General features: G+C 39.1%; 1 protein-coding gene across 1 annotated transcript; it reads right to left on the reverse strand.

Annotated features, from left to right (window-relative positions):
• Positions 1 to 9288: 9288 nt before the first annotated feature.
• Positions 9289 to 55761, reverse strand: LOC311303354 (protein NLRC3-like; the record flags this gene model as incomplete). Its single annotated transcript, XM_084429778.1, has 8 exons — positions 55479 to 55761; positions 54767 to 54871; positions 45007 to 45091; positions 44529 to 44724; positions 42631 to 44437; positions 39837 to 40007; positions 31608 to 31781; positions 9289 to 9466 (listed from the first exon to the last, which is right to left on the reverse strand). Exons 1-8 carry the CDS (start codon positions 55523 to 55525, stop codon positions 9289 to 9291), a joined length of 2763 nt encoding a protein of 920 aa, XP_084285904.1. The 5' UTR covers positions 55526 to 55761.
• Between the last annotated feature and the right edge of the window lie 16328 nt (positions 55762 to 72089).

Raw genomic sequence — 72089 nt, forward strand, 5'->3', positions numbered from 1 at the left:
CCATCACGACTGCAAATGAAACACTGATTTCAACAGTTCAATAAACAAGTAATTAATATTAAGTCACTTACATTTTAGATGCTCAATAATTCCAGTCCAAACAAAGATCACAGCAGAAGCAGAACGCGTCTCACAGTCAACCGTGTTTTCATTACTGAATGATTCAGTGTTTTGAACGAATCGGTTGAGTCAAAGATTCAATGACCCATTCATGAACGACTACTTTATTCTTGATGAATCAGCCGTTTGAACGAATCGTTTGAATAAATGACTCAATGACTCGCTTAATAACACCACTTATCACCTACTGCCATCTACTGGCGGTTTAGTTTCATGTTTAAAAGTGTCATTCTTTTCAACTTTTCTTATTAAATATATATAAAAAAAAAATCTCATAACATTATTTAATGTATATTATTTAGTGTAAGTGATTTCATTTGATTGGTAACAGTCCTGTAGTGTCTTATTCTAATTTAATGTATTGATCATATTTAAGAGTTTAAAATGAAAGAGGAATCATTAAGCATATATTTAATAAGATTAGGGGAAAATGCCCTTTATAAAGGTAAAAATATCACAAAAATATCACAAATATGTCTAAGCTGATTGAGCTCTGATGTGAATATTGATTCATAATCAATTATATGGGCCATTCTACAGAATTGGTGCAAACTGCTGTCCCTCATCCAAAAAACACATTTGAAAAGCATTTAATTATTAAAATCTTAGATGTTTACTAAGATCCTTCAATTATCTATTGAAACCCACAATAATATTTAAGATATCAGTAAGCTTTACATATATAAAATCATTATTTATGGGCTACTTTCAATTAGGAGGTGGCTGTCCCAAACCCTAACCCCTAAATTTCAACTTGTGAAAATTATATTGAAAAAAATTTTGCAAATTTTTCCATTCTTGTTTTAAAAATATATATTTTTGTTTTCTTTTAAAAAATGAAGTTAAAAAAAATATTTATTTTATTTTTTATTTTTAAATCATGAAACTTTATCTAAAAAATCTTGTCCCGCATTTTCATGTCACTACCAAAACAGTGAATGTTGTAGTCCATTGGCTGAGACTGATTTTAACCACAGCCCTACATTTTTGATCAGGAAATATTCCTGTGTCCCTCTCTCTCATGTGCTATATGGTGAGTAGATTGATCCCATCATTTTGAAGTAAATGTGTTCTAAAGTCTAAAAATCTGTGTTGTAACTTTAAGGAATGTCACTACCAAACTCATTTTTTCTGCTATTGAGAAAACTTTTTTGGATGTTATTCCATAAAATTTAGTTGTTATATGTGTTCAACTGTTCTGACCAGTGATTGCTAACCATGTGCTGATTAGCATCTTCGAGCTAGGCTCAAAAGTATCTAAAATTGTCACTACCAAAACAGTCACAACCGTAACATGTCTTGAAGTTTCGGTTGTGACATTATTGTTTTGGTAGTGACAAAAGGGAACACATAATCCTTTATTTGGAGGAATAAACTACATTTTAGTACAGTTATGCAAATAATTACTACTGTAGTATGTTTTAGTAGTGTTTTAGTATGCAAGATTCTGTTAAAATTCTGTAATGTGATGAGGTTACAATTACTTAAGGTTGCAGTCCATGATACTAGCTTAGGTGTAAGGTTGTTGTCAGTAATGTTAATTTCTATGATTAACTTGACAGGGAGAATGACAGAAAACACCAACATGACAGACAAAAAAAAAAAAAAAAAAAAAAACTACAACAGAGAGACAGAGAGAATACAAACAAAGGTTGAGGGAAGACCCAGTGAAGTACGAGGAATACTTAAAGGATTAGTTCACTTTAAAAAAAAACTTTTGCTGATAATTTACTCACCCCCATGTCATCCAAGATATCCATGTCTTTCTTTCTTCAGTCGAAAAGAATTTAAAGTTTTTGATGAAAACATTCCATGATTTTTGTCAATATTATGGACTTCAATGGGCCCCAAACGGTTCAAGGTCCAAATGACAGTTTCAGTGCAGCTTCAAAGGGCTTTAAACGATACCAGACGATGAATAAGGGTCTTATCTAGCGAAACGATCGGTCATTTCAAAAATAAATAAAAAAGTTTAAGTTTTATAAGCACAAATGCTCGCCTTGCTCTGTTCTTCTTGCTTCTGTTTTCATCAAAAACCTTAATTTCTTTTTGACTGAAGAAAGAAAGACATGGACATCTTGGATGACATTGGGGTGAGTAAATTATCAGCAGAAGTTTTTTTAAAAGTGAACTAATCCTTTAAGGAAAGAAAGAGAAAGAAATAAGAAACAAAGGGAAGGGAAGAAGGAAAGTTGAAGAGTATCAGTGAATTATCTGACAGGGAGCAAAGACAGGTCAGAAAAGCATGGAGGAAAAGACAGAAAAGACACAGGATGATGGTGAAAAGACAAAAAGAGGTGGAGACATTTTGCAGGGCTTCCACACCACCTAGCACTTCCAGTGAGGGTGATCAGACACCAGTACACACACACACACACACACACACACACACACACTTCAGTGGTTCTGGAGATTTATCTGAATGAGGAAAATTATTCTGAAATTAATGTTTTATGTAAACACACACACACACAGTTCAGTTCTGGAGATTTATCTGAATGACTCAAACAAAATGTTGAAAATGTGAAAATAAAACAAAGTGGTTCTGAAACAGTCTACATTGTAAGTTGTTGTTGTTTTTTAGGAAGAAAAATCTATGAGCATACCTCTTCTCACTTGCACCTCAAGACCCAAAGTATAGAATAGCTCTAGGTGTGCTTATAAGATCTTTACTGTCAGATGTGTGTCTGCTATATGTACTGACTGCATATGTGCATCATAGTTATTTATTTATATTAACATAAAATGTGGACAGTCTGATTCAGCCATGGCAAACTAAGTATTGTGGTCACTACCAAAACATTACTGTCACTACCAAAAATGTGAAGTCACTACCGTAACATGGGATGTTTTGTCAAAAATAAAGTATATTGAATTATCAACTAAGATGTTATGATAGTGTTTGGTTCAATGCATATTCAAACTAATGAATCCTTAGCTTTGAAATCAGTATGATAGATTTTATGCCTTCTACAAAGAAAGATTGGGTTCAAAATACAACAAATCTCATAAATTACATTTAAAATATTATTAAAATTATAACCTTTATTGATTTAACCTGTAAAAATATTTTTTTAAAATAGAAAAAATATATATTTATAAGGTAGATGTAAACAAAATCTTAATAGGTCATTATAAGCCTTCTTAATAAATTATTAATATTGTGTTTCGGTAGTGACAAATTTGGGGAGAAGGAAAATATTCCAGGATTTTCTAAAAATACAATATGAGAATTAACTGCACAATTACTAGAAAAGCGTACCTTGGATATTATACAATTTACATACATGCAAAATTTGTGTAAAAAAACAAAAAAATTTCAAGATGTTTCCAACTCTGACTTTGCACCAATTCTGTAGAATGGCCCATATACAACATGATTGTCACAATGTCAAGCCCTGACACGTTTTATTTATTTATGAATTTATTGTTATTACAGGCAATATCTTTTTGTTACTTTTTTTTTTAAAAGCAGGGACTTAATAAAATATAAGCAACTCGCCACCCCAATAAGTTTAAATACAAAAACATAATGTAAAACTAATAATATAAAGCTAGGTCTACTCAAAGAGCTATTTTATGTTGCACATAACCATTTGTTTTATTTTAAGGGTTTATGACATTTTTCACAATGTCTAGACAAGGACCTTTGTAAATAAAATAGGGTTATTCATCACCATTAGTAGAGCGATAGGTGACGTGTGCGACAGAGAGGAATCTTCTTAAAACGCTCTCCTTCCACATCCTGAACTTGTTCGTTAGGTCCTTTTCAATGCCAACTTAATTACATTGGCCTTGTGTCGATGAAGCATGCTAAGGCGATGCTCTGGAAGGACGTTCTTTAGGTGGAAAAACCGTCCCCACTCCACAAATAAGTGAATTTATCACTCTAGATTAATATATAGGATCAATATAGAAACAATAGAAAACTTTTAAATCAAACATTTAAATGGACTGATTTCACATTTTCATCACCAGAAAATCTTGTACATGAATCAAATTTATTTAAAGTAATTTTAAAGTGTAATTTACACTCAAATATAAAAGGGTTAGTTCCAGTCCTTGGTTCTGATTGGTCAATATCTGTGTGTTATTCACGATAAAACACGGCTATGACCGCTTCACCCAACGGTTCTGTGTATCACTACACAACACCCCTAGCAACCACTCTTAGCAACGCAACACATGTTTGATCTCACTGATATTGCTCACTGAAGCTTATAGGCTGCGTCCGAAATCGAATACTTCCCTACTATATAGTATGCGAAAAACAGTACGCGAGCAGAGTAGTATGTCCGAAATCATAGAATTCGAAAAACAGTAGGCGAGAAGTACCCGGATGACCTACTACATCCGGCCAGATTCTGAAGTGCGCATACGATGGACACTTTACTATCCCATGATGCCACGGGAGAGGAGTTGTCGTCGTTATATTTGAAAATGGCAGAAAACGGAGACGCGGCTGTTTTCAAATGTAAGTACTTTACAACACACTTTTTGTTTATTTGTGGTTAAATTGTATTCGTTTAACATCGATTGACTTGTTAAAAGTTTAAATAATGTAAATCGAGGGTACAAGTTTGTGAATTGGCTGCAAAATGACAATTTTATCATTATTATTATTACCGAACAGAACGAGCTAATGCCTGTCAGCTAAGTTAACGTTAGTTAACACTGTTTTATTTAAACAACGACGTTGTTTCTCAGTTGAATGAGAGGGTTACAAAACTTTTATTTTTTAATTTTACAACGATTGTATTTCTCCTTTACCAGTGTTGATGTAGTATGTGTTGGCTACGTAGCAAGCTACTGTTATCAAGTGTACCTCAACTTGTCCATGTAACATTAATATTAATTTAATAATATAGATTGACCATGGTTCATCACTAATGTTAAGTTCTGTGTTGATTTTGCAGGGGGCTGATGACTACACCTGGAGAGTGGCTAATGAAAAGGAGGAAAGAAAAGAAAGAGCGACGAGAGAGAGGAAAGATTCCTTCAGCTTTTAGAAATAATTGCTAAAAAAAATATATAATAAAGAAAACAAATGTTACACTCTCTCTTTCCATTTATTTGTTAGTAAGTTCATTTTGTAATGCTGTTTTAGCAAGTTTTATTACAAAACACTTCATTCCCAGGGATTTACAGTAGTTAGATTGTCAGATGTAAAGTGTTTAATATGTGGCATGGAGTAATTAATGTTTTTAAAGGGTGTTGTGTGTGCACTTATTGTGTGGCAGATTCCAGATGTTTTTTTTTTGTTTTTTTTTGAAAAGCAAATTGCAGGTATATCTGAAAAATATGAGTGCCACACTGAAGAGAAATACCCACACACTCCAGACACCTTTAAAATGTATTTGCTTTATTTTTGTATATTATTTAACTTTTAAATGGATACAGAATACAAAAGTTTAAAACAAAATCACAAAACTTTGGCACAAAGTAGTATAATAGAGCTTAAAGCACCACCAAAAGCAAAAGTTTTAAAACTTTTTTTATTAAAGTGTCATTTTGAGGGAAGAAAATGAACGTCAGCAGCTTCAGTAAGGTGACCTTCACAGGTTTCTAAAATATCTAAAGGGACTTTCTTACTAACAATCTCATTTGTTGGGCATCACTTTAAAATAATTTGAAATCTGTTTCTTTAAAAGCATGTGTACAAGATGAGGACTTTACACCTTGGGTAATTTTTGAATTTCCACTTGTATTTTTCCTACTCAAATTTAAAGTAAATAATTTGTAAAAAATTAAGCTCAAATATGTGATATAGCTAGAACACCAGCACCTCAATGTCCTTTTTTCCCACCCATGGTCGCAATCAGTGACTGGATGGACTACCGTGAAAGTCGGAGGTTGGGGTGGAGGTCAGCTCCATCTTTAAAATATAGATGAAGAATTGGCGCAGTAGGTTGTAGGGCTAACAATCTGTAAACGTGTTCATAGTTTATTTTAGAATACAATTTGAATCGACAAGACACTTGTTTTCGGTGTTGGATTATTTATAAATATAATATGTATGTATGTATTATATGTATATGATCCATTTCTTATGTATGTGTGTGTGTGTGATATATATATATATATATATATATATATATATATATATACACACACACACACACATATATATATTATATATATATATATATATATATATATATATATATATATATATATATATATATATATATATATATATATATATGAATACTTAAGATGTAAAAGCCTCTAAGTGCCATCTGGAATTTTCTTCTAGTTTGATTATTTTTATCAAGCTTGTATGTTTATGTTCAGTTATTTCACTTTAATGGCAATGAAAAGGACCTATTAATTGTCATTAAAGTGAAATTACTGAACCTAAATCATACAAGCTTGATAAAAATGCTCATTTTAGAAGAATTTTTTTCTTTTACGTCTGAAGTCTTCATATATACACCTATGAATGAATGTGTGTGTGTGTATTGTATCTGACCTCAGTGTGTTACCCTACAGTTCAATGTGTGTGTGTGTGTGTGTGTGTGTGTGTGTGTGTGTGTGTGTGTGTATATACATATACATATATATATATATATATATATATATATATATATATACATATACACATACACACACACATTGTGATATTGCCATCCATGAATGAATCGACAGAGATAAACACACGCATACTATTGATTCATTCATGTTTATTCATTGATGGTAATATCACAAGCAAATAAATTACTTTTTCCTTACCAAAAATCAACCTCTGTCATTGTTCACAGGTTTGTGTGTGTGCGAGCAACTGACCGACGACTCTGAATTGTGAGCACGAACAACGTAAAAACGCAGACGAAAGCGGAGAGTAACTAAAAACATTGCAGTCAGTGGAACGGGCTCTTTAAATTTTCGCGCTGATGTGACCGCGCATGTTACGTGACAATACCAACATGGCGCATGTAGTACGTCCGGACTCCATTCATACTACCCGTATTCATACTATATAGAACGTACTTTTTTAACGGTCGCGAAGTACGTTCTAATTTAAATGTAGTACCTACTCACAAAGTACGCGATTTCGGACGCAGCCATAGAGTAGAGTATGGTGAGGGGTCGAGTAAGTAAATGTACCTGCATTTACAGTAGATTTAGCATTTTCCTTCAGGTCAGTCCTTTATTCATAATAAAACATCGTTTGAATGTCCGCTGCAATATCTTGTTCTTTTAACAGTCAAAGGGTTTTCTTGTTCCTCTAGTCATTTATCAGTCGAGTCTTGCTTTTCCGTGATCACAAGTTTCAGTCCTTTCAATATAAAGTCTTCTCTACTGACTGACTCACTCATAAAGACAGTGTTTGCTGCCATCTAATGGAGAAATAATACAACTTCTGTTGCTCTTCACGGTCAGGGACTATTTGTTCCAGCGGAAGGAAGGCTTTTAGTTATTTTACTACATAGATACATATTTTTCGGCTTTAATATTTGTATTGTGTGGAAACCGTTTTATAGTCAAGTCAAGTCATCTTCATTTATACAGCACTTTTAACAGTGTAGATTGTTCCAAAGCAGCTTTACAGTGATAATAGGAGATTACAGTAACAGAGATTGTTCTGGCTTTACAGCAGCTCTAGAATAAAGTTATTGTCCAGATAAAGTTAGTTTGACTGATTCACTTCCATCGCAACGATCATTAGTTATTAACTTAGGGGCCGCAAACACACACCGTTCTCACAGAAAACTCTTCAGTTCTTTCTGCGCAAACTTCAAAAACGCGAACCCGTGAGAACGCTGATGGCGCACACATGTGTGTTACGAGTTCAGTCTATAGGTGTGTGTGTTTGAGTATATGTGCGCAGGCGTGTAGTCCTTCCCTACAAACCAACCCTCAACACACTACTGTCTGGCCTTAACATTTAGCCACGCAACCCAGAATTATCCCGACAACGCTTTATCTGTAGAGAGGGAAAGGGAGGGGAAAAGCAATATAAAAGCAGTAAGGTCCTCGAGGCTGTGCTGAATGGTGAATAAGTGACGGCTGACTCGCTTCACATCGAGCCTAACATCGCCCTTCAGCCGTGACTTATTCACCATACAGCACAGCCTCCAGGACCTTATTGCTTACATATACATTTTGCTTAATAAATTAAGATTTAGTGTAAAGCACCATTAGTCCAGTATAACTGTAACTCTGTCAGAATAATCTACTGTCATTTGTTACGCTGTTTTTAGTCTGTTCTCACTTCTGTATTGTTTCAAAGCAAAGATTTGTCAGATTTCAGTATATGAAACAATTTTATAGCCACAAAGTTTCAAATGCTTCACAGTTTAATGCTCTTTCTACTGATACACATAACAAGCCGTTCACTAATAGTGTTTCTGAATCTTTCTTCAGATGGAGGAACACCAGAAAGTGCAGTGCTATAAATCAGGGGTCCCCAACCCCCGGGCCGCGGGACATTTGGTACCAGGCTGCACAGAAAGAATTGAATAACTTACCGTATTTTTCAGACTATAAGGCGCATCAGTCAAAAAATGCGCCATGAAGAAGAAAACACATATATAGCCTAAGTCGCACTGGACTATAAGTCGCATTTATGTAGAAATGTATTTCACACACAAAAACCCCAATGTTACAGACGGGACAGTTCTCGGTTACGGACGTGAGCGCTCTGAAAGCGGCACTAAAAGACTGCTTTAAAACATTCACTGAGACCTCAAGCAGAAAGCACAAAGCCTGTCTTTAAAGTGAATTTAGTTTTGTATGCTTTTAGATGCTTTATTGGCAGCGCCACCCTCACGTTACATGAACGCGTCACCACCGAAAACATGGAGATTTCTTTCTTTTGGGGGCATTTTGTTTGTGTTCAGGCGTTCTCAGTTGTCTTTAGGCGCGATGTTACGAGAACGCTGCTAATAAAGTTGCGAGTAGGCCTACACATTGGATTCACGTTTATTATTATATTTTAAAAATACCCCCGTTTTTATGCCGGTCGTATCATTTTATTTTGTTGTATTTATCCGCCACACCTTAAAGGCCGGCCCGTGAAAATACTGTCTGATATTAAACCAGTCCGTGGCACAAAACAGGTTGGGGACCGCTGCTATAAATGATGAGACTCGAGTCCAGTTGCCTTAAAATATAATAAACAGTAAACTTTAATCTCACTGTAACTGCTGTACAGTATAATGATACTCACTGTAGTTTCTCCAGCTTGAATTGTGTGTTCATCAGTAGATCACTGAGGTTTTTCACTCCAGAGTCTCCTAGTTTTTTCCCGCTCAGGTTCAGCTCTCTCAGGTGTGATGGGTTTGATCTCAGAGCTGAAGTCAGAGCAGAACAACCTTCATCTGTCATACGACACCAGCTTAACCTACAGCAGCAGAGAGAGAGAGAGAGAGAGAGAGAGAGAGAGAGAGAGAGAGAGAGAGAGACCTTTAACACACCTTCATTTATAATTACTCTGTATAGACATACCTCAAACAATATTTAACCGTAACACATCCTTTATATTTACAAAAAAAGAAAAACCCAAACCTTTGTACAATTTCATTATTTAGATAAAAAACATTTAAAGGTCCTGTTCTTCGTGATCCCATGTTTCAAACTTTAGTTAGTGTGTAATGTTGTTGTTAGGAGATAAATAATATCTGTAAAATTATAAAGCTCAAAGTTCAATGCCAAGCGAGATATTTTATTTAACAGAAGTCGACCTACAGTGAACGTCCGGTTTGGACTACATCCCTCTACTTCCTGCTTTAATGACGTCACTAGAGCAGTTTCTTGACTAACCTCCGCCCACAGGAATACACAAAACGCTCCCACAGAGAAGAGGAAGAGTTGCGTTTGTAGAGTGTGTTTGTCGTCATGTCGTCGAGACGCTGTTATTTTCATCCCGAGTCAAATCACCTTTGTTTGGCCTTCCCTGAGCGCATGCATCTCCACGTTATGGTAAGAGGCGTGACCTTCCAGGGCAACGTGTGCTAAGCTGCTGTCCAATCACAACACAGGAACCGCTGGCACAATCAGAACTCGTTACGTATTTCTGAAGGAGGGACTTCATAGAACAAGGAAGTCATCAGCCCGTTCTTATGCTGCGTTCACACCCAGGGCCGTCGCTAGTGGGTGAAAGGTGGTGACAATTATAGGGGCCCCCACTGCCCAGGGGGCCCCACAAAATCCAGCAGTTACACTATATAGGCCCTTGTTGCATGAATAATTCTAATATTTATATTAGTTGTATTCCTGATATTTAAATTAAAACCACAATAACATGCAATTTGGTTAAATATTTTTTCCAAATATTCTCTTACCTCCCTATGAATGGTTTAGTCCGATCTAAAGTATTTATTAATTATTCAGTCAGTGACAAACATCAGATGGACCCAATAAAATTGTAAGTCCCACCCCAGCTCGTGAACAGAACCAATCAGAGTTGAGGCGGCAGTGCCTGAAGTTAACGATGAACTTGGTGAAAGAGCAGCAGACTGACTGACAAAATGTCGCGGAAAAGAAAACATAAATTAGGGTAGCAGAAACGCCATGAACAGAATGAGAGGGAGGCCGGGAGAGTCAAGATCAAGACGTAGCCTACTTAAAGACAGGTTGTGTTGTTATTTTGCTGTGAATAAGAAAACTACCGTCCACAGCCTGTCGGGTAGGCTATTGTCACTCTTCATTATCGATTCGCACCGCAGTCGACCGAATGATTACGTGTTCAAAATCCCTGTCTTTTACACTATTGTAAATAGAGTTAAAAAATTGACACGAGTCACGAAGCATTGCATTATGCACCTAACCTGCCAGCTGATGATGTATTTATTACATCAATAAACAGGCCTGATAGCGCTCCGGCACCACGCCGGATTTCCGGCGTACAGACGTGTCTGCGAGAAAAAAAAAAAAAAAAAAAAAAAAAAAAATCAGTTTAGCGTTCGCGTTATCTGACAATTATCCCAAGATCTGAGAGGCGCTTTCACTAAACCACACCAGTAAGCCTACTTCAGCCAATCGGTAATAGGGTAGGGGCTGGTCTTGGGTTTTGGCCAATCAGATTGATACAGCAGTCACTCCACGTGCGAATTTGTTTGTTTTTCCCATACACTACGATTGTGTTTCCCACACTGGCAGCGCGAAACGTAGCCAAAGTCATGGAGTGCAACTTTATGAAGCCAGGGGAAGATGCCAAACTTGTCGATAAAGGCATAAAGAATAAATGGTCTTGGATAGAGGTGGTGGGTAGAGACGAAGTTTCTGCACTTTGTGCGCAAGGAAAATATTATGGAACTAGCGGGAAAAAAGTGCTGCCACGGCGCGAGTTAGACCCTAGTCATCAAGCAGCTGTAGCTTGTAGCCTGATTTGAGGTCGCTCGCCAACAGGCCGTTCACATATCGCGTCTTTTGCGCGCTCAAGTTCATTCAAATGTAGGCGCGCGGTAAGCGGTAAGCGCGCTCATAATTGAAGCGACGCGCTCGTTTTTTTCCAGGCGTTTTTCGGTGGTGGAAATCCATTAACCACTGAAACTTTTTTGTCATTGTGGAGAGGGCAGTGCATGGTTGCATAGCAGGGTAAATCTGACCTAATTTTTCTATTAATAATAAAAGATAAGCTAAAGTGCATTGTAAATGTCAGTAATTTATCTTTTTTTGAGTCATTCTTTTTATAAAAATAATTTAAAGTCTGAAATATGTGAGGTTTATCTTTTTATAAACTTTTTTGTCAAAACTTTATTTGAACTTGTACATGTTTGTATATAACATGTTGCAAGACACTTTTAAAATCCGGCTATCATTAATGGTAGGCTTATTATTTTAATGTTTATGTAAACAAAAAGTGCATATTGATGCTTATTTTATTTGTTGCTGGTTTTCGACATAAAACTTGGTGAATTGATTTCATTGTGTAGTATTAGTACTTTTTGAATAGGATTCTGTGATAACCGTGATAATTTTTGTCACTATAATCATAAATGAAATGTTCATGCCATTTCATCTCTAGTTATGATCAACTAAAATCAACTAATTATGTGTTTTTTACAGTATAATATGCAAAGTACAATGTTCTATTAAAAAAATGATATCTGATTCTGTTCTTTTCTCTGACACGCGTTGTTGGGTGTGGAAGGTTACTAATGTGATTGCTTTATCTGTAAATTAAATTAATGCTTTTTCAATTACTGAATTCATTGAAATAAAATGAATTCTTTGATTTGAATATTTTTTGGCAATATGTCGTGTACTGTAGGTCTTAAATTTCAATCTTTATGGTCTTAAAATGTCTTAAAAAGGTCTTAAATTTGACTTACTGAAACCTGCTACTGTAATATATAGGCTTGTATTGGGTTTGTTCATCTCATGTCTGAATGATGTCCATTTATATCCACAAAAGTCACCAGAATACAGTGAGGAAAATAAGTATTTGAACACCCTGCTATTTTGCAAGTGCTCCCACTTAGAAATCATGGAGGGGTCTGAAATTGTCATCGTAGGTGCATGTCCACTGTGAGAGACATAATCTAAAAAAAAAATCCAGAAATCACAATGTATGATTTTTTAACTATTTATTTGTATGATACAGCTGCAAATAAGTATTTGAACACCTGAGAAAATCAATGTTAATATTTGGTACAGTAGCCTTTGTTTGCAATTACAGAGGTCAAACGTTTCCTGTAGTTTTTCACCAGGTTTGCACACACTGCAGGAGGGATTTTGGCCCACTCCTCCACACAGATCTTCTCTAGATCAGTCAGGTTTCTGGGCTGTCGCTGAGAAACACGGAGTTTGAGCTCCCTCCAAAGATTCTCTATTGGGTTTAGGTCTGGAGACTGGCTAGGCCACGCCAGAACCTTGATATGCTTCTTACAGAGCCACTCCTTGGTTATCCTGGCTGTGTGCTTCGGGTCATTGTCATGTTGGAAGACCCAGCCTCGACCCATCTTCAATGCTCTAACTGAGGGAAGGAGGTTGTTCCCCAAAATCTCGCAATACATGGCCCCGGTCATCCTCTCCTTAATACAGTGCAGTCGCCCTGTCCCATGTGCAGAAAAACACCCCCAAAGCATGATGCTACCACCCCCATGCTTCACAGTAGGGATGGTGTTCTTGGGATGGTACTCATCATTCTTCTTCCTCCAAACACGTTTAGTGGAATTATGACCAAAAAGTTCTATTTTGGTCTCATCTGACCACATGACTTTCTCCCATGACTCCTCTGGATCATCCAAATGGTCATTGGCAAACTTAAGACGGGCCTTGACATGTGCTGGTTTAAGCAGGGGAACCTTCCGTGCCATGCATGATTTCAAACCATGACGTCTTAGTGTATTACCAACAGTAACCTTGGAAACGGTGGTCCCAGCTCTTTTCAGGTCATTGACCAGCTCCTCCCGTGTAGTTCTGGGCTGATTTCTCACCTTTCTTAAGATCATTGAGACCCCACGAGTCTAGATCTTGCATGGAGCCCCAGTCCGAGGGAGATTGACAGTCATGTTTAGCTTCTTCCATTTTCTAATGATTGCTCCAACAGTGGCCCTTTTTTCACCAAGCTGCTTGGCAATTTCCCCGTAGCCCTTTCCAGCCATGTGGAGGTGTACAATTTTGTCTCTAGTGTCTTTGGACAGCTCTTTGGTCTTGGCCATGTTAGTAGTTGGATTCTTACTGATTGTATGGGGTGGACAGGTGTCTTTATGCAGCTAACGACCTCAAACAGGTGCATCTAATTTCGGATAATAAATGGAGTGGAGGTGGACATTTTAAAGGCAGACTAACAGGTCTTTGAGGGTCGAGAATTCTAGCTGATAGACAGGTGTTCAAATACTTATTTGCAGCTGTATCATACAAATAAATAGTTAAAAAATCATATATTGTGATTTCTGGATTTTTTTTTTAGATTATGTCTCTCACAGTGGACATGCACCTACGATGACAATTTCAGATCCCTCCATGATTTCCAAGTGGGAGAACTTGCAAAATAGCAGGGTGTTCAAATACTTATTTTCCTCACTGTATATCATTTAAGGGACTATTTATCAAAATGTTCTCCAAGGGGAGCACACCCCTGGATCCCGCTTGACAATTATGTTGATCAGGGCATATATCTTGGCTTAGGGGCCGCTTACCTCCCAGGGAAAAAAGTTCAGGCTCAGGATTTTTTTCTACTATCACCCCTGAATAAAACACGAATACACACTACACTTGAATGAATACATTTTAGCTTTATTTAATAATATTTCTTTATTAAAAAATAAGACAATAAATGACTTTATTTTTTAAATTTGTCTGCATTCTTGTCAATTTATAAATGTTTACTTTTTGATTTATCAATTATAACAGACTTTCCCTGATGGGGAAAAAACATTATTTTGCTGTTACTTTTTTAAAATTGGTTTTATTATTATTTAACAATATCTTTTTATTAGTTGTGATTTTTATATAAATTTAACTTTTAAAATAAAGGTTTTACAACAACATCACCTTCTTCTGTTATATGTGGGCCTCCATGCTCATCTATTGTACAGTATATGATATTGGTGGAGGGTGGTGGGGGCCCACATAAATATTTTTTCAGGGGGCCCCGAATCCTCTAGCTACGGCCCTGTTCACACCGGACGCGAATAGCGCGTCAAATTCGCGCCTGCCGCGTCTAGTTATACGTTTGACCACTTTGTGTTCATTCACGCGTCAAGAGCGAAATCGACGCGCGTAAAAACAAAAGTTTGAAGCGAAATTTACGCACGTCAGAGCCGAAAGTTTCAAATTCTGTGGGCGGCCATCTTTTTTAGATGTTTATCGAGCATTATCATTATTCGAGAGAGTCACCGCTCGTATATGCTCTGGAGAGCAGAAACAGCTGCGTAGGGGACATCGTCGCTGTACTCGGGTCCACCAGACCCTCCGGAGGGTTTCAGGAGTTTCACAATTTGCTCCAGGAGCTAGGTTTGGTGGACCTAACGGTGAGGACGCTGACGAGGACAGCGTAGGCCGTATAAAGCCTCGGCCTCGAGTGGTCGCTGCCTGACGAGCCCGCGCTGTACAGCCCGGCGCGAGGTTCACCCTCACCCGCACCCACCTAATCTGTCATTTACTTTTGTTTTGATAATAAATGGAGCCAGCCTCCAAAAGTGAAACCTGTCCTGTGATTTTTTTTTAAAGTTTTTATACACTAAATTGTGTTTGTTGTCTTTACATTAGATTAATAATGTTTCATATAATCTAGAATAGATATGGAATAAATAGCATTCAATACAAAATGAGTATCTCTCATATATTGAAATCGAGTTTTTATGTGAAAGATTTGCTTTGTTGTGCATTTTCATATTACAAAGTAATTTATTGAGGCCAAACATAACATTATAAACTGTCACTTCACCATGTGACAGCAGCAAGCAGGCTCCTGATTGGTTAACGCGGCGCGAATTGACGCAGAAGTTCAGATTTTTCAACTCGCGCGGCAGACGCGTGAATGCACAAAAAGCACTAATAAAATCATTTGCGCTTAACGCGCCATTCGCGCGAACTTGACGTGTGAATGAGGCGAATTCGCGTCTACCGCGCCGCGCTAAACGCCTCATTCGCGCCGCAAGACCTCCAGACGCGCGTAAACGCGTCTTACCATTGACTTAACATTGAAATCACTCGCGCCAGACGCATATTCGCGTTTGGTGTGAACGCAGCATTACTGTGCGTTCACACCGGCGCGTCAAATTCGCGCCTGCCGCGTCTAGTTATACGCTTGACCACTTTGTGTTAATTCGCGCGTCAAGAGCGAAATTGATGCGCGTAAAAACGATTCGCGCGAGGCGTATTCGCGTCTACCGCGCCGAGCTCTACGTCTCATTCGCGCCGCAGGAATTTTTTACGCGCATAACGCGTCTTTGCATTGACTTAACATTGAAATCACTCGCGCCTGACGCGCTATTCGCGTTCGGTGTGAACGCACCATTAGGACAGTGAAAACAGCGCTATAGCCTACAGATAAGTAAATTGTGTGAAAAATACTGTTTTTTTTACACGCGAAACATGAAAACATGTTATATTGCACACCGTAAACACAATCAAAGCTTCAAAAACACATGAAAAACGGGACCTTTAATTCATTTGAAAAGATAATAATGAATAAATTAAAAATCTCATACACATAGCCTTATCTATTTTCTCAAATGTACATACACATATGTCCACTCAAAAACATTCATAAATTCAGCAAATTATTAAATCAAATGTTACAATCCTCATTTAAACTTTTTTTTAACCCCTTTCGTGTCAAAGATCTCAGACGGCCCCAGATTACTGTTGTTCAACATTCATTACTTGTTAAAACATCACACTCTTGATCTGGACAAACTGAGCAACTAAACACATCTCTTCATCTGAAACAAGAAGCTAATAAATGCATGATTTCGAGTATATGTGGTTTGTGTGTGATGTTCGTGTGATGTGGGTTATTTTCATATGAATAAAGCATGTTTACAGCAGACCCGGCGCCAGACACAACTTCACGGACGGGCATTACAGTTTCTTCAGGGGGGCTCAAATGAGATCAAACTAATTGCATAATAACATTAAACGATAATGATCGATTATGAATATGATACAATGATAACGATCAATAGTAGCCTACATAATGTACTGACGCTAACAAGGTTGTGCTGTTTAGGCTCTCGCAGCCTCTCGAGTTTTATATTTATATCATGATTCAGTTCGGCAACACCACACGACCAAGTGCTGAATACCATCACGACTGCAAATGTAACACTGATTTCAACAGTTCAATAAACAAGTAATTAATATTAAGTCACTTACATTTTAGATGCTCAATAATTCCAGTCCAAACAAAGATCACAGCAGAAGCAGAACGCGTCTCACAGTCAACCGTAGCCGTTTCTCAATACCAAGTACGCAAAGTTCAGACTTGAGTCCTTGGTAGTTCGGACTTGACAAGTTCGACTCAGGAGAACGAACTCCCGAGGACGGGAGGACGCAAGTCCGATAATTCTGCAAATGGAACAGCGGCGTACTTGATAATGTCACTCGGCTCGCTCTGGCTATCCAGTTATCTCTTTATGTAGGCTATATCTAGTCTACGAATAAAACAAAATATATTATAAACCACCACTCTGCCTCTTTTCATTTTCATTAAAAAAAATCTTAAACATAATGGCCACACAAATGTGGTTCAGGCAACGCAATTGATTATCTTCACTGCATATTTATAACAACACGAAATATAAAGCACAACCCTGACTCTTTTTGTTTTCATTTTAAAAATATGATGAATAAAAAAAAACATAATATTGATCATTAAAACTAACATTTAGCAAAAAGAGACAGGGTTGTGTCATTTTATTTTATTATATATGTACAGTACATACAATGAGGAGAATGTAGGCAACATGTAGGCTATAATAAAATATTTTATATGTTTTAAATATATAAAATAAAATGACATATTTTGTTAAATGTCAGTTTTAATGATTAATAATAGCCATTCTAAAAGTATAAGTAGCCTAAAAGGTATAAGAAGCTATACAATAACAAAGCCAACGATTCAGTCAAACATAAGTCAGCTCTCTAGGCTACAACGTTAAGTTAAATAATAGACTAACGTTAAAGCTATGAAACTTCACTTTGCCCTCAGCTAAAATGTTTTGCCAGGTAACAAATTATAGATTAATGATACAAATAAAATAAATAAATCGCCCGTTAGATATACACAAGACGATTTATATCTCATGTTAAACCACTAGACTACAGACATCCGAGCCAGCGGCAAGTCAGCAGCACTAGCCGAGGAAAGGCTGTTCTCGGCGGGGTACGAGCGCCGAGCGGCCGATTGCCTGGTTCTCACAACTCCGAAAACGTCAGATCAAATTTTCAAATAGGCGCTATCTTTATAAATAAACCAAAGATTTGATCTTTAAACAACTACATTCTCGCCTGAAATACTCTTAAAACTACATTTCGTGACACAATTACAGCAGTATTTTTAAATTACGCGGGGTTTCTCCTCTGCTATTGACGCTTGCTGGTTGGTGTGAGATGCATTCTGGGATACCTGGCTGTCTCAAGTTCGCACAAGTCACCTCTCGATGCATCCTCGGTAAAAGGGGCGGATCAAGAACATATCCGGGGATTTGAACTGGACTTGGCTAGATGTGAACTTTGAATTGGAACAGTACTAGGGCAGCAACTGATGACGTTTCACAAGTCCACAAGAACACAAGTACAGACAAGAACGCATATTGAGAAACGGCTCGTGTTTTCATTACTGAATGATTCAGTGTTTTGAACGAATCGGTTGAGTCAAAGATTCAATGACCCATTCATGAACGACTACTTTATTCTTGATGAATCAGCCGTTTGAACGAATCGTTTGAATAAATGACTCAATGACTCGCTTAATAACACCGCTTATCACCTACTGCCATCTACTGGCGGTTTAGTTTCATGTTTAAAAGTGTCATTCTTTTGAGAAATCTCATAACATTATTTAATGTATATTATTTAGTGTAAATTTCATTTGATTGGTAACAGTCCTGTAGTGTCTTATTCTAATTTAATGTATTGATCATATTTAAGAGTTTAAAATGAAAGAGGAATCATAAAGCATATATTTAATAAGATTAGGAGAAAATGCCCTTTATAAAGGTAAAAATATCACAAAAATATCACAAATATGTCTAAGCTGATTGAGCTCTGATGTGAATATTGATTCATAATCAATTATATACAACACGATTGTCACAATGTCAAGCCCTGACACGTTTTATTTATTTATGAATTTATTGTTATTACAGGCAATATCTTTTTGTTACTTTTTTTTAAAAAGCAGGGACTTAATAAAATATAAGCAACTCGCCACCCCAATAAGTTTAAATACAAAAACATAATGTAAAACTAATAATATAAAACTATAATATAATAAAAACATAATATAAAGCTAGGTCTACTCAAAGAGCTATTTTATGTTGTACATAACCATTTGTTTTATTTTAAGGGTTTATGACATTTTTCACAATGTCTAGACAAGGACCTGCGTAAATAAAATAGGGTTATTCATCACCATTAGTAGAGCGGTAGGTGACGTGTGCGACAGAGAGGAATCTTCTTAAAACACTCTCCTTCCACATCCTGAACTTGTTCGTTAGGTCCTTTTCAATGCCAACTTAATTACATTGGCCTTGTGTCGATGAAGCATGCTAAGGCGATGCTCTGGAAGGACGTTCTTTAGGTGGAAAAACCGTCCTCACTCCACAAATAAGTGAATTTATCACTCTAGATTAATATATAGGATCAATATAGAAACAATAGAAAACTTTTAAATCAAACATTTAAATGGACTGATTTCACATTTTCATCACCAGAAAATCTTGTACATGAATCAAATTTATTTAAAGTAATTTTAAAGTGTAATTTACACTCAAATATAAAATGGTTAGTTCCAGTCCTTGGTTCTGATTGGTCAATATCTGTGTGTTATTCACGATAAAACACGGCTATGACCGCTTCCCCCAACGGTTCTGTGTATCACTACACAACACCCCTAGCAACCACTCTTAGCAACGCAACACATGTTTGATCTCACTGATATTGCTCACTGAAGCTTATAGAGTAGAGTATGGTGAGAGGTCGAGTAAGTAAATGTACCTGCATTTACAGTAGATTTAGCATTTTCCTTCAGGTCAGTCCTATATTCATAATAAAACTTCGTTTGAATGTCCGCTGCGATATCTTGTTCTTTTAACAGTCAAAGGGTTTTCTCGTTCCTCTAGTCATTTATCAGTTGAGTCTTGCTTTTCCGTGATCACAAGTTTCAGTCCTTTCAATATAAAGTCTTCTCTACTGACTGACTCACTCATAAAGACAGTGTTTGCCGCCATCTAATGGAGAAATAATGCAACTTGTGTTGCTCTTCACGGTCAAGGACTATTTGTTCCAGCGGAAGGAAGGCTTTTAGTTATTTTACTACATAGATACATATTTTTCGGCTTTAATATTTGTATTGTGTGGAAACCGTTTTATAGTCAAGTCAAGTCATCTTCATTTATACAGCACTTTTAACAGTGTAGATTGTTCCAAAGCAGCTTTACAGTGATAATAGGAGATTACAGTAACAGAGATTGTTCTGGCTTTACAGCAGCTCTAGAATAAAGTTATTGTCCAGATAAAGTTAGTTTGACTGATTCACTTCCATCGCAACGATCATTAGTTATTAACTTAGGGGCCGCAAACACACACCGTTCTCACAGAAAACTCTTCAGTTCTTTCTGCGCAAACTTCAAAAACGCAAACCCGTGAGAACGCTGATGGCGCACACATGTGTGTTACGAGTTCAGTCTATAGGTGTGTGTGTTTGAGTATATGTGCGCAGGCGTGTAGTCCTTCCCTACAAACCAACCCTCAACACACTACTGTCTGGCCTTAACATTTAGCCACGCGACCCAGAATTATCCCGACAACGCTTTATCTGTAGAGAGGGAAAGGAAAAGCAATATAAAAGCAGTAAGGTCCTCGAGGCTGTGCTGTATGGTGAATAATGGAGCCTTCACGTGCTATGGAAAGATGATATTTTCCACTTGTGAACTGGTATTTACCAGTGTGTTGTGTTCAAGTGCTTTTGTTGTCGTAATGTAGGGAAAAGATGGACTCACAGATCTAGACCTGTTATTTGGCTAAAACAATTTTAGATTGCTTAAGTCATCTGCTACAGCAAGAAGATGATTTATCAAAACTCAAACAGTAGCCTAAATAATATGCTGTATATTTTCTATATCATGAATAGTAGAGATTTTTTTAACCACAAGGGAGTTAATAGAGCTAATATTTCTGTTTTAGCTGCAAACGCTAGGTCTACCCTTATGTGAAGCATAGCTACAGATGCTACTCAACCAGAATGCCTATTACCGCCGCGGCAAAACTACTGCGGCAAAAATAAACCAGTCGCATTTCAAAGTCATTTGTGAAATGACCGCCAGGAGGCGCAAAGGGATATTGTGCAAAACAGCAGCAATTGCTGCATTTTTTCAATTGCCGTAAGTGGGGTTAATGTCAATTAACAGTAAGGATGAAATACTACATGTTCTATTCTGTTTACTATGGTAAACAGAATAGAACATTTTTTATAAGGCCAGAAAAATAGAATAACAAATTAAAAATAGAGACGATAACAATATAACCTGTATTTCATATTGTAGGCCTAGACGTCGGTGGGCGACAAGCCTATTCCCCGGGGGAGCAGTGCGATAAAACACACACACACACACACACACACACACACACACACACAAAAAACACACAAAAAAAATGTTTATACCAAAAATAACAAGCAAAAGTAAATTATGTGCAATGAAGCTGATTATTTGTACTATTCTATTGAGGAATGAGGCGAATGAAGAGCGCTTCTCGCTCGTGTGAGCGAACACACATTGGAACGTTTGGGCATTTCGCAACGAGTAAATTCATGGCCGACTAGTAGAACTTACGTTTTGATCATTTAGATGACACGGGTTCAAATCCCGAACCAACTTGGACTACTGGAATTTTTATATTAGCCTATTAATGCATTTTATAGCCTATTATTGATGCAGAGAGATTTGTCTAGTTCTAAAACTCACCATAGTTACACCATAATATTTTGCTTATATTAATAAAATAAAATGACCATGCCTTTCCATTTTACACTAAGGAACAAATATTATGCAATGACTTTACATCTGTAGCCTATAATAATTCCAATCGTAATTTCAAAAGCAGTTCTGTTATATATATATATATTGCTACTTCACCAATAGACCATATAAAATATATAAAATAAAGATATGCAACAGGCGCGTTTAAACGACAAACAATAAAATCAGAACCAGTATTCTGTTACGTTCATGGTTCCAGTGGCAGTAATGCATGCACGGCTTTGTTTTGGAGATTGTTGTGAATGAAATATTGAAGTTTATAATTAAGTGTTTTGGCACACCACGACGAGTGGCGCTATGCATTGTTCTAAAGTTGGCTTTCATCCTGGCTTGTTGAATTAGTGTTCGACAAACGCGGCGCGCGTTCATTTGGATTTATGTTTCTTTTAACAGCTAAAATAACTTAATAGGCTACACTGTAATTTTTCGGTCATACAGCAGTGATCTGTTGTGGAAATTCTTTTCTCAACTTTTCTCAATAATTGTAAGACAGTAGGATATCTCAAAGGTTAACAAAGATCAGCTTTATTTCTTGCAAGAAATGCTGTTCACACATCAGTCAGAGTCTGATATGAGAAGCGCCCCGACTTCTCCTTTTTGCCCAGCTTATATACACAAAACACATCCTGGTCTGTCTCAAAAGATCGCCTTAGTTACCTTAAAAGGAAACATCTTGTTCAAGATCTTTTGTCTGGCATAAATTATATCTAGACAGAACAATACCATGCCTACTACAAGTTCCTGTTTTTAGCTGCCGCTCATATTCACACCTTTTGTCTATCTTTATTTCGATCAACGCTGCACACATATTTTTCACACTTGGAGCACACAAAAGGACACTTGAAGTACAAAAGGTCACTTGAGTGTGTATAGTCTCTCTGTTACTTAGTCTTCACACTCAGGACATTTTGTCCCTGCAAGCTTGTCTTAACTTATGCTTTTCTAACACTTGATTACATATCTTTAATAACGTGCTTTAGCTTATATGATTATATTTCTTTAAATGCTCATGAATAAAAATAAAGTAAAAGATGTTAATTCAAGTTGTACACGTCTATAAGTAAAAAACACATCTAAATGTAAAATTTCCAATACAGATCTCAAACTCAATTCCTGGAGGGCCACAGCTCTGCACAGTTTTGCTCCAACCCTAATCAAACACACCTGATCCAGCTAATCAAGTCTTCAGGATTACTAGAAACTTCCTTGCAGGTGTGAGTTGGAGCTAAACTGTGCAGAGCTGTGGCCCTCCAGGAATTGAGTTTGAGATCACTGGAGTAGAGTATAGTATGGAAGCTTGTTTCCGCCACTAAATAATAAATAAATAATAATAAGAATTGTGACTTTTTATCTCACAATTGCGAGTTTACATCTCGCAATTCTGACTTTATTTCTCAGAATTGCAAGATATAAAGTCAGAATTGCGTGAAATAAAGTCGCAATTGCGTGTTATAAAGTCAGAATTGCGAGATATAAAGTCAGAATTGCGTGTTATAAAGTCAGAATTGCGAGACAAAGTCAGAATTGCGTGAAATAAAGTCGCAATTGCGTGTTATAAAGTCAGAATTGCGAGATATAAAGTCAGAATTGCGTGTTATAAAGTCTGAATTGCGAGATATAAAGTCAGAATTGCGTGTTATAAAGTCAGAATTGCGAGATATAAAGTCAGAATTGCGTGAAATAAAGTCGCAATTGCGAGATATAAAGTCAGAATTGCGTGAAATAAAGTTGCAATTGTGTGTTATAAAGTCAGAATTGCGTGTTATAAAGTCAGAATTGTGAGAAAAAAAGTCAGAATTGTGAGGAAAAGTCACAATTATTATTATTTATTATTCAATGGCGGAAACAAGCTTCCATAGTATAGCCTACATCATTTAAACCTGTAAATGTTTATTCATATTAGGCTAACGACAAAAGTTTGTCTGTCGTCTCTGTCTCCGGGAACTGCACGTCACAAAAATGAACCGAAAGCCACTTGCCTCAGCTCAGTCACGATATGAAATCAGCTATGTCTAAAGCCTGATTATGAAATCCATATGAAACCGAGAGGTACAGAGGATCTACTCAAGCATGTTTAGCTATCATGTGAGCACTTCCCAATGAGGAAAGGACAAGGAAAGGGTGAAAATCTCGCTCTAATTAACCCCCTGAGGTCGGCTGTCGCGCCGGCGCAATAGGCTCGTTTTTTTCCTTATCAGTGCAACAGAGACGAAAAATACTCTGTTGATTTTGATCTTACATACTTGTGTTTTACATCACTCGATCCTGTTAAGTGTGTATTATTTTTGTGTATACTCACAATAAAAACAAAGTGTTGTGCTTTTTGCCAAATAAAGAAAAATAAACATGATGCGAGTTCTGCTTTCTCTCTGTCAGTGTAGTCCATTCTGAAACGCGTCCGAAAATTAACTGTAACTCAGCGAATTCTCAGTCAAATAGGCATACAGTCACACAGGCATGAAGCTTGAATTCTCTTCTTTTAAATGAAGTAATTTTTATATAAAAAATATATTCTCAGTTTATGTAATGTGTATGAAAAGAGAGAGATGTCAGTCGTTCTCATGTCAGCTCATTATGTTTTAATGTGACTCCGCCCACTGACAGCGCGCGCTATTCAAACGCAAATAATCTGAGGTGATCCAGGCAAACCCGTGAACGCCCACATCAGCTGGATAACACACACAGCGAGTTCACTTTCAGACTCATGTACTTTACGACGCTGTGAGGAATAATACTATCTTGATAATAATCCTGGAAAATTTACCTCAGAAGTTCTGGAAGTTTCATTTTTGAGGAGCAAAGGGATCCGGCTGAGGAATAGGTCAGTTCTATATCTGCTTTGTTCTAATCGCAATAGTGTCTGTACACGCTGAATGAATGAACGCACAGATGCGTGCTGTTATGTAGCTACAGCTGGCAAAAAGACTGTTCAAAAATGAATCGCGTTTCTGTGTGTGAATGGATGAACAGCTTTTACCAAACTCTATTGCTATACTGAGATGAGTAAAAATCGGATAGATTATAAAGTTTTTAATGTTAAATACTGCCACATCAAATAAGCTTATAATGTTGCCAATTTCTGCTCATATGAATTGAATTACGTATGATAAAATGTATACTTTAGTTTTTACAAAGAAAGATTACACTGGAAATATTGTTACAATTTTAATTGTTGTTGTAATTGTATAACCTTTTTAATAAAATAGCAAAAAAAAAAAAAAAAAAAAATTATATATATATATATATATATATATATATATATATATACATATATATATATATATATAATAAAAAATATATATATAATAAAACATATATATTACCTGAGGAGGCCCCATTGTCTCCTCAGGTGTGAACCACTCAATATTCATGATGGTGTACAAAATTTAAATCAATGTATTGTGTTATGTGAATGATTAGGCAGGATGATTTTCACATCATTTTGAAGAAAAAACTCTAGGCGACAAAATGCATTATTCAGAAGTCTTATTGACACATATTTAGTATGTGTTTTGTGGCCTTATTTCAGACATTTTTGTTTTTTTGTTTTTTCAACAACCATGCCATAAACATTATTCTCTTTTAAAAATACAAACATGTACATACATGTTGCTCACATATTATGGTAGCCCTGTTTGTGCTAAATAGAGTGAAATTACACCTTTGCCATTAATTTGTTTATAAGCAACTGAAAAAAGCACAAATGTCAGAGCATGTCAGAACATCTGAAGGACCCCAAAAACACCTCAGACCCCAGAGGGTTAAATGTAGGCTAAATCACCCTGAATTAAATTGTAAATACAGATCAAATAAATGTATTTGTCAATGTTGCGATATTGTTTCATTTAAGTTCATAATTATTCTATAAATGTTATTTAGTTTAACAGCAGCACGAAGCACTGTGGTTCGAGATTTATTTGAATAAAAAAATAAAAAACTTTATTCACAAATCGCACCCTGGTTGTAAGGATTCAAAGATCCCTGTGGAATTTAAATATTGAGTTTAACATTTTGTTCATGACAACAAATGAACATGCGTTTGAAGATTGTATTTAGTTTTGCTTGGAAAAAGCTGGCCCAAACTGAAGTAGCGTTTTAATTCTTCAATTATTAAAATATTAAAGCTGCAGTAGGGAGCTTTTAGAAAACGTTGACTTAGCCTGAAAATTTGAACAAGCACAGCTTACAGGCCACTCCCCCTCGCTCTCTGCAGCGCTACAGCCCTCCCTCCACAGCTCCTCCCCCACCACAGAGCCTGCCGTGAGCGCGCAGGCTAGTAAACATGCAGGGCCTCTGATGACGGCGGATAAACAGTTATCGCACATTCACTGGTAGGGACGAAACATCAACAATATGCTTTACATTGACTATGGCCTGCCCGTACTTTGACTACAAACTTGGTCCTCAAATCATTACGTATTTTACAATACATGTAAATAATGTAACTTCATAACGTTGCACTCTTTCTATAAGTTATAAATAGCTAGCAAGATAATATAACGATCACGTTACAGTATGTAAGTAATTATTCTAGCGATGTGTAATGCTAAATAAGGTTTGCTAGTACATTATTTCAGCAACATGACAAGCCAGTGAATTAGCCGGTTTCAATTGTTGCTTTGCACAGTACGTGACATTTTATCTGTATGTTATGCGGCTAGAGGTTTGACACTGAGTCAATGGGCTCCGACGCGCTTGTTTATCGTCATCAGTCTTTTTCCGTTTACCTGTCTTTGTTGTATGAGCAGGTGCCACTCGAGAAATTAGCAGTTTTGGTTGTTTGTCCGCGGCCATTAGCACAGCTGCGGCACACCGGCAATCTTGATTTTGAACTACGGTCCGCGCTGTGCGAGAGAGGGGTGTGATCAGCGCGTACACAAGCATGATTGACACTGCTAAGACACTCCTCCTGGCTCTGATTGGTTGTTTCTGACCGGGAGCGGTGTATTTCTGCAAATGGCAATAGGACCACTGGGAGGAGCCAGAGGAGCTTTCACAGATTATCTGTCTCATATTCTACTGTCAGGACATAATGACAGTTTTAACAAATATGTAAAAAATACATTTTTACAGAAGTTACCTACTGCAGCTTTAAATATTTAGTAATAAACATCTATGACAGAAACATTACTATATGTAGCCTAAATTATTTAATTCCTTCATTATCAACACTTGAATAGCCTATTGCTAATGTCTAGAATAGCAATTTTAGTGTGAATTGCAAACTTTTTGTTTTGCAAACTCAGATAGCCTGTGGGGGGTTGGAGAAGGCAGTGGCTTTATCGTGGGGGTGCAGGACAAGAGGTGTTAATGTTCCGTCTTTCATATGGAGAGTGTCGGATAGCCAGCCTGATGAGCAGGAAAAGGCTAAATTATTTTAAGGATAAATCTCAAAATCTCCAAAAGTCCATATGTAGGCCCTATCTTATTAAATTATAAATATTGTAGTTTTATTTATTGTATTTAAAGGTTTTCCACACACAATTTCAATTTAGCAGATACAGAGCTCTTTAATTCGCGATCAACCTCGTTTTATTGGTGAATTCAGCAAGGCATGCTGTATCTTTGAAGCAACAAAAGCTATTTGTTACAGTTTTTTCTTTCGTGATTTGTGTGGATGACACGCAGTGACATATACAGTATTATCAGCTGTATGGTGTGTTTTTACCCTGAAATGTTTAATTTCGAGAAAGACCCGGCGCGCGCAGTGAGGGAGACGAAAGAAACTTACTAAAAAGAGATCCAGCGCGAGAGAGAGGCAAAGAAAAACGCCTGTTCTTAATTTATGTTGCTTTGAACTATTTTCGTTTTGTACCGTTTTATTTTTTTTACTTAGCTGCAATTTCGTTGGCAGTACACGTAAAATGTTGCAAGAATAAGATTCTGTGTTTCTTATTTTGCATCGCAAAGGGAATAAACTCTAAACTCGATGCAACCCTGTTTTAAATAAATAAACTGTCCCGACACTTTATTTAAACCTTGAAATGTGCTCTTTTGGGAGTGTTCTTTTACTTTTGTGTGTGTGTGTGTGAAAGCAATAGCCTACTGTAGGCTATTGAAAGTCTTTTTCTGATTTGTTCGATCTGTTTTGAAAAATGTCTTCCGTTGCTATGGCCGGGTATCACTGTCAGTCATCTCAATTTCGTGATTGATTCATAAAACAATAATTTAGCATATTAAAGATGAGCTTCATCATTTTTTGGTGTGATCGGCTGACAGTCTTCCTTCATCAGATGTCGTCTGTGCAGCGGCTCAAATGGAATGTAGCAAATTTATGTTGTAATGTACAATTGATAATTAAACAAAACGCTTGACTTTAATAAACAGTTACATATTTAAGCATCAAGAACGGTAAAACATAAACGCTGTCTGCTACACTGAGATTCGATCTCAGATCGCTTGAAGCGCTGAGAGGCTCATGTTGTTGCGTTGACCACAGAGCTATCGTCTGAATGCTGTTAAGATAACGTCTTATGCTCTTACAAAGCCTCATTGATGTAGCCTAATATTTTTCTATTGTAATGTTTTATGTTGAAAATGTTTTCATTATTAAATTTATTCAATTCAATTTCAATAATGTCAGTATTGTGATTATGAATTCGTTAGAGAGAATAAACTGACACTTTGCAAAGTCTGTGATTGTTGCACCTAATTTATGTTGCTTTGAACTATTTTCTTTTTGAACCGTTTTAATTGGTTAACTTGGCTGCAATTTCATTGGCAATACAAATTTTAAATGTTGCAAGAATAAGATCCCGTGTTTTGCATCGCAAAGGGAATAAACTCTAAACTTGATGCAACCCTGTTTTAAATAAACTGTCCCGACACTTTATTTATACCTTGAAATATTCGATGGGGTTTCAAACTTAATTCATTTAGTGTTCTCTTACATTTTCATTTTTTAATTGAAAGTCTTCTCTTTTTTTCAATCTGTTTTGAAAAATGTCTTCCGTTGCTATGGCCGGGTATCACTGTCAGTCATCTCAATTTTGTGGATGAGTCACGCTGTCGGCTACACTGAGATTCGATCTTGGATCGCTTGAAGCTCCGAGAGGCTCATGTTGTTGCGTTGACCACAGAGCTATCGTCTGAATGCTGTTAAGATAACGTCTTATGGTCGTGCAAAGCCTCATTGATGTGGCCTAATATTTTTCTATTGCAATGTTTTATGTTGAAAATGTTTCATTATTAAATTTATTCAATTTAGTTTCAGTATTGTGATTATGAATTCGTTAAATGTTTCATTTGAATTGATTTGCTACCAGCTTTCAATCGCTCTCAATGAGCCGCGGCGCGGCGGCAGATTACGCAATAGAGAATAAACTGACACTTTGCAAAGTCTGTGATTGTAGCGCCTCTTAGCGGCAAGAGGCTGCAAATACACACCAGCTTCCCGCGGTGGTAAAAGTATTATTCTGGTTGAGTACCATCTGTACTAGCCTAATCTTTCCTACCAGCTCAAAAATCCGCTAACAGTAGAAAAAACGTTTAGTTGTGTACAATGCTTAGCATTCACGGTGCGTTGCTCTCCGCCATTTTGAAAAGGTCAAAGGTTATCTCATCTCGGCAACTCAACACAAATCCTATTCTACAAATCACTAATTAAGAAACTCGTACGCTCACATTTTTGCTACAGTTGCTGCAGTGAATATGGTGCAAAACGCATTTACACACCTGCATCAAAAAATGTGAAGTCACGGAGAAGTTTTGCTCATCCGCAAATCAGTGTGTGAATTCATCCGATGAGAGTTGCACACTTGTAGAATATTTTCTCACAAATGTCTTGTATATTTTTCTTGCACAAACACAAGCACATAACTACAACTGCTTGAATCTGCTGCTACGAGTCTCAAACACTGGTTTTCGCTTACAAGTGACAAGTTTCGCGAGCTCTCCATTTTGCACCATTTATCAATGTCAAATGTGGAGCAAAAGTGAGTTGTGCATCTGTAGAGGCAGTGGGCGGAGCCTACATGAATATTCATGAGTTTCCCGGGCATGCGTGCGGATCGGATCATTTTAGTTCACACTACTCGTTTCTCGGCAGGTTACAACTTAAACTACAATTGTGTATCGTTTTGTAGTAGGGGTGCAACGGATCAAAAAACTCACGGATCGGATCATTTTTCGGATCAGCAAAAAAAAAAAAAGACAAATAAACATAAGTTTTGTCTTTTTGTTTATTAACACTTTTAAATTATTAAATTAAAATATAAAATCAACTTAAAGGTGCATTGCGCAACATTTCATGTTAAAAATACCCGTTTTTCTAACCCATACATGCTTAAACAATTGCCTGATGGGCTGAATGAGCCCTTCTATGATCACTGCGATTGCCTCTATAATCCTGTACAGTAAAATAAATAAGAGGGATTCGGGACGGAATCGACTGGGCGTGACGTCATGCGTGTTCACGCTCACCTGGCTATGTCTGGCAGGGTGTGTATTCGCCGCCATTATCCGCATCAGCGAAGACAACTCAAGCGACTTTTGCAAAAGTAGAAGATGGATTCAAAGAGACCGGCTTCTAGTTTATCCCAAACCCCAACGTAACCGCGTGCACAACTCTGGTTGCAGTTTCGCGTGTCGCCAGAAGGGGGCATAGTTCTGCAAAAACTCAGAGACTTGCGCAATGCACCTTTAAAGTGCACAAGGCATAATATCTTCTTTTTAACATAATTAATGAAAAACAACTTAAAGTGCAACATAAAAAGGCATATCTCCTTCCTTTAAACATGGACCAATGACCATTAATAAAAAACGTTTTCGCTGAAGTGGGTGCGCGACGGGATGTCGTATGTCGTAACGTGGCTCAAGCACTTTCAGCATGTGTTTAAAGCCCTCGTTTTAAACAACCGAATATGGCCTCATGTCTGCACCTATAAACACACCGATAGTGTTTGTGATGGCTTTAGCCCGGTCTGATTGTGCAGCAAGGGGCTGCTTAAATGCCGCGGTGATAAGCGGATGTTGAGCAGCCTTCGTTTTCACTCCTGTCAGTGAAACACCGGGGTGATGTCGCTTCAAATGCGTGGCCATGCTTGATGTGTTTCCACTGTCATATGGCTTTCTTGTGCCACAGTGCCTACACACCGTCACGGTTTTATCCACTAACCTCTTTCCTTCATCATTATATTTGACAGGGAAGCCAAAATGCTCCCATACAGGGGATTTAAATGACGCGGGGCGTTCAAGCTCCTCCATTCCTCCGCTCGCCATGACCACACTGTGTGTGGACTGAACATGCGCACAACTTTTTTTTTTCATAAATCAATCCGCGGATCACGTGTGTGCCGAACCGAAGATATTGATCCGAACGGATCACGGATCAATGATGATCCGTTGCACCACTATTTTGTAGAGTTTATAATGTTTCTATTAATTTACACGTTTTGTGCATTCATCAATGACCAATGGCAAAGGCCAGGGGCCTCATTTATAACCGTTGCACAAACAGGCCCTGAAAGAGCCGTACGCCACTTCCGACGTATAAATAGTGATTTATAAAAACAAACTTGACAGGAAAATTTGCGCACCTGCACACAAACTCTGAGCCGAGCGAACGCACATCTGAGACGGAGCAGTTTGGTGTCACCGATGGGGAGTTTTGCGCAGGTTCTGGCGTACGCACGGTTTTATAAGTGAAGATTTTTTTTATGTACGCCCTTTTTGTCTTTTGTGCACATGTACACTTTTAGTAAGGATCCTACACACAGTTTTATAAATGAGAGCCCAGAAGATGCAATCCTACGGTATAATCGGTGTAACTTGAACTAAACAGTAAACTTTAATCTCACTGTAACTGCTGTACAGTATAATGATACTAACTCTAGTTTCTCCAGCTTGAATTGTGGGTTCATCAGTAGATCACTGAGGTTTTTCACTCCAGAGTCTCCTAGTGTATTCCTGCTCAGGTCCAGCTCTCTCAGGTGTGATGGGTTTGATCTCAGAGCTGAAGTCAGAGCAGAACAACCTTCATCTGTCATACGACAGTCTCTTAACCTACAGTAGCAGAGAGAGAGAGAGAGAGCTTTAACACACCTTCATTTATAATTACACTTTACAGATATACCTCAAACAATATTTAACCCCTTAACGCCTACTGTCGCGAATTTGCAACAAACCCCTTCCATTCAGACTGCAGGCGAGATAGCGTGTGTTTTCCCCCAATGCCTGTTTGTGCACATTCGATACATACCTAGGAACATTTTGCACGCACTGGTTTATCGTAGGAGCGGTCGGAGTGGGAACTACATCCGGTTCACCGAAGCTAATATTTTGTTTTGCAAAATCCGCATATCAAGTGCGCAAATGTGGAGAAATTTCCCAAAATGAGTTAAGTTGTGCTAAGATAAAAATATGTACCAGCTTATTGATTGCTTCTATAGCTATGTTATTCATATAGACTTCATGTGACGAATATTTTTTACGTACTTTGTAGATTTCTGTTTGTAGCAAATCTGCGACATTGGGCCATAACGGCTGGATTGGGCTAATGGCTACATATTATAATAATGCTGTATTTAGATGGTTTCAGACAAAAAAAATTTTTTTTTTTTTTTTCACAAAAAATAGAATGTTAGGATATAACACTATAAGAATATATAATGTATGCACTGGAGAAACAAGGAAAGAGTTAAACAGAGTGTAACATGGAATGTATAAAAACTACTGTCAATGTTAGGGAGTAGGAGAGTGTTTTGTTTCTTGCTGTTGTCAAGATTCATTAATTTGTCAAAGTTTATAAGTATAAAGTTTATAAGTTCTAACAACTTTGTGCCATGAATAAAATCTACATTCCTGAGATGGGAAAATGTGTTTTATTAATTTTTCCATTTTGTAAAAAAATACCCTAAATGCCCACTGTCGCAAATTTGCAACATACCAAAATTACCCTAAATGCCTGTTGTCGCAAATTTGCAACATACCAAAATTTCTATTTATTTGTTGTGCAAAAGTGAAATTGATAATCTCAACATTATTTACCATCTACCTAAAGTCAAAAACACACAGAATTTTTTTTTATATATACAGCTTTATAAATTCAGGCGTTACCATAACACATCCTTTATATTTACAAAAAAAGAAAAACCCATATATATCCACACAAAAACATTCATAAATTCACATAAATTTAGTAAATTATTAAATAAAACTTTACAATCCTCATTTAAACTTTTTTTAACCCCTTTCCTTTCTCGTCAAAGATCTCAGACGGCCCCAGATTATTGCTGTTCAACATTCATTACTCGTTAAAACATCACTCTTACTTGATCTGGACAAACTGAGCATCATTAGAAAGGTTTAAGACTCCAGCTTCGATATTTGACCACTGTTTATGATTAAACTGGTTTGCAGTGACATTCATTTCTTAATTTATGCCAGGAGTGCAAAATAATTCATCCGTAACGTTCGTTATTTTGAATAGAAATCATCACTCATAAAGCATTCATTCACGTCTTCTCTGGTTTATTTGTGTTCACACACATGCAATATACAGCATCCGCCAGGGCTATTAGTCCAATGGTGCGCATATTTGGAGAAATAAAGATTTATCTTCACATGATTACAAAATATTTCGTCATACAGAATAATATTTCTATTTATTTTCCACTGAATTATGCGATCTGAAGAGCTCAAACAGCGAACACAGTGAGATGTGTGTCTCCTCTCAGCGCTCCCTCATTCGCTGTACAGCTGGCGAGTATATGTGGTTTGTGTGTGATGTTCGTGTGATGTGGGTTATTTTCATATGAATAAAGCATGTTTACAGCAGACCCGGCGCCAGACACAACTTCACGGACGGGCATTACATTTTTTCAGGGGGGCTCAAATGAGATCAACCTAACTGCATAACATGAAATGATAATGATCGATTATGAATATGATACAATGATAATGATCCATAGTAATCTCTTTTCACCAACTCCATCATCTTCTCTCCAGGCTAAAGTCGTGCCGTGCACGCAGCGGCGTCAGGTCTGCCCCCGCCTCTCTCCATGATGCACGTTACACGCAGCAGCCAGACTTTCTTAATGGTGAACAGCAGCAATGATTAATAAATGTTTTTTTTTTTTTTTTTTACTGAGCGGAAAAGATTAAGCCTGAGGTCCGACCCGACCTGAGTCATTTGATTATATTTTCGACCCGAACCCGACCCGTTTAGAACTCTATCATGAACGACTACTTTATTCTTGATGAATCACCCGTTTGAACGAGTCGTTTGAATAAATGACACAATGACTCGCTTAAAGGAACACTCCACCGTTTTTTGAAATAGGGCTTATTCACCTTCTTTCCTACATTTAGATAGGTGGGCAAATGCATTTTTGTCTCAGTGCATGCATTGTTTTAATTTGACAGGTCAGCGCTAGCTTAGCTTAGCATAATGAATGGAATCCTTTGTTGCCAGCTAGCATGTCCTGAGTAAAAGTGATAAAAAACTAAACAAAAAAACACCTAATTACTTCTTGTGGCCTGCGTATTCACAACGAGTACAAATAGCGATGCAGATTAACACTAGGCGATGTCCTAGGCAGATCTTGACTTGGGACTATATTAGGGGGAAGCACAGGCGAAGCACTGCTACTGGGGCGCAGAGATATCTAGGGCTGTAGTCAACCAAAGAAATGCTTAGTCGACCAAAGTCCTGTCCTGCGCAACGATTAGTCGACTAAAAAAAAAAAAAAAAAAAAAAACACGATCTTTTGCATTTTGATTGAACATTTATTAAACAATTGTCATAGAGCATTTATAAAACAACAACGAAAAAACATCAATAATACATAAAACTATAATAATAATATAATTCTTTGAAAATTAAGTTATTTTTTTTAATTGTAAAGTGAGGAGCTCTGTCCTAGGTCTATAGTGACAGTCACAATCGCGCACCTGACCACACCACACGCTACAAAAAATATAACTGCTAAAACTGCCAAATAATGAAAAATCCTAACAAAAGCTCTCGTTTATACAGGCTGTATATTCTTCTTTACTTTCAAAAGCTATGGGTTAACTTTTGTCCAGCCGATCTAGGCGTTTTAAGCCAAACACACAAAAAACCCAAATAGCCTTAAAAACAATCCTAATAATAATAGGCTGTCAAGTGTACAAATAAAAACAAAAACATAAGAAAACACGATCTATTGAGTCAGCATAATAAAGTCGTTAAGGCTACACTGGACGCGAATAGCGCGTCAGGCGCGAGTGATTTCAATGTTAAGTCAATGCAAAGACGCGCGTAAAAAATTCCTGCGGCGCGAATGAGGCGTAGAGCGCGGCGCGGTAGATCTGCAGGCCTAGTCCACCTTTTTTATGTTGTGGGCCAAAAACACTAACATGTCCACATTCTTGGGTAAAAGACAGCTCCTCGACTTGTTAACAATAAATTGGAAAATATGCGCTCTGCGGGAGTGGAGGTTACAGGGATGCAGAGCACGCGTTTGGCTGCCCGAGCAAGTCGTGGATATCTCTCCTCATTATTTAGTTATCCTCATAGCTTGCACTCCACAGTCTTGTCGTCTTTTTTTGTAAAATGCAGCCAGACAAAAGATTTAGATTTATGGACATTTTAAAACATAGGCTAATTATATTCATAATACAGTAATATATAACTGCTTATAAAGGAATAAATATCAAGGAGTAAATCAATGAAAATTTCCTTATTGGTGAAAAAAAAAAATGCAACTGGTCGACCAATGAGAATGTCAGTCAACCAAGACGGCATCGACCGATTAGTCGACTAAATGACTAAAGTTGACAGCCCTAGAGATATCACGCAACACATGAAATGTGTTTGATTTCCGGCTCCAATTTCGCTCCACTCACACCACAAGTCTGAAGCACGCTCAGTCAAGCCTGGCCCAGAATCCATCTGTCTTGACTATTTGATCCATCTGACTATTTTCAGTCAAAACTCGGCTCAATAATGGAGTTCAAAAAGTACTTCAAAAAGGAAAATGAGAAGTCATACAGGTGTACTATTAATATATAACTAATAATTCATTTCCTTCTCTCTGGGCCTCGAGTCTTTTCACGTAGTATAACTGTGCAGCGCATCTGTGTTGTACGTCACACGCTGGTCACACGTAGGCTCACTATTGGCCGACGCTGTTTATGTGTGATGCGTGTGACGTATAACACAGAAGCGCTGTGCAGTTATACTACGTGAAAAAACTCTAGACCCAGAGAGAAGGAAATGAATAGTGGAATAAAGTTGTTATTTTTGGGGTTTTTAGCGCACAAAAAGTATTCTCGTCGCTTTATAAACTTAAGATTGAGCCACTGGAGTCACTTGGACCAGTGGTTCTCAACTCCAGTCCTCGTGACCCACTGCTCTGCACATTTTGTATGTCTCTCTTATCTGACACACTCAGTTCAGTTCATGGAGTCTCTCCTAATGAGCTGATGATCTGGTTCAGGTGTATTAAATAAGGGAGACATACTGACTTGGACTATATTAACGATGTCTTTATAACTTGCTGGCCCAGAAAATGTATTAACCCTCTGGGGACCAAAAACGCGCCCGCGCGTTTTGCTCGTTTTTTTTTTTTTTTAGCAATGAAAATAAACACTAAATGCTCTGTTAATTTTGATCTTTCATTTTCGTGTAATACATCAATCGATCCTGTTCAGTTTCTATTTTTTTTCTGTATACTCACAATAAAAATAAAGTGTTTTGCTTTTTGACAAATAAAGAAAAATTAACACGATGCGATTTCTGCCTTCTCTCTGTCAGTAAACTCCCATTTGAAACGCGTTCGAAAATGATCTATAACTCCGCGAAAATTCAGTCAAACAGGCAAACAGACCCACGGGCATAAAGCTTGAGATCGCATCTTTTAAATGAAGTAATTTATATAAAAAACAAATATTCTCAGCTTCTGTAATCTGTATAAAAAGAGAGCGACTCCAGTCGAGCTCATTACGAGCTAATTCGACCACTCCCCGGGGAGCGCGTGCTATTCAAATGCAAATTCTGAGAACTATTTCAGATCTGAGAACGCCCACATCAGCTGTAAACAAAGCGCGTCGCGATCGAGTGAGGCATAATATAGCCTAGCCTACCTTATGGAGAAAAGATTTCTCAGAACAGTGCTGATATGAGGAGCAATATCTCCTGATATGAGGAGCAGATCCCGCTGAGGAGTGAGGTAGGCTGTTTTCTTTTCTCAAGTGTGGAATAACGTTATGGAATAACGTTAGTGTAGGCCTATGCAAACCGCAAAAAGATGAATCGCATTTCTATAATATGACTCGCGTTTCTGTGAGATGAATGAAGGGTACATATTTGTAAAGACTGTTTAGCCTAAATATGAATTGCGCGTCTGTGTGTGAAAGAATAAACTGCTTTGCTATAGCCTACTGAGATGAGTAAAAATCGACTGGAATATGTTGAAATAAAATGTATTTGTATAAGCAATTAAACTTATTAAACTGCAAATTAGCATTTATATGCCCTAATATTTCATAAAAACAACGTTACAGTCAGTCACTTGTTGACTAGATTTGGGTACAGTTTTTAGGCTACTGTAGAATATACTGCCACATCAAATAAGCTTTTGTTTAGCAATTTCTGCTCATATCTAACGTTATATATATATATATATATATATATATATATATATATATATATATATATATATATATATATATATATATATATATATATATATATATAATACTATTTCTGTCAAAAATAAAGTCATAGACTAAGATGTTAGATGTTCCAATGTTGGCTATATTCAAACTAATGAATACATATGATAAAATGTAGGCCTATAATCTTTTTTCTTTTTCTTTTTTACAAAGAAAGAGTACACTTGAAATATTGTTGAAATTGTAATTATTGTTGTAATTGTAACATTTTTAATAAAATAACAAAACATATTTACAAGATAGATGTAAGCGAAATCTTAAATGGTCAATATAAGTCTTCTTCTAAATACATCTTTTGTCCTTGCATTGTGGCTCAGTCAGTGTCACACCTGAATGAATGGCTAATTATGCAGAGTCATTATGCAGAGTGGGTGGGACATTGTAATCTAAGGTGTAAACTACTCCTCCCCCTCGCATATTGGCTTTCCAAGCAAAACCTGTTTTACACCATTTAAATCAATGTATTTTTTTTTTGTGAACGATAAAGCAAGACTATTTTCACATCATTTTGAAGCTAGAACTCAAAGGGACAACATCCATTAGTCAAAAGTCTTGTGGACACATATTTAATATGTGTTTTGTGGTCTTAATTCAGCAACTTTCATTTTAATTTTTTCCAATAACCACGCATAAACATTATTCTCTTAAAAATACAAACATCTACATACACGTTGCTCGCATATTATGGTAGCCCTGTTTGTGCTTTATAGAGTAAATTTACATCTTTGCCATTAACATGTTTATAAATAACTGAAAAAAGCACAAATGTCAAGGCATGTCAGAACATCTCAAAGACCCCCAAAACAGCTTGGTCCTCAGAGGGTTAATGTCTTAGAAAGCCTATGGATGAGTGAGCCAGCTCTCAGATTTAATAAAAAATATCTTAATTTGTGTTCCGAAGACGAACGAAGGTCTTACGGGGTTGGAACAACATGAGGGTGAGTAATTACTGACAGAATTTTCATTTTTGGGTCAATAACCCTTTAAGTTGTGAACATTTTGGAACTTTTTATTTAGAAAATAAAAAGGTTCTTTCTACACAGTCGAATGGAATGCAAAAACTCAATATCTCAAAAAAGTTACATAGAACACATAATCATAGCTGTCCACCTTAAATTTCATGGCTTTATTTAGCTCCTCATTTTCATTTTTTAGAATCATGTGTGTCTGTCTTCTAAATAAAACCACATGTTTCAGCTGAGGTGACCTGCAGCCCTTAATGTGATCTTCCTGATTTTAGACACAATTTGACCATGTTCCCTTTCAGTTATATCATCTTTGATAAATGGCGGTACATTTGAAGGGGAGTCCTTTTAGCCGGCTGGACCAAAGGCATTACCGGGGTAAACACATCATTAACGACAATACCTTTCACTACAACCTCATTAGCATATTGTCTGCAGCTATAATGAATAGTGCTGTAGTGATTTTTTTTAAAGGGTAGAAAAAAATAGAGTATCCAACTACTTCAGCTACTGCAATTGTGCAGTCCTCAACAGAACAACGCTCCGCAGGGATGATTTTAATGCCATGCCTCCACATTAAGTTATCCAAACTTTGAGATGCTGCCATATCGACCAGATTTTCGCTGATCGACAGCGTTTTCAGTCAGTCTGTACTTGCTCAACAATATGCTTGCCAAACAAAAGATTTACACAAACAAACCGCAAAAGATAGAAAAAGAAAAATTTATTTATTCTCTTCCACTCATGCACACTAACTCTGCCCACTCACTCCCAACATCCGCTCAGAGAGAGAGAGAGAGAGAGAGAGAGAGAGAGAGAGGGAGAGGGAGGGAGGGAGTAGGAAAAAGGAGAAAAGGCTGGGTTATTTTTGTTTGCTTTTAGTTTAATTCTATAGGACAGCGGTTTTCAATAGGTGGGGCGCGCCAAAGAGCCACAGGGGAGGCGCGACATGCTCATTACTGTAACCTTTCATGCGACACTATAAAAATATAATGCCATAGATCTATATATAATGCTTTAATCCACACGATTAGTTAATCTTACGAGCTGTAATTGTAAAAGCGTGCTAAAAGTATTCAAGAGAGTTCCACTTGTATTACTTATTTCATATGCAAATATGTTAGCCAATCACAGCAGTGGGCGTTTACACTGAAGTCTCGCAGCAGACACGCCCCTTCAAACCAGAGGTCCAATCAGAGGGCAAAAATCAGAGTAGGAAAAATGCCTTTTATTTCTAAATTATGAAAAAATTTTATATAAAATTATACTAACATTATAAACACAGGAAACATTATAAAACAATAAAACAATGCAGATCATGACCCCTTTCTTAATAAAACGTTAAAATGTTAAAAACCTATTCCGAGTTGTCATGATTGAAATTTATTTAAAAGTAAATAATATCTAAAATATCTTCTAATGGAACACAACTTACTTCAGTATCTCCAATTTACACGTTATATTCTTCAGTCCAGTGCAGAGCAGCTTCACTCCTGAATCCTGCAGTTTATTATTGTTCATGTTCAGCTCTTTCAGATTGGTATCTGATCCAAGAACTGTAGCCAGAGCTGAACAGCTTTTGTTTGTTAAGCCACAATCATTTAGCCTGCATGACAAATAATTAATATCACGAAATTAGGTGGAACATTTTTATATACAAATATTAAATATATTTTCCATTATTTTATATTTTTAACATAAATAGTATATATAGATAAATAGATATATAGATAAATAGATAGATAGATAGATAGATAGATAGAAGAGTGACCTGCACACGGACAAAACTAGCAATTTATATATATTATTTCTAATTAAGTGAATAATTTGCTCAATTAAATGAGACATGCTTGAATAAAAATATTTTTGTTAAAGGAACACTATGTAGCTTTTCAACCTTCATAATATATTTCCAAGACCCTTGTGATGGTACATCGACTTACAATAGGTTGAATGACACGTCTGCCATAGCCTGACGGGGTCTGTATCGCTTTTACTGGCACTACGTAACTTCGGGGTTCGGGTAGTAACCCGAGCACAAAAAGAACTACAAAATTCGAATGCTTTACGGCATACGTCACTTCCCCCACCACTTCCTCAAATTTGGACGTGAGCGTTTATATACTGTCTATGGATGTGAAAGGCCAACCAGCGTTTGTTTTCGGCTTTCGTGCGTATGTTTTTGTCATGGGGGCTGTTTACACCTGGCCACTTCATGCGTTTTCTCAGATCAGATAGCTATCCGATCGTGAAAAGACCAGGTGTAAATGCCCTTGAATCCAATCGCTCAAACCACTTCAGGAAGACGTCTGAGACGCATTCCAGACGAAACTGAACAAGTGTAAATGCATCTGGTTGTTGAAACCACATATGTAAATTGTACTCCTCCCAAAAATGCAAAAAAAATAAATAAAAAAATGTGAGAGCATGTTATAGGCTATATGTTATTGCCAGATATGACGACGCGCTGGAACACGCATCACCGCAGATGAGCAACTGAGCATATTCATCAAGCCAACGTGCAAACTATCGCAAATCAAAGTGAAAGTAAGTCGCAGACACTTAACACACAATCATCATCATTAAAAGTAAAGAAACGAAATTATCTTACCAGGGCTGTTGCTGCTCTCTCTTATTGCGGTCTTTGATTTTTACATTTTAGCTGATGATCAATAAAATGCAGCTCATATCTGTTGCTTTCGGTGACGTGCACAACGTCGTGACGTGACGTGACGTTTCGCAAAAACACATTTATGTGACCAGGTGTAAATGGAATCGTTTTGATAAATCAGATAGCTATCCGATCTGAGAAAACGCATGAAGTGGCCAGTAAATAAATCTCTTATTTGTAAACTTGTTTGCATTCTATGTTGTATGTTGTTGCGCTTGCTTGTAGTATGTCATTTTTTTACGATGCTGTTCATTCATCCATTGCTGACAATTAGACCAGTCCAAAAATGTCCACATATGTCTAGCTAGCTTTCGATTATCAGAGCTGTTAACAGACTTACAAACACTCGTTCTCTTACGTGTTTTTTGCGTTATTTTTTATTGCCTAGCTTGCCTCACGAACTAGTTTGCCAGCTGAACTCGGGGGTTGTGAGGTGTATTTATCACGTAGTCCTGAGGGATATCAGACGACGCTGTTGACGTTGATTCTTGCGATTATCAAGAGAACAGTTTTCAATATCTCACATAAATATCAGGACATAAATAAGCCTAACGTAGAGGTTGTAAATAAACGAGCACAATTTGCAAACTATTATAATAAATTGCAATAATCATGTCTTCGGAGTCAATGTGTGCCTGTTCCATGCCCGACGCAGGTACCGGGGTGGAGGGGTATTTACGACAGTGCAAGTATTCCACAGCGACTCTAGGGGTCGCTGTTTGACAAAAACACAATTTCTCCACAGTGTGCCTTTAAGATTTATAGTATAAATGACAATGAGTTTTACATTTGTCTTGCAGAGGAGATTCTGGGGGGTTAATGATTTCAGCATTGAAGTTATGTAAGAGCATATGTGCTTTATAGCAGAAGTTGAAGGGAACTACATATTGAAAGTTAGTGAAAATAACTATAAACCAGTGTTGTATGATAACAACTGTTGTGCTTCATCCTGTGCTAACTCAACCCTATAAAGCCTAATGTATCATATTTGATACATTAATGTCTAAGGCCTCTAAATGATCAATTTGATCAAAACTTTACTTAAAAAAAAAACTGCTGAAAATCTACTACATGCCTTCTGTCATCTGATTGATAGTTCATACTTTTTGGCAAGTAAAAGGCCTTTCAGTTTAATTCTAAATCAGTGGTTCTTTTTTCTTCTTTTTTGCTGTAAAATCTTTACTGATTAAAGTAAACCTTAGAGTACTTCAAACTAAGAATTTCTTTATAGTTATTAATATTTCAAGATTACAATTATTAGATTAAAACAACTATTTTGTTTTAGAAAAACCATGTTAAAATGTATATCAAATATGATTCAACAGGGTTTTGATAAATGTTTATTTGTATCTCTCAATCATCTATCCATTGCATTGCAATATGTTTTGCTCATCACAATTAAAAATACAGAACCAAAACTAGTAGGAAATTTAGCATTTAAAATTCAATTTTATTGGGAGATATAAAGTAACAACTGATAATATATGTATTTTAAATAATCTGTTACACCCTGGATTAGATCAAAACATGACATAACATAACATACTAAGTGACTTACAGAGCTCTTCTAGAGGCTTTGATGACTGCCAATAATCTGATGAGACACTCGTCTGATTTCTTGAATTTCTGAAGCTCAAACTCCTCCAGCTCTTCCTCTGATGTCAACAACACAAAGACCAAAGCAGACCACTGGGCAGGTGAAAGGTCACCAGATGAGAGACTTCCTTTGCTAAGGTGGGTCTGAATCTCATCCACCAGAGTTTGGTCGTTCAGTTCATTCAGACAGTAGAACAGATTGATGGATCTCTCTGCTGGAAGATTATCTTCTAATTTCTGCTTGATGTACTGAACTATTTCTTTGTTGCTCTGGTCATTGCTGTCTTGCTGTGTCAACAGACCTCGTAAGAGTCGTCGATTGGACTGGAGCGACAGGCCGAGGAGGAAGCGAAGGAAAAGGTCCAGGTGTCCATTGTCACTCTCGAGTGCCTTGTCCACTGCAGTCTTGAGAAAATCAATCATGGTTTCATTTCTGTTTTCCTGTTCTGTAAACTCATGTTCAAACACACTTGTCTTGTTGATGTCCAGAAACAGATGTGCATAAAGGGCTGCAATAAACTCTTGAATGCTCAAGTGAACAAAGCAGTACATGGTACCAAGAACGATCCCTGTTTCCTCCTTAAAGATCTGGGTACACATGCCTGAGTACACTGATGCCTTATAGACGTCAATACCACAGGCTTCCAGGTCTGTGTCATAGAAGATCAGGTTGTTTCTTTCCAGCTGATGAAATGCCAGTTTCCCCAGTGAAAGGATGGTGTTTTTATCCCAGGAAACATCTGGTGTGTATTCTCCATCATACTTTCGGCGGCTCTGCTGGATCTGAAAGCGGAGAAAGTGTGTGTACATTTGAGTCAGAGTCTTGGGAGTGTCTTCAGTGTTTGATTCCTGCAGTGTTTTTTTCACCACATTATTTCTTTTCTCCTCCAGAATGTTCTGGAGAACCGTGGCTGAAATCCAGCAGAAGACTGGGATGTGGCACATGATAAAGAGACTCTTTGATTTTTTAACATGATCTATGATTGTGTTGGCCTGATTCTCATCCGTGAATCTTTTTTTGAAGTACTCTTCCTTCTGTGCGTCACTGAATCCTCGTATCTCTGTCAGCCGGTCGATACAGTCAGGAGGAATCTTACTGGCAGCTGCTGGTCTGGTGGTGATCCAGATGAGAGCAGAAGGAAGCAGATTTCCCTTCATGAGGTTCGTTAGGAGAACATCCAGAGAGGCTGGTGACGATACATCACGCCACGTCTCATTACAATCAAACTTCAGAGGGAGGCGACATTCGTCCAGTCCATCCAGGATGAACAGCACTTTGAATGGATTCCTTCCTGTAAGGTTCAGTCCTTTTGTCTCTGGGAAAAATTGAGTTATAAGGTCCATTAAACTCAGCTTTTCTTTCTCCATTAAGTTCATCTCTCTGAATGGAAGAGGAAATATGAAGCGGATATCTTGATTTTCTTTTCCTTGAGCCCAGTCCAGAACAAACTTTTGCACAGAGACTGATTTCCCGATGCCAGCGACTCCATTTGTCAGTACAGTTCGGATCTCCTCGTCTTGTTCAGGTGCTTCAAACAAATGTGTGCATTCAACCTGTATCTCTTGTGCTTCATGACGCCTGGAAGCAACTTCAATCTGTCTCACCTCATGTTCAGTATTGACCTGTTCACTGCCACCCTGAGTGATATAGAGATCTGTGTAGATGTTATTCAGAAGTGTGGAGTCACCTTGCTTCGCAATTCCCTCAAACACACATTGATACTTCTTCTTTAGGCCACATTTCAGCTGACGAATGAAGAACAGCTCATCTAAACACAGGAACAGAAAATAGATAGTTTTAATCTTAATTTTCTCTCCTCCATTTATAAGTGACAATCAGACAGATGATCAGACTCTTACCTTCTAGAGCATCAGCAGCTTCATCTTTCTTCATCTCTCTCAGGTAATGTAGTGTGAGATCAAGAGCTGCTGCTTTGATACTGCATCTATTCTCATTAAAGTCCTTCACAAAGTGTTGTGTGTTCTCATTTTGTAATATTTTCTTAAACTTTTCCAGTTCATTCTTCAGAAATATGATTATTTTGCTCTCAATATCCTACAAACAAAGCAAGTAAAATAAGAGACAGAACCACATCATATTTGGTCAAAACTATTTATTCAGTAATTCAAAATATTTGTAAAGAAACCAGATAAAAACCAAACATGTCAATCAGCTGCCATTTAACACAAAGAGTACAAAAACAACACTTGTCTTTTTAAATTTTGATTATTATATTATGGGTTCTTAAAATTTTTATTCTATTATTTTTGCAAAAAAAAGTTCAGTAAACTATTTGTTTGTTATAAATATAACATGTATGAAAATGTGTTTTCCAACCTGGAAGATCCCTAGGAGATTGTCTTTGAAACTCTTGAGGTTCCTGTGAGTCTGAACGTCTGAGTCTAATGTCTCACATTGAAGCCTGTTAGCCAATAAAATAAAACACTGCATTTTCAGGCAAAATTGTATTATTATTTTTAGCAGAGAACAAGAAAACATTAGCAATTTAAGTTCCCTTTCAAAAGCTACAATCGATGCTGCGCTGCTCAGCGCATTGGGAACGTCTTTAAACGTGACCAGCTGTGAATATAGTGTGTAAACACGTCAATAGAATTGACCTGGAAGTAATATAGCCTCGGTCGGTGACGTCATCAGCGCGCACCCACGACGCAAGGCTATAAATAGATGAGCCACAGGTGCATTGTCAGGTCTTTTGTTTTCAGACCGCTCTGTGTATGTGTGTCAAGCAATCTCTCTACAAAACTCTTCAGATCTTTGTTAGGAGTTAGTGTTCAAAACTGGCAGTGTGCAGATTTCTCTCTTTTCTCTCATCTCAACATACAAGTGAAAAGAGTACAAGTTAGAAGAAATCAGCTGGTTAAAAATGAGTGAACAGAGTAAGCGCTGTGTCCCTCCATGTTCTCGTCCTATGTCAGAACTGGATACACACACTTACTGCTTTGTTTGTTTGGGGAAAGAGCATGCTGCCCTTGCATTTGAGCATGATTGCGAGCACAGTGGAATGTTCACAGTTAAAGTGCTTCGCGTTCGCTTTGTTTATTTCAAAGGGGTAGCGCCCACAATGATTGTGGGGCTCGCGTGTCGATCTGGCTGAGAAGCGAGAGACGGTGCGTCCCTATCGCTCACTCTCTCTCCAGATCGCGATGTCCTTTTGCCTGACTACCGAAGCGTGCCACGGCGCTTCTTCGGCTCGAGTAGAGCAGTGGTTCCCAATTCCAGTCCTCGTGACCCACTGCTCTGCACATTTTGTAGGTCTCTCTTATCTGACACACTCAGTTCAGTTCATGGAGTCTCTCCTAATGAGCTGATGATCTGGTTCAGGTGTGTTAAATAAGGGAGACATACAAAATGTGCAGAGCAGTGGGTCACGAGGACTGGAATTGGGAACCACTGGGGTAGAGGACATTGAATCTCGTGAGTTTGCCGCCTCCGAGCGTTTCTCCCGTGATAATAAAAGGAGAACTGCTTGGGGCAATCGCTCGTGCAGTGGCCAGATTACTCTGATCACAACAAAAAGAGTCCCATAAAACACTCACAGTCTATAAATGAAGATTGTAAATATTTGTGTCTTGTGTCCTCGACATCGAGCCATTCTACTATCGCGGGTACGAGGGCACGCGATTATATGATGCTGCCTCAGTTTGGAGAGATGCTCGAGGGCTCTCTCTCCCCTGGGATCAAATTATCAGATTCATTTTAAGCGGTCAGGCTGGTACTGCGCTGTACACCATGGCTGTGTTAAAGGCATACCAGGCTGATCTTATGAAAGATTTAAACACAGCCTGTAATCCAGACCGTGTTTGCTTGTCTGATTGATTTTGTTTGTGTTTATATGTATTGTGTATGTGTATGTGTATATATATATATATATATATATATATATATATATATATATATATATATATATAAAATATTGTCTGGCTGTTCTTTGGCCACATTTAATTCTGAGCAATTAAAGCTGCCTCCGAACACTTCTCTCGTTATGATAAAACGTTTGAGAGGTTCTCGAGGTGGTGACTCGTGTAATGGCCGGATTACAGCTAGACTGCCCTCCTTGAGGATCTCCATGACGTTTACTCGTACATGGGGAAAACCTTATTCTTCGTGCATGTTTGTGCCCTTAACGCCTTAAGACTATCGTGTGTGCAGGGGTGTGTGGTTATACGATGATGGGTCAAGTCCGAAACAAACTCTTGCTTCTCTTCTTTTTGCTCATCATCATTTAAGGAGGGTTCAAAAGCAGAGTGTAGCGAGTTGCGCTCCCCCTCGTAAAAACTGGGGACCTGCTCGTTGCACTCTGCAGCCTCATAATAGACCTAAGACAAAATCCTGAGGGTTGTTTTGTCCCAGGTTTGTGGGGGTGTGCCCCAACGGGACGAGGCATGTAAATCAAACAGCTTCTACCTGACACCCTCACGAAACCACTGTACTTCCTCGCCACCTCTGGTGATTCGGGGGGCAGCGGTTTCCAGCGAAATGTTAGATGTTCTGTTGCTTCCTGCTGTCATCCAGGATACGGAACATCTAACATCCCCTCAAAAGGAAGTGTTAGGACTTCAGAATGAGTACAGCAACGAGACACAAGAATACCTCCAAAAATGAAAACTCGAGAGAAAGAGAAGATAAGAAACGATCAACTAGGCCTGCTAAATCTAGCCCGCGTGCTCCAAACTTACTGAAGTGATGGAAGAACTGAAATCGTTAAGAAAAGAAAATCAAGAGGGGCATAAACAAACAAGAATATCACTGACAAAAGTGGAGACCTCGGTTGAGGACTTAAAATGCCAAATAAATGGTTTGGAGAGCAGAATCGGGGAGACGGAGGAACGGATTAGTACTGCTGAGGAGACTGGGATGAGACACGAAAGAGCGCTACGATATCTACTGGAACGTGAGGCGGATCTCACAGGTAGATGCGAAGACTTACAAAATAGACTTCGCCGGAATAATCTAAGAATATATCAAGTTCCAGAGGGCTGCGAAGGAGAAAACACGGCGGAATTTGTTAAAGGTCTGCTCACCACAGTTCACTAACCCAGATTTCCTCCCTTCTATATGGGATAGTGCCTTTAGTGGGGAAGAGAATGTTTAAAGATAATTAATAAAATTTTTGATGGAGAAACCATAAGATATTTTTCTCAATTATGTGACAAGTTTACACTGAGATTGAATGATCTCTTTAGATATTTACAATTACGACTCTATATTACAATTCATAAACATTGGGACATAATTAAAAGATCTCCAACATGTTGAAAAATATTTTATCAATATTATTGAACATGATCTACCTACTAAAAACCATATAGCACATATTTATGGGAAGTTAATGCAGGACCGATCTGATGACACATTTCATATCAAAAGAAACTGGGAACTAGAGTTAAATACTGTAATAGAGGATGAGATGTGGATAAATATATGTGCTGGCTGTCATAAGGGTATCAGCAGTCAAATGTGGAAGGAATTTGATTGGGAAATGAAAATGAGATTCTTTAGAGTTCCACTGGTGGTTGCCAAATTTGACAGTACTTCGCCATTATCATAATGCTGGAGAGGTTGTGGGATGGTGGGGGACTATGTGCATGTATTCTGGGAATGTCCCAAAATACAAGCGTATTGGCAGGGGGTTAAAAGGGAAATCAATAACGTTTTAGAAAGAGATATTCCAATGCACCCATAATTTTTTTTGCTTGATGGTTTCCCCTCAGATCAGTTCAGTAAATCCCACTCATTTGTATTGCATATATTGTTAATGGCAGCTAGGAAGATAATCACTGTGAACTGGATGAAGGTGCGTGAACCCACTGTGACAGAATAGACACATAGACTGAAACAGATATACATGTTTGAGAAGATGACAGCAGACTTGCAGTTGAAATCTGACATTTTTCGACAGGAGTGGGCACTAATTGAAAATTTGCTTGAAATAAATAGATTCAATATATGAAGAGTTCGGTTGCAAAATGCGTTAAACGCCATTTTTTGACATTTGGATTTTATTATTGGAAATCACTGTTCAGATGTACCTTAATCTATGTGTGAATTGCTGCCATTAATAAGATTTAAAAATGTACATTTTAAGCCTACTACAAAATTTATTTTTTCACAAAACGCGATATCCGCCAGCCCAGTTTCTTTACAAAGTGCGATATAATGGTTAGGCTATAGAACGTTCAGGGTGTCACGCGAGGAGAGAGTCACCGCCGGTGAAGTGCTCCGAGTTTGCTTAGTGATTTAACGATAATATCAAAACAAAAAACATATATTTTTAAAAAGAGGATTCAATAGGCTAACTAAAAAACGTTTACCATTTAATTGTTTATACTGTAGGCGAGCTGTCAGTCACGTATACACACACACACACACACACACACACACACACACACACACACACACACACACACACACACACACACACACACAAACAAAACATTGATTCACTAGCTTTTCTTAATGGTATTACAGTAGTAGAATATAGCCTAAGGTGGATATATAGCGTTTAGCCAAAAAAAAAAAAAAAAAAAAAATTTTTTGTTGTTGTGTATGTTCTGGCCAAAACTAACTCAGAATCTTATTATTATTAATCAATCTTTGTATATACTAATCCATATATTTATGATGTATTATTTTTTTAACCAATTTAAGATCTTTGACAATGTTAAGATAAATATGTTGCATTTTGGCATGGTTTTTGACTTAAGAACTATTTATGGACATAAAATTAAATAAAAAAAAAATCCTGGATTTGAAGAATATTGTGTCCCTGGCCTTCACTGAGCTCAAGTAATAGTTTAATGTACAAAAAATTGTGAATGAACTTGACTGTTGATGTCTTAAATAATAATGTCAAATAACCAACATTTCTCCAAATGGATATATCTCGTTTTGCAACGAAACTCTTCATATGTTAATGTTTGAACAATGCAGATAATGTACTGGTATGTGGTGTATTCTATGAAGTGCTGTCAAGGATTTGTGTATTTAGAAACAAACTAATTTAGAGGTCTTTAGAGTCGCGTGGAAAGACAGTATGTCACATTATAAAAAGGCCCTAAAAGCAGCCAGGGCTGAGCACCTCCGCAAACTAATAGAAAATAACCAAAATAATCCAAGGTTTTTATTTAACATCGTGGCTAGACCAACAAATAAACAGATGTCACCTGAGCAAAATATTCCGTTACAGTGTAGTAGTAATGATTTTATGAATTTCTTCACTGAGAAAATAGAAAGCATCAGAAACACAATTGTAAATGTACAATCTTTAATGATGTCTTATGATTCAGCCTCAATTATCGCCCCTCAAGAAAAACTACAGCGTTTTACAACTATAGGACAGGAAGAGCTAAATAACCTTATCATTGCATCTAAACCAACAACATGTTTATTAGATCCAATACCCACTAAACTACTGAAAGAAGTGTTACCTGTAGTGGAAGAGCCTCTTCTCAATATTATTAACTCGTCTTTATCTTTAGGTCATGTTCCAAGAATATTCAAGTTGGCAGTTATAAAACCTCTTATTAAGAAACCACAATTAGATCATAATAATCTAGCAAATTACAGACCCATTTCAAATCTTCCATTTATGTCTAAAATACTAGAAAAAGTGGTGTCCGCTCAATTGTGCTCTTTCTTACAAGAAAATGATATCTATGAAAAATTTCAGTCTGGATTCAGGCCGCACCATAGCACTGAAACTGCGCTCGTTAAAATTACAAATGATTTACTTCTAGCTTCTGACCAAGGCTGTATCTCAATACTAGTTTTACTTGATCTTAGTGCTGCGTTCGACACTATAGATCACAAAATACTCTTAGAGCGACTACAAAACTACACTGGTGTTCAGGGACAGGCATTAAACTGGTTTAGATCGTACTTATCAGACCGCTACCATTTTGTCTGTTCAAATGGGGAAAAATCGAAGATAATGCCAGTAAACTATGGAGTGCCGCAAGGATCTGTGTTAGGCCCTCTGCTATTCTCAATATATATGATGCCACTTGGTAATATTATAAGAAAACATGGAATTAATTTCCACTGTTATGCTGATGACACTCAATTATATATTTCATCACGACCAGATGAAAACAATAAATTATCTAAATTGACAGAGTGTGTTAAAGATATAAAATACTGGATGACGTGTAATTTTCTGCTATTAGGTATTACCTAAGGTATTACTTATTGGTAAAAAAAACTGCCCACAAAACCTCTTACCATACAACTTTAATTTAGAAGGATGTCCTGTTACTTTATCCACTACAGTAAAAGAAGACCTGGGTGTTATATTAGACCGCAACTTGTCTTTCGAAAATCATATTTCATATGTTACAAGAACAGCCTTTTTCCACCTTAGAAACATTGCTAAGCTACGTAACATGCTATCTCTTTCTGATGCAGAAAAGCTAGTTCATGCTTTCATGACCTCGAGACTAGATTACTGTAATGCTTTATTAGCTGGTTGTCCTGCATCCTCAATAAACAAGCTACAGTTAGTCCAAAATGCAGCCGCTAGAGTTCTTACTAGGTCAAGAAAATATGATCATATAACACCAATTCTGTCGTCTCTACATTGGTTACCTATAAAGTTCCGTATCAATTACAAAGTATTACTACTGACCTATAAAGCCCTACATGGTTTAGCTCCTGGGTATTTAACAGATCTTCTATCGCCCTACAATCCATCGCGCTCCTTAAGATCACTAAATTCGAGGCTTCTGGTCATTCCTAGGATATCAAAGTCCACTAAAGGAGGGAGGGCGTTTTCACATTTAGCTCCTAAACTCTGGAATGGCCTTCCTGATATTGTTCGAGGCTCAGACTCGCTGTCACAGTTTAAAACTAGATTAAAGACGCATCTCTTTAGCCAAGCATTCACATAATACTTACCTTTTATACTACAGTTGAATCAGATTAAATGCATTAATATTATGAACAGCAGCTACACTAATTTTTTCCCATCTGCTTTTCTGTTGTTATCTCGGGACGCTAGTCGTCAGCTACAGTTTGTATCCAGCCTCCCATGGAAACTACAGATGCCCCAACACCCGTGAAGAGACGACTCGAAGCCTGTGAAGAGACGACTCGACGCCTGTGAAGAGACGACTCGACGCTGGCGATATGTTTATGCCCTAAATTAATACATGATTAACTAACTGTATTTTTCTATGTACATTTCTGAAATGCACTTTCTGTAAAGCTGCTTTGAAACAATATGTATTGTGAAAAGCGCTATACAAATAAATTTGAATTGAATTGAATTCAATATTTATTTTAACTATTTGTTGTTGTTTTCTTTTTTGTTGTTTTTTTATTTTCTCTTTTTTTTATTGCTATGAATGTATGTATGTAAATTGAAAGTTCAATAAAAACACAGTTAAAAAAAAAGAAAAAAGGAAGTGTTAAAATTTATACCACTCTCAGAGAGTCTGGCAGCGCAGAAACTTCTGCCAGGCTTTTCTGCGTGGGTATTAAGTACAGTACAAATAGGATATAGAATCCAATTTATTAATCGTTCTCCGCGTTTCAACGGCATGGTCTCCACTTCCGTGAGACCGGAACTGGCGCATGTACTGTCACAAGAGCTACAATCTCTGCTGAGCAAAGAGGCCATAGAACATGTTCCTCTTCCAGAGAGAGAGTCGGGCTGTTACAGAGATACTTCCTGGTTCCCAAGAAGGATGGGGGGTTGCGTCCAATCTTCGATCTTCGAGGCTTAAACCGCACAGTCAAAGCGCTCAAGTTCAAGATGTTAACTGTAAAGACGACCGTGTCGCAAATTCAACATCACGTTTGGTTCGTCATAATCGATCTGAAGGACGTAGCCATGTTAGGTTATGTTAGCCATGTTAGGCTTGCGCTTCGACACTGAGATCAATCTACGCTCATCTTCTCTCTATGGGGCTGAGATGCAACACCAAGAAGGGCGTACTCTCTCCCGCCCTGAGGGTAACATGCTTGGGGTTAAATGGGACTCTGTCACCATCGGGGGCACAACTGTCTCCCGCTCGTGTCAAGACCAATTTTAAACACCCTAAGCAATATCTGGCTAGGTCAGGACATTGCATAGGTCTCATGGCAGCTGCGTCCACAGCGATTCCTCTGGGCCTTTTGCACATGAGACCACTTCAGTTGTGGCTCAAAATGGGGGATTTCATCTATACAATCCCCAAGGGCAAATAAAGGCAAGAGCACTCGCTGAGTGCTTCGTGTCCTTTCTAAAAATCCATGTTTATGGTAAGGGTTACGCGCTGAACGCTTTGTTCACTTTCTAAAATCCATGTTTATGGTAAGTCACGCGCTGAACGCTTTGTTCACTTTCTAAAATCCATGTTTATGGTAAGGGTTACGCGCTGCGGCTTCGTTCTCTTTCTACGTGGTTCAGACCCGGTTCCTTGCCTTGGGTCCCACTTTAGGTGCGTCTTGCTGTCGCCTCCCTGATGGGCTGGGGAGCGGTCTTAAGTGGTCGTCCAGCTCAAGGGGAATGGGAGGGTCATCAGCTCAATTGGCACATCAACTGCCTCGAGCTGATGACTGTATTTCTGGCCCTGAAATACTTTCTCCCTCAGTTGCGAGACTGTCATGTCCTATTGCGGCACAGCGGCAGTCTCTTACATAAATCACCAGGGAGGTCTGCGCTCACGCAATCTGAACAGAATAGCGAGGCAGATCTTTCTCTGGGCCCAGGAAAAGTTCCTGTCACTCAGGGCAGTGTACATCTCAGGGCACCTGAATGTGGGAGCGGATTTACTGTCCAGACAGAAACTACCGATGGGGGAATGGAAACTCCACCCAGAAGTAGTCAAACAGATTTGGACCAGATTTTACGAAGCGGAGGTGGACCTCTTCGCCTCTTATTAGACAGCGCATTTTCCCCTCTACTTCTCTCTGAGTCACCCTGGATGCGATGGCGCACACATGGCCCAGAATGTGCCTGTATGCGTTTCCTCCAGTTTATCTGCTCCCAGGAGTTCTAGCCAGAGTTCGCCAACAAGGGTCTTGTCTCCAACTGATAGTGCCGCGTTGGACGAACAGAGTTTGGTTCTCCGAGATAATAAATCTCCTCAACAGCTCGCCATGTGTGATTCCTTCTGTCTCAGGCGGAGGGCACGGTATTCCATCCCAGGCCCAGCCTCTGGGCGGAACGAGATGCTGCGCTGCATTGCCGTGCTGATGATGTCCCAGGACTGCTCTTCAGACAAAATATCCTGACGATGCACCTGTGCCTCATCTAATGATGTTTTATAAACAAAGTTCGGGAGGAGCACGTTCAAATAATCAATCAATCAACCAATCTATCAATCATCTCATCAAACAATTACCATGTCTACCCTATCAGCATGAGAGGAAGCATATATATATTCACTCTGTCAACTCACCTAACTTCCTTGACAGTTTCAGCATCCCTCCACCACCCCGACTCCTCACCCTTGGCTTGTTCTTTCACAGCCAGGAATACGGGGGGAGTACTCTGGGTTCGGGCCGAATACCGAGCCCGGAGCCCTCTCCTCGGACAGCACGCCAAATACGCATTTATTCTATCTGACTTATTTGTAAGTGTGAACTAGTGAATTTATAGCCTCGCGTCGCAGGTGCACGCCGATGACGTCACCGACCGAGGCTATATTACCTCCGGGTCAATTCTATTGACATGTTTACACACTATATTCACAGCTGGTCACGTTTAAAGACGTTCCCAATGCGCTGAGCAGCGCAGCATCTCGTTCCGCTTTTTCAGGGAACAGGGTTACAGTCAAGTAACCCGGAACGATTTCACTGTTATCTAGTATAGGATCTATTTAAGTATAAACATAGTGAATTCTGCATTGGCAATAGGTATTTTAATATGTTGAGCAGTAGTTATGTAAGCAGACTCAAATTAATGCATATTACAAAATAAATTATTATAATTCAAATAAAAATTTCGATCTTTTTGCTGATGCTCCCTTTGGGTTTTTATAGCACTGCTGTTTGTAAATTGGAAATATGTTTGAACAAATTTTTATGATACATATTTGCTGAAATATTCACTAAAAGTCTATGTGTGACTAACAATAAGAAACACTTGAAATACCTTTTGTTAGTTGATGGTTTTCTCTCACTGAATGTTGGTCCTTTATCTTTTGACCAGTCACTCTTCACAGACACAGAGCTGGACACATGTGAGCCTGATCTTACACTAATGACACAAAGAAGAGAAAGATAAAACACTTTACTACATGAAATACTTAAGTCTCATTTGAAAGGGTTTAATGTAGGGCTGCTTGAGTACGGCAAAAATTCATATATAATCAGATAGCCGTCATATGTGCCGTTTAATGCGTTTGCAATGTGCTGTCATGGTAGAAGTTCTGTATGTTAGTTAGTTAGTTAGTTATTAACTGTGACATTGTCTATAAATCCCTGTTTGACATGTATATTTGACTTGTTCTAACTGAAATTTCCACATTATTTACATTTACTATCCATTAAATGTGCACCTTTAAACCATAATGCAGAACACTTTAATCTGGGTTGTTACAGGAGAACTTTACATGTATGGTACATTAAACATATTTAACAGAGCTAAATGTTCCTGTAAATTAAATATGAAACCAGTTTCAAGCCATTTTAACCTGCGACAATCTAAAAACATTTCTTGGAAGTTCTAAATTGTTTTGCACAGTATTTGACATGGCAGTGGTGAGAGCAAACACTCCTTGTTGATCAGACTATGTTCTGTACAGGACAAACCTGAAACTCCAGTAGTGTTTAAACTGATTCTGTGAAAACAGTCTCAGTCTTACCTCTGTTTCTTCTTAAAGAGAGAGAACTTTCCTCGTTTCTCTGACATTACTGCAGATAAACTGCCACTGGAAACAGCTCAGCACTGGTGTCTTTGTGTTGGTGAAGACACTCAGATGCTCAGCATGACCTGGACATGACAATGAGGCACTGAGATTAATATCATGATAGTTCAGAGGGATAAACACATAATGATGAAAATGTAGAACTAAAGACAAATGTTAGGCCAACAAACGACACACACACCTCATGCACTGCACTTTATCAGTCACACTGGACTCTGACTCACCGTTATTCTGAAGGTTGGGTTTCGTTTGGGTTTTTTCCGACACTGGTGCCAAATCGATACTTTTAAACCGGTACCGGTAAACGGTAAAAAAAAGCCTCAAAACGATGGTGAATGAAATTAAGGAAACAGCTTTTATATTGATTTTTTATTTTTTTTATAAATTCTTAAAATCGAAAAATATATTAACATTTTAAAGTAGCCTATATTTAATTATATACATATAAATATAAGTATAATACATATAAATATAAGTAGCCAAAAAAAAAAAAAAACATTCACAATAAAGCCACCTAACCCAACTACAATAATTTAGCAAACAGGTATAGGCCTAAGTTTTAACTTATGTTATAACTTAAAATAATCATTATCACACTAACTGAAATCCACTCATATTCCCCCAGATAACTGTAATGGTGGAAGTATTAAAGCTTACTTGCAGTAGTTCAGACGCTCTTGTCCTACAGGAACAGAATCCAGAAGTCTTTAAACACTTTCAGTTTGAGATCTGTTAAGACTCACCTGTGCAATACTTTATGACTGATGTGTGTCATGTGGTGCGATTCAATCATTAGTAGAAATCAGTCCAGAGAGTCGGTAGTAAAAGAGATTCTGCGTCATTATCTGCTTTTTTTCATCTAAAGACTTTTAATGTTTAACAGCGTTCTGAAACATTATATAAACGAGGTTACACCTGTGTTGTTCTTCTAAGGTTTACTGATGTTTGTCAAACCGGCTTTGGTGCTTTAGCGGCTCCAGCTGGACAGAGTTTGGAGCGACACTCATCGGCTGCCATAGACTGGTGGATTATATTATATGTTAAAGATACCCTTAAATGTAATAAGATTGAATGGTCTGATGACACTAACCTTGAGTGTGTGGGAGTAGACATTATACTTTCTACAGAAATGACATTCACAGTCATATGCATGTATCGTAAACCATCAGCTAAAATAGATTTTTATAGCAATCTTAAAACCCTTATTAATCTTACGAATGTGAAAAAGGAGTTAATTTTAATAGGTGATTTTAATATTAACTGGGACAATAAGAAAGAAAGAAAAAACCTTAAACAGATAACTGATTATTTTAATTTGGAACAATTAATTAAAACGCCAATCCGAGTAACTAACCGTTCCAAAACAAGAATAGACCTAATCTTTACAAACAAACCTGAAAGAATTACTAAAACCTACAACCTTTAAACTGGTCTGTCTGATCATAATGGACTCTTGTTTTCACGAAAATTGATCAAAACACGATCTCGTAACTCCAATTTTTCAAATAATTCTTTGTATCATGACATAATCCCCAAAAGTCAACATTCAAATCTGGAAATAGCCCTAAATGAGCAGGATTGGGCTGCTTTTGTCTCATGTGAAGATGTTATAGACAATAGTGTCACTTTCCACAGTAAGGTTAAAATGGTTATGGCATCATTTATTAAAAAGGTGAGGCATAGAAGAACAAATGACAATGACACACCATGGCTTCATAATGATTGCAGGTTGCAAATGAAGATAAGAGATCAATTACTTAAAAGGGCGATTAAAACTGGCCTTACCTCAGACAGACAACTATTTACATCAGCTAGAAATAAAGTTATACAAATAATGCGGAAGGCCAAAGCACATTTTTTTATGACTATTATTTTGTTTTGTGCTCTTTCTTGCAAGAAAATGATATCTATGAAAAGTTTCAGTCTGGATTCAGGCCGCACCATAGCACTGAAACTGCGCTCGTTAAAATCACAAATGATTTACTTTTAGCTTCTGACCAAGGCTGTATCTCAATACTAGTTTTACTTGATCTTAGTGCTGCGTTCGATACTATAGATCACACAATACTCTTAGATCGACTACAAAATTAGCGATCTTCTATCGCCCTATAATCCATCGCGCTCTTTAAGATCACTTAATTCAAGGCTTTTGGTCATACCTAGGATATCCAGATCCACCAAAGGAGGGAAAGCATTTTCACATTTAGCTCCAAAACTCTGGAATAGTCTTCCTGATACTGTTCGTTGCTCAGACTCGCTCTCCCAGTTTAAAACTAGATTAAAGTCGCATCTCTTCAGCCAGGCATTCATATAATATTTTTAATCTTACAGTTCAAATTACAATCCGGCCTCTAGTTAATAAACGCCAGAGGAGAACTGGCCCCCGACTGAGCCTGGGTTCTCCCAAGGGTTTTTTTTTCTCCATTGGGTAACCTGATGGAGCTTTAGGACACCATTAGGTCACTTGATGGAGTTTTTCGGTTCCTTGCCACTGTTGCCTTTGGCTTGCTCAGTTGGGGATATTCTGGGGATATCTAATTTGATTTTATCAATCAATAAATTCCACTAGAAACAAACCTTGTTGTATTATTTTAATTTAATACTGTGAAGCTGCTTTGATACAATCTGTATTGTGAAAAGCGCTATACAAATATACTTGACTTGACATGACATGACATGACTATTATTGACAGTGGAAAAGGGAATGGTAAAAAGATCTGGCAAAGCATTAACAAACTAACTGGTAAACAGAATAAACAAGATAAATTAACTGAACTTAAAATTAATAATGTATTGGTGAAAGATCCACTCATCCTAGCATCTGAGTTAAACTCGTTTTTTAAAAATTCTGTTCAAGAAATATCTCAATTATTCACCCCATCTGAAAATGTTTCTTCCCCTGTTAACTACACACAGCCTATATTTATGATAGAAGAAATTACAGAACCAGATGTGGTCTCCATCGTTGATGAATTTAATACTTCTAAAGCTAAGGATGAGTTTGGATTGGACACAAATTTCATTAAATTGCACAAAGAGTCTTTAGTATGCCCTATTACACATGTGATTAATCTATCAATTAAACAGTCTGTTGTTCCACCAGATTGGAAGATGGCCACAATTACACCAATTTTTAAAGCAGGGAGCAGATTAGACATCAATAATTATAGACCAATCAGTATTTTGCCTGTTATATCTAAAATTATTGAAAAATGGATAGCAAAACAATTAATAAAGCATTTAAATATATGTGGCTTTCCTCTGCATCCCATGCAATTTGGCTTTCGTGCCCATCACTGTTGATGTCTTTATTGAAAAGGTCAAACATTCGTTAGACACTCATTCTGTTGTTGCTGCTGTTTTCCTGGATTTGAAAAGGGCATTTAATACCGTCAATCATCAAATGCTCTTGTCTAGACTGACAAACTTCAATTTTTCCGAACAAGCCATCAGCTGGATGAACTCATACTTAACCAACAGAATGCACTGTGTCTCTGTCGACAATATTAAATCTTCTCACCTCGAATGTCCAGTAGGAGTCCCGCAAGGCTCCGTACTTGCACCAATTCTATTCTCCTTATACATTAATGACCTGCCTACAGTATGCCAAAACATCATTATTTTAATGTATGCAGACGATGCAGTAATTTTTACACATGCAAAAACTGTTCAAGACGCCTCTCAGCCGCTTACATCTGCACTGAGCCGTGTACAGGAGTGGCTCACAAAATCATGTCTACTATTGAATCCTAAAATAACTGTTTGTATAATGTTTTCTAAGCGGCAGATTGAAATGACACGCTCAAATATATTTTTAAAACAAGAAAAACTACAGATTGTAAACGAATTCAAATACCTTGGCATTGTATTAGATCCCACACTGTCTTTTAAAAATAATATCAAAAGCCTTTCAAACACTGTTCAATTTAATCTTGCCACAACGCTCAAACCAATGGAGTCACTTTTCAAACGAGCTTTAAAAATCTTTGATAGAAAACCGCTTTCATATCATCACTGCTTAATATTACAGAAATATAATCTACTAAGTTTTGACAATTTTCTAAAGTTCAAATATGCCTGTGCTATATATAAGATCCTACATGGACTTGCCCCACCCCCACTAAGTGAATACATTAGAGGGAAGAACTGTAACCAGGGCTTCCACCAGAGGTGATTGTATGGTGCCTCACAGATGTACAGCATTTGGACAATATGTACTGTCAATTAAGGGGTCAGAGATCTGGAACAAGCTACCGGTTGTTGTGAGAGAATGTCCGACCTACCCCAGTTTTAAGAACCAACTCAAACAATGGCTCAAGACACATCAGAATTGTGCCCACTAATGGTATTTGTTGTAATTTATGTATATGGGTATGTTCACTGTGGTACTGTTTATGTATGTATACCAACCAAGCACTTTTTGTATATGTGCATATGTAAGTGTGCCCTGTCTGCTAACTGTGGTATCTCTTATAGTATGCTGTTGAATATTGTGGCGTCTTTTAAATTGTATTGTCTCATATTTAATTTCAATGTTTAGTCTTGTTATTTGATACTGTGATGACCTGACGGGGGACTGCAGATGGGAAATAGCCTTGAGGCTAACTCTGGCATATTTACATTATTGAAAAGCAAAGATGTTCATTAATATGCATTGTCCCTTTTAAATAAATAAATAAATCAAAATAAAAAGGGTGTACATATAATAAAACATAAAATACAACATAAATATTAAACTACCAAAAAATAATTAATAAAAAATTACAATAAAAGAAAGGACTTGTTCACAAAATCTTAAATGTATTAAAGAAACTTTTTTAACAGCTATTTTGTTTGTACTCTCCATAATAGTAACAATATAATTTTCAAATTCTTTCAGTCCCACAGAAAAAAGAGGTTTCTGATTGTTGAATTTACAAAGGTGAATATGAAACTGAACAAGTAATCACAAGATTAATAATATATGCCTAATTTTCTAGACTTTTTCCATAGTTGAACATTGTTTTCGTTTATAAAGCAAAAGAAAATTGCACAACAATTAAAGTAGAAAAGTCTAAATAATCAAGCCCACCATTTATATATTAATTAACCATTACAGATTTTATAATATAATGCACACGGTTTTTCCACACAAAAATAAATAAATAAAATGGGCAGTCACAGATACAGAAGGATGCAACTCAACACAGGTAAGTAACGAACACTGGTCTTTTATTGTCCGGAACCGGAAGCAAGAGCAGGAATGGATGCGATGTCGAGAGCAACAGCCGGCAGAGGGTTTGTGCTGGACTGAACTTGATGAACTGGGATGTGTGTGTCTTGCAGATGTTGGACAGTGATGTGACATGTGAACCGAGGCGTCGGAGCTCGTGTCCAGCATAAATGAGCCTGTCTGATGAAAAACACACCTAAAACCCTATAGAAAAAAATAATATCAGTTACATAAAACAATAAAATAACACATTAATGAGTTCAAAACATTTATTGTCATTAAAAATTCAGTCCTAGAACTCAAACTGCAGAATATGATGAGACTGTTTCAAGCAGTAAAATAAAATCATTAGGTAGAGAACAATTACATCACTTCAAAACTTAGTGTCTGGGATTGATGTAGATCTGATGATCCCAAAAACTGAACATCAAGGGGTCGGGAATCTGACGGATCAGAAGGAATTTTTACAAGTCTGAACTCCTCCATCTTTTCCACAACCAATGAGTAAAAGTGATCATCAAAATATTTGACTTTAATATAATGCTGCATATCTCTCGTAACGGTTTTGACAAAGGTCCAAACTCACTCAACATACTAGGATAATGGATCATAAAGTGTTTTGGGATGAGATTTCGAGCAGGATAAAGTTCTTTGAACAATTTATGATGATCTATGATGAGCTGTTTCAGGAAAACTGCAGGACCTCTGGTTACAACAGGAGCAAATATAATGCTGCATATCTCTCGTAACAAAATGAACACTTTCAGGATTGACAACGTCCCCCAAAAGAAAAGGCCAGTTGTGTACGAGACGCCACATCTGTGATGCTGTTTGTTTGATTGCTGTCTCAGATTTCAGGTTAAGGATGACCACCCACTTGATACTCATAATCATAGCTGTCTATTCCTGCATTAACTGATCCAGGCACAGCAGTTTTTCTTCATAAATGTAGAGCTGAAGTTAAAGTTTCACTTCTAAAGCTGCAACACCCTCGAGCACATCATGATTATATCATTATCAACACCTACATTTACAGTTTCATGACAGAATTATGATATTCAGGCTCGAGTCTTCTTTGATTCCTGTAAAACTCACGTCATTCAGCACAACATGCTGCAGGTAATTGTGTCTGTGTCTCTTTTCAAGATCATCTTCATTAAACATAGTTTGTGAAGTTGTTTTATCCACAAGGCAAATATGGCAGAACTTATTTGCAGAAATCTTTCTGTGTTATGTATGTATTGATAAGCGAAGTTTGATTTAAATCCTACGTGGCGCCTCATATCTTGTCTTTTACTTTTGTAGCTTTTTTACTCGTCAGCTCCCGACGCGATGTTATTCACAGTACGTGCAAATTCAAAGCGTCGCGTCTGGGCACGTTAATGACGCTCGCGCTCTTTTAAACTCGTAATAAAGCGGTGAATGATTTTTCCAGAAATTACGCTGATCTACAGTACAAGTTTATATTTAGAATACATTGCAATCACTCCAAAATAGATGACGACAACTCACACACCAGCATTACGAGCTGTGCTTCTTTGCGTGCCATTTAGGCTTTTACGCAGCACCTGATGGATGCGTTCGTTACACTAACTTTCAGAAGCCTCTGGGACCGGCACTGACATTACACTGCTTTGTGTCAGAGGCTGGGTTACTCTTATTGTTTTTTTTTTAGTTTTTTTTTTAACTACAATACAGAACGCACCTAATACTAACTTATATATAAAAAAAAAGACATTAGCCTAACCACCACCAACACCCTCTAAGCATAACAACTACAAATTAATACTAATTACTAACTAACAATATACACTAATCCTATTATAATTACTAATCCTAACTGCCACTAAACCTATAGAAATAACCCACCCCAAACCATTTTTTACAACATTGCATTGAGTTTCCAGCAGAATGCATTAAAGCTGCGCACAGGAACACTCATAGACTGGCACACAGCCGTGCACTTCGCCTATGCCTCTTTATGAGGCACTTCTGCATTGGCATCAACTTATGCCAGCTCCATGCTAGTCCAGCTGAGGGAGCAGTGAGCAGGCAGAAAGCCTGGAACTAGTTTTCTGACATTCTGCACCTCAGTGGAGCAATCGAGCTCAACATCTTCCTCTTCCACAGGCTCAGATGCGCTGTTTTCTGCCACACAAAGCTTTGGTGGGTCAGAAGCAGCTGTGCTCCTTAACTTGTGTGGGATACTTTCGTGTAAGGCCCACAGCTTCAAACCATAGACCCTTGGCAGCAAAAACCGGGACAGGACGTGTAACGTCCTCAGCCGTGCCTGGGTCACAGGAAGGTCCTCAAGGAGAATTCTCAGTTTCTCAGACCTGATGAAGTCCCCGTTTTGAATGAGGGCAATTGAGCTGACGAAGATCATCACTCTAACAAGCTCCTGGTCTTTCAGAGTTTTAGGCAACCTAAGCAGCACTTCCTTAACCCACGGCATGCCATTCTCCATGTACTTTTGAGTGTTTCGGGTGAAGCTAAGCCCCCTCTGCTCCATCTCTAAACACACATCTCCGACCAGGCTCACCGCTCGCGCCTCCACAGACGGCTCTTCACTAACGTCATGGATCTCCCAGAAATCCTTGAAGTTCCAGTTGACTTTCTTGTTATTATTCAAACTGTAGAACTTCAAGGCTGGGAAGAACAGAGAGAGAGAGAGAGAGAGAGAGAGAGAGAGAGAGAGAGAGAGAGAGAGAGAGAGAGAGAGAGAGAGAGAATGTGTGAACAAATGTGACCCTGTATGGCCTCTATCATTAATATTGGCCCACAAACAAAGGAGATATGGGGGTTCGCAGCCACTCAACTGAAGAAACACCAAGGGGAATTGAGAAGAGAGAAAGAAACACACAATCATCCCCATTAGTTTCATTAGTCAAGTCAGTCAACAATCAAGGACAACTAACACTAGCACTAGCACACATAACTTTTTAAACGGTCTTGAATCAAGGTAAGGACTCTTGGATTTACATGCAACCGTGTTGCGTTTGTTCGTTCCACTTTCGTCCCCCTCTCCGGATTAATAGAAAAGAAACATCTAGGGAAACAGAAGAGAGAAGAAACACAGACTACTTTATTTATACATGAAACACAACCATCTCCATAAGTCAAATCAGTCCAAAGTAAAAGACAAACAAGTTGGAATACGGGTGAAAGGTTTCCTTTAATTAAAGTGTAACTGGCTGTTATTTCTGTGATCAAAGCTGTATTTTCAGGATCATTACTCCAGTCTATCACATGATCCTTTAGAAATCATTATAATATGAGGATTCATTATCAAAGTTGGAAACAGTTCTGCTGCTTAATATTATTTCATAACCTGTTATACTTTTTTAGGATACTTTGATGAATAAAAAGTAAAAAAAAAAAAAAAAAAGAAGCAAATGTTTTAAAAATAGAAATCTTCTGTATCAGCGATATACTCTACTGGGCAGTCATTTTTTTTTCTTTCTTTTTTTGAAATAAATCAATACTTTTATTCAGCAAGGATGTGTTAAATTGATAAAAAGTGATAGTAAAGAAGATTTATATTATTAGAAAATATTTTTTTATTTTGAATAAATGCAGTTCTTTTTAATCTTTTATTCATCAAATATATTAGACAGCAGGACTGCTTCCAACACTCGTAATAAATCAGAATATTATAATGATTTCTAAAGGATCATGTGATAGACTGGAGTAATGATGCTGGAAATACAGCTTTGCATCACAGAAATAAATGATAATTTAAAGTATAATAAATTGAAAAACAATTATTTTAAATTGTAATAATATATATTAATATTTTTAATAATAATAATAGAATTTTTCCTGTATTTTTGATCAAATAAATGCAGGCTTGATGAGCAGAAGAAACTTCTTTCAAAAACATTAAAAATAGTAATGTGTCCAAACTTTTGGCCTGTACTGTATAGCCACTTTGAAGAAAACCGTGATGTCGTCGTCCAGCTCAGTTCAGATCTCATATAATAGTGTCAACGCAGGAGATCAATAATATTGTTGAATATTAAATCAAATGTCCCCAACTAAGCAAGCCAAAAGCCAATGGCGAAAAAGGTGACAAATGTTTTGAGATATTGACAAAATATTGACAAATATTTATGACAAATGACAAAAATTTGAGATATTCTGAAATGTTTGGTTATTTTTTCTTTATTTGTTCCATTAAATTCCTTTGTTTATTTCATTAAATATTCAGATGTTTTTGTGAACATATGTTCAGACCGGGTGTTTATTTTGTCCTGTTTTTATAAAAAATATTTGATTAAGAGACTTTTTTTCATGCAGTGGTTTTAAAGATCCGCCCAAATGATCCATCTCCTCTTGAGGCATCAATACTTAAATATGAAAGCATGAGAAAAGGATGAATATTACAATATACCACCACAAATCAGTGTCTTTTTTTTACTATAGTTTAGCATAAGGAATATAGCTTTGGTGCAACTTGACTTCTTACCACCATGTTTTCCCTCGCCACTTGTAATCAGACATAAATGCAGCACAGGATGTGTGGTAGCGTTTTCTTCCCCTCTGCAGCTCTGCATTTATCACATCTCCCCTGTACTCAACAACAAAATCACCTTTGCAAAAGGCACCCTTTGCGAATAGACCACGTCCTGCAAAATACCTAGAATTTTTTTTTCACAAAAAACAAGATAAAATCATATAGATAAAGGAGGCCAAATACACAAAAAAAGACATCAATAGTTGGCAGCGGATTTAGAATAAGCTGCAACCAGGGGTCTAATTAAATACCCAGAAGTCTTGCATTACATGCTCATAAGATTATGGTTAGGACATACATATGATGCTAAATACTGAATGATAAATCACACCACCTTACCTTTCACTGCATTGATATACTTCACATCTAATTTGTCTTGGAAACAACATGATGCATCCTTAAGGGGGCTGATTCGTGGTGGCATTTCAAACTGAGACACATTTTTTTAAATAAATAACAGTGTAAAAATGGGGAGACATGCAGAAATAACCTAGCATGTTCAATAAGTAGATATGAATGTTATTATAATGTAACACTGCATTACAATGATATCTTGTGTATCAATGTAAGACAAGAAATCAGAACTCAAGGATATCACATTTACTGACTAACTTACTAGCCTTGAGGGCATCAACTCAACATTTTCACTTAGGCTCTAATCTCTCACAAAACGTCTCGGTTACGTATGTAACCCTCGTTCCCTGAGTAGGGAACGGAGACGTTACGTCGGATGACGACGAATGGGGTTTCGCTTAGAAATCCTATCATCTTCGAGTATTAAAACACGAGCCAATGGCAATGAAATGCCATGGGTCTGTGGAATTTGCATAGCGTAACTCCGCCCCACGCAGGGGGTATATAAGGAAGTGCGCAAGCAACATGCAGACTATGTCTTCGCTGAGGAGCCGAGACTGAACTCAGGCGTTCCAGCGGTACAGCGGAAGTGGCAGGGAGACGTAACGTCTCCGTTCCCTACTCAGGGAACGAGGGTTACATACGTAACCGAGACGTTCCCTTTCGTTGTCACTCCGAGTTACGTCGGATGACGACGAATGGGGTTCCCAGTGTAAACACGCCACCTCTCGACTGTCTTCCAGTGCCCTGCGTAAGTCTGAGCTCCCTGTCGTGAAACTGGCACGGACGAAGGACTCCTACTTAACACAGGAATACCAAGGTACACTGGGAAGCATATCTCAGTGGAAATATGCAATCATGCCCAACCCGAAGGGGGGGACTTGGAAAACACATATGACGCCGAAGGGCTGCATACGGAGTCACTGGGGTGTCCAGCCGCAGGTGGAATATTTAAACCCCAGGGGTGGCAAGGTGGCTTGCCAAGGGAAAGACACATGCTCAAAGAGGCTTACAGTGGAATACACATGTGGGGGTCGCCCGGAGGGGGAACCATGCACATGGAGGCACCTAGCCAAGCGCGAAAGCTGCCGGTGGCATAACTCTGGCGTTGACGTCAACAGTGCTGGAGGAGACTCAGGGCTTATGAGGCTCACCTGAGGAAATATCGCACGTATCCCGTCCGTGGAGAGGAATGGCGAGCAAGCGAAGACACCTGAGCAGAATCTAGTACCGGCTAGTTGAAGCGAGTACATGAGAAGAAACTGGCTCAACTCGGAGATTGTAGAATCTCACGAAGTATTAGGTGTCGCCCAGTAGAGGTCTTCACGGGTCCAAAAATTCGTGCCCGAACCCGAAAGAGACCCGTAATGTGCTAAACCGAACCGACCCGGACCCGTCTATTATTTCAAAAGCTGGACCCGGACCCGTGCAGATCCGAGAAATGCCTAACCGGACCCGACCTGGACCCGTCTATTATTTGAAAGCTGGACCCGAAACCGCCGGGAAGACACAGACCCGACTGGACCCGATTGTCATATATTCCACCTTAAACTGCTATTACAAGTCAATAAACCTGTTGCGAAAAATACAACTTTTTGTCTTACCTAATTTAAGGAGCCATGGAAGCGTAGTAGTCTCCTCTCCCTTCCTTGTAACGTTAACGTTACCTGACTGGCTGTGATCATGCATTACAATCCTCCGACAAGAAAGTTATTCATGTTATTCCTCTAGTTATTCCAAGTCCAAGCTTAATCCACTCATTATTTCAGCTTCAAAAGTCCACTTGATGTCACGGTGACGGATGACAAATGCAACTTTGCACATGTAACATACATTCTGACTCGAGTTAACTCGCATAATAACTTTGACTGTTTGCCCCTTTGAACTAACGTTATAATAACGATTGCTCGTTCAGTGCCATGGCCGCTGACGTTATTTATCTCTGCTCTGCATCGAGTCTGAATCTGACCACTAAAACTTTAAGATTAAACAAGACTGTTAATTTATATTGTAAAATCTAAAGCGCGGTTTGGCGGTCCCTCACTGAAACTCTGCTGGTTGCCATAGAAACATGACACGCGCTTGAGACTGCACATGCACGCTAGCTGGATCAACCTAAAATATGCTTTTTAACGCAATTTATTTTGAGTGTCCTAATTTTACAAGTTGCAAGTTACAAAAAAACACAAGCAGTGTCTAATCACGGCCGGGTTTTCTCCGAGTCTGATCTAATGACTCCGATCGCACGGGTATTACACACAATGTTAAACAGACCCGGGACCCGAAGTAATAAATTCGGACCCGACCCGGACCCGGCTGATAATTTAAAATATAGACCCGAACCCGTACGGGTCCCGGGTCGGGTCCCGGGTCGACGGGTCTCGGGTTCACTGTGAAGACCTCTATCGCCCAGCCTGCAGCTCTGCAGATGTCTGTTAGCGAGGCGCCATGCGCTAGAACCCAAGAGGATGCCACACTCCGGGTGGAGTGGGCCGTCACACCAAGGGGGCACGGTCGACCTTGCTGCTGGTAAGCCAAAGCAATGGCGTCCACTATCCAGTGAGACAACCTTTGCTTCGAGAGAGCCTTTCCCTTCAGCTTCCCACCATGACAGACAAAGAGCTGGTCTGAGGTCCTGAAACACTGCGTTCTGTCTACGTAAGCACGGAGGGCGCGTACTGGACAGAGCAGTGCCAAGGCTGGGTCTGCCTCCTCCAAGGGCAGCGCTTGCAGGTTCACCACCTGGCGAAAGGGTGTGGTGGGAACCTTGGGCACATATCCAGGCCGGGGTCTCAGGATCACGTGAGAGATAGCCGGCCCGAATTCCAGGCACGCTTCGTCAACCGAGAATGCCTGCAGGTCCCCTACCCTCTTGATGGAGGCCAATGCAACCAGGAGCGCTGTCTTCATAGACAGGAACTTAAGCTCCACTGATTGCAGAGGCTCAAAGGGAGCACTCTGCAGGGCAGTTAGAACCACTGAGAGGTCCCAAGAGGGAACGAGAGGAGAGCGAGGAGGATTTAGTCTCCTCGCTCCTCTCAGGAACCTGATGATCAGGTCGTGCTTCCCCAGAGACTTACCTTCAACTGCATCGTGATGTGTGGCAATAGCGGCAACATACACTTTCAGGGTGGAGGGAGACAGCCTTCGCTCCAACCCTTCTTGCAGGAAGGAAAGCACGACACTGATCGGGCATTTCGTGGGTTCTTGCTGTTTAGAAGAACACCAGTTGACGAAGAGGTTCCACTTCAACGCATAGGCATGTCTCGTGGACGATGCTCTAGCGGAAGTGATGGTAGCCACCACCGCTGGTGGTAGGGTACTCAAACCTACCTCCTCCCATCCAGGAGCCACACGTGGAGGTTTCAAAGATCGGGACGAGCGTGCCAAAGGGTGCCCCGTCCCTGAGAAAGCAGGTCCTTCCTCAGAGGAATTGTCCAGGGAGGTGCTGTCGCGAGGAGAACTAGTTCTGGGAACCAGGTGCGGTTGTGCCAATACGGGGCAACCAATATTACCTGCTCCTCGTCCTCCCTGATCTTGCGCAAAGTCTGCGCAAGGAGGCTCACTGGGGGAAACGCATACTTGCGTAGGCCCCGCGGCCAGCTGTGCGCCAGTGCATCCGTGCCGAGCGCCCTCGGACAGGGAATAAAACAGGTCGCAGTGGGACGAGTCGTGGGAGGCAAACAGATCTACCTGTGCGTCTCCGAACTGATCCCAAATCAGCTGGACCGACTGGGGATGGAGTCGCCATTCTCCAGCGAGAGGCCGAACTCGAGACAGCTCGTCGGCCGCCTGGTTCAGGTGTCCCGGGATATAAATGGCTCGAAGCGACCTCAGATGCTTCTGACTCCATATGAGGAGGTGGTGGGCGAGTTGCGACATACGGCGGGAGCGTAGACCACCTTGATGGTTGATGTACGCTACTGTGGCGGTATTGTCTGATCGGACTAGTACGTGTTGACCCTTGAGCAACGCTCGGAAGCGGTGCAGGGCAAGGCGTACGGCCAGCAACTCGAGGCAATTGACATGCAAAAAGGCGCTGAGGACCTGTCCAGGAACCTGCAGCAGCATGTCCATTGCACATGGCACCCCAGCCCGTGGTGGAGGCATCTGTGGAGACAACAACATGCCTGGAAGCTCGTTCTAAGGGCACTCTAGCCCGTAGAAAATTGAGGTTCGACCACGGGGTGAAGGTCTGACGGCAGGTCGGAGTCACTGGGACTCGGAGCGTGCCGTGTTGCCATGCCCACCTCGGGACTCGATCGTGAAGCCAAAGCTGAAGCGGTCTCATATGAAGCAATCCGAGCGGCGTTACTGCGGCTGCGGATGCCATATGCCCCAGGAGCCTCTGAAATAGTTTCAGTGGAACCGCATTCTTGCCCTTGAATTGGCGAAGACAAGTCAGCAGTGACTACGCGCGCTCGCTCGTAAGCTGCGCGCACATGGCGACCGAGTCGATCTCCATACCGAGAAAAGAGATCCTCTGCACGGGGCAGAGTTTGCTCTTCTCCCAGTTGACCCGAAGGCCCAGACGAGCTAGGTGCCGGAGCACAAGGTCCCTGTGTTCGCAAACCTGGTCTCGAGAGTGAGCTAGGATCAGCCAGTCGTCGATATAAATCAGGATGCGAACCCCGTGTTCACGTAGGGGAACAAGGGCTGCCTCGACGACCTTCGTGAAGACGTGAGGAGACAGGGCTAGCCCGAAAGGGAAAACCGCATACTGTATGCCTGTCCCTCGAAAGCAAACCGTAGAAACGGTCTGTGTCGAGGAAAAATGGAGACATGGGAGTAGGCGTCCTTCAGGTCGATCGCTGCAAACCAATCCTGCGGCCGCACGCATTCGAAAATGCGTTTGGCTGTGAGCGTCTTGAACGGCATCCTCTTTTTTGAAGGGAGCGGTTCAGGACGCGCAGGTCCAGGATTGGTCGAAACCCACCGGATTTCTTCGGTACAATAAAGTAGAGGCTGTAAAACCCAGACTTCATTTCGGCTGGAGGGACAGTCTCGATCGCACCCTTCGCCAGTAGGGTAGCGACCTCCGCTCTCATGACAGGGGCATTGCCACCGGCCATAGTGAGCGGATTCCCCTGAGGCGGGGAGGAGACCGCGCAAACTGAATCACGGAGCCGAGCCTGATGGTTCTCGCGACCCGGCGGGACAGTCCGGAAAGCTCTAGCCAGGCCTCCAGAAACTGCGCCAGCGGGGTTATTCGAACCACAGACGTACCGTCGGGGGTGCAGCGAGGCGGAATGACCAGCCCAGGCGAGGGTGGCATAGCGGCCCTGTGCGGGGGCACGGTCATAACCGCGTCCTGCCAGAGGAGGCCGGGGGAGGACCAGCGTCCCACGGGGGCGTGCTCTGGCAGGGGTCTGGCGACAGAGGGGGATGAGAGGAGCGTGGCCCGTGGGCGGCGCGTGCTGTCATCCATAGCCTCTTGGGGCTCAGAGAAAGAGCATCAGTTCTTTTGTAGAGATTCTGCCCCGACCCTCCAGCGGGGGAAGGAGTGGTCCTGCTACCAGCTCCTGAAGAACTGAGCCCTAACTCCAAGCTGCCTGTCTCAGGTTTGTGCTGCTCAGCCAGGTGTTAGCCGGCTAAGGGGCAGAGACAGGCGGTGCCAGCCTCCAGCGACCTCCTTGTGCTCAGGCCAGTGAAGGCTCGAGGGGAGGAGCCGCAAGGAGGCGGCGTCGGCGGAAAGCAGACTAAGCAGACCACACCGACGGATGACCGTCAGTGCAGAAGCCTCAGTCTGCTTCTGGATTGATCGAAGACTGTTGGGCGCAGTCTTCAACCAGCCCGCCGACCAGGCTGCCCGCCTCAAGGTGCTGCTTAGGCTGGCGTGGCAGTCTAAGGGGCGGAGACGGGCAGCGCCGCCCTCCTGCGGCTTCCTCCTGCTCAGGTCCGTTTTTTGCAGGCCCGAGGGGAGCAGCCGCATGGAGGGGGGCTTGGCGGGAAGCAGACTGAGGAGGCCGCACGGATGGATGACCATCGGTGCCGGACCCGAGTCTGCTTCAGGTGGTCGAAGCCACACCGCCAAAGAGCCCAGCCCGGGACATGGGGAATTTGAGAAAATTCATTCTCAGACCGCCCCACATCAACCTGGCTAAACCCATGTCTGGACCACATTAGTGGGCATCACCTGACCCAGGATCACGCAGGTACCGATGTCGCCTGAGCGAGGTCAGTAGTGTGCGTGGCGGAACAACCAGGCCCGGCATGGGAGGCATAGCGTCCCAGGATGGGGGCGTGGTTAGAGTTTCCGCGTTCTGTCAGGGTTGGCCAGGGAAGGACTAGCGTTCCACTGCGGCCGGTTCGACAGAACTCCCGGGACAGCACTGCATCGAAGGCGCAGGCGACACACAGCACTGCATGACCGTGCCACTATAGTGACAGGGAACATACAGACCATGATCGCCGTGCGATCGAAAGCAGCGAAGGCGGAGGACACCCGCGGGCCGCGAAAGTCACG

This window comes from Rutilus rutilus (genome assembly GCF_951802725.1).
Source record: "Rutilus rutilus genome assembly, chromosome: 14".
NCBI lineage: Eukaryota > Metazoa > Chordata > Actinopteri > Cypriniformes > Leuciscidae > Rutilus > Rutilus rutilus.